Source organism: Sorex fumeus, unplaced genomic scaffold, assembly GCF_029834395.1.
Source record: "Sorex fumeus unplaced genomic scaffold, SorFum_2.1 ptg000036l, whole genome shotgun sequence".
In the NCBI taxonomy this organism is placed as follows: domain Eukaryota; kingdom Metazoa; phylum Chordata; class Mammalia; order Eulipotyphla; family Soricidae; genus Sorex; species Sorex fumeus.
This window is the reverse complement of record NW_026606093.1, coordinates 15,462,357-15,534,010: the sequence shown is the minus strand read 5'-3', so window position 1 is coordinate 15,534,010 and position 71,654 is coordinate 15,462,357. Positions and strand designations below refer to the sequence as shown.

At 40.6% G+C, this 71,654-nt stretch overlaps 3 protein-coding genes and 1 pseudogene across 6 annotated transcripts; 3 read left to right on the top strand and 1 right to left on the bottom strand.

Moving 5' to 3' along the window:
- Positions 1–29,765: 29,765 nt before the first annotated feature.
- On the top strand, positions 29,766–40,123 carry TMEM220 (transmembrane protein 220). Of its 2 annotated transcripts, XM_056117886.1 has the most exons (6): positions 29,766–29,876; positions 30,707–30,736; positions 33,759–33,819; positions 36,553–36,676; positions 37,357–37,416; positions 39,909–40,123. In XM_056117886.1, the coding sequence occupies exons 1-6, from the start codon at positions 29,784–29,786 to the stop codon at positions 40,042–40,044; spliced, it is 504 nt and encodes a 167-aa protein (XP_055973861.1). In that variant the 5' UTR covers positions 29,766–29,783; the 3' UTR covers positions 40,045–40,123. The 2 variants fall into 2 exon arrangements, with proteins under 2 accessions (XP_055973861.1, XP_055973862.1); XM_056117887.1 differs by lacking the exon at positions 37,357–37,416.
- A 4,314-nt stretch (positions 40,124–44,437) lies between these two features.
- On the bottom strand, positions 44,438–52,252 carry ADPRM (ADP-ribose/CDP-alcohol diphosphatase, manganese dependent). Of its 3 annotated transcripts, none has more exons than XM_056117881.1 (4): positions 52,244–52,252; positions 47,085–47,694; positions 46,182–46,298; positions 44,438–45,042 (listed from the first exon to the last, which is right to left on the bottom strand). In XM_056117881.1, the coding sequence occupies exons 2-4, from the start codon at positions 47,683–47,685 to the stop codon at positions 44,723–44,725; spliced, it is 1,038 nt and encodes a 345-aa protein (XP_055973856.1). In that variant the 5' UTR covers positions 47,686–47,694; positions 52,244–52,252; the 3' UTR covers positions 44,438–44,722. The 3 variants fall into 3 exon arrangements, with proteins under 3 accessions (XP_055973856.1, XP_055973859.1, XP_055973858.1); XM_056117884.1 differs by lacking the exon at positions 52,244–52,252 and adding an exon at positions 52,156–52,217; XM_056117883.1 differs by lacking the exon at positions 52,244–52,252 and adding an exon at positions 52,029–52,101 and having other exon boundaries at positions 47,085–47,696.
- A 178-nt stretch (positions 52,253–52,430) lies between these two features.
- Positions 52,431–70,999, top strand: LOC130027215 (protein SCO1 homolog, mitochondrial). Its single transcript, XM_056117885.1, has 6 exons — positions 52,431–52,625; positions 53,924–54,014; positions 56,712–56,909; positions 58,853–58,945; positions 62,611–62,726; positions 70,145–70,999. Exons 1-6 carry the CDS (start codon positions 52,434–52,436, stop codon positions 70,277–70,279), a joined length of 825 nt encoding a protein of 274 aa, XP_055973860.1. The 5' UTR covers positions 52,431–52,433; the 3' UTR covers positions 70,280–70,999.
- Positions 65,531–67,946, top strand: LOC130027090 (UAP56-interacting factor-like; annotated as a pseudogene).
- Positions 71,000–71,654: the final 655 nt, after the last annotated feature.

The window sequence follows — 71,654 nt, the reverse complement described above, 5'->3', positions numbered from 1 at the left end:
GGGGAAGGGAGAAGAGAGCAGGAAGTAATGGGTAGACAGGCATCAGGGCTTCAGTTATACTGTTGGTATGGGGGAGTGATAAAGGCATATATCCAAACCACTGACTAACAACGCTGAAAAAAGAGATCTAAGCTGAAACCAGTGGAACTTTGTAATGTACACGTCATGGTGACTGGCAGAGGATGGGGTGGGGATTGGAGATAGGGAGGAAATGTGAAAACAGTCGGGGAGGGGACTTACTGGTAGTGGGATTGGTGTTGAAATATTTTATGCCTAAAATTCAGCTATCAATATCTTTGTAATTCACAGTTTTTTAATTAAATAAAATATTTATTAAAAATATGTTTGATAATTGTATAACTGAAACCCAAGCACAAAAATTTGTAAGTCTACAACTGTACCTCATGGTGTTTCACTAATAAAAATTTTTTAAAAAATAAACATTTTATTTAAAAAAATCCCAAATATGAGATAAAGGGAACATCAAATGATCTTCCATCAGAACTGAAGAGTTTGTCTATGGAATTGCGCTTACATGGGTGACTGGGTGGGAGGGGCCCTGGGGACATTGATGGAGGGAAGCAGAATCTCTGGTGGTGAGTGTGGTGTAGGAACACCTTGTTCATGTAGAGTCACAATCATGACCATTCTGTTATTCGTCGATTGCCTCGAGCAGGCCACAGTAATGTCACCTTCGTCCTAGCCCTGAGATTTTTTAAAAAGTGCCATTTTCAAGGCTCTTTCAGAGTTAGGAAAATGAGACCCATCATTATTACTAGTGTTTGGCATATTGGGTATGCCAAGGGGAGTTTGCCAGACTCTGCCACTGGGTAGGATACATTCGGTAGCCTGCCTGTTTGACCAAAATAGGAATGAGATAATAAGATGTAGGGAGCTTCCAGGAGCTGGGTTTTATAGTCTCTGAGTCTTGGCCGTTGATGGGATTACACGGCGCCAGGGGGCCAGTTCATGGGTATGACCCCTGCCTACTGGAATTTGGAGGATCTGGGTGGAGGATGCTCAGCCCTGATCCAAGTAGGTTTGGAGATCTCAGTCCCGGGACCCGTATGCCTTTGTTCCTCTGCCGATACCTTCATGTGTGCAGAGAGTGGTCTCAGCATGGTGGTGGCTGGTTCTGGAGGTCTTCGGCTGCCGGAGCCCTGGTCGGGGCAGGGAGGGAAACTCAACCCGCTCCCCTCCAAGGGGCCCCAGCGAGGACAACCAGGCGCAAGGGAAGGAGACTCTACTCTCCATGTAGACTATGAATACTAATATTGTAGATCCTATACCTCAATAAAAGTGGGTAAATATATTATTTTTAAATGGGACTCTCCAAAAAATCAAACACAGTTGTTTATTATTATTATTATTATTATTGTTATTGGGTCTATTTCTGACAGTGCTCACAATTTATAATCATATTTATTGGAGTACTTATGGAAGTATCAGCCTCCCCGATTAGTTTTAGACTTCCTATAAGTACCATCCTACTCCATCAGGCTCCCTAGTGAGTAATTTTGTTTGATGGTTTGTTTGTTAATGTATTATACAGATCCATACTACAGAAAAGCTAAAGTGAGGGAACTGCTTTAATGGGGCACATCTCCCAGTCATAGCAATCTGCTGCCATTTCAGTCAGCTCTAGCAGTGGTCCCTGGAGAATCTCTGCGTCCCTCTTCCCACACTGCATAGCATGCATGACTTGAAAATCACCTGTGTGTGTGTAAGAGGAAATTAAAGAGTACTGACAATGCAATTCTAGGGGGAACTCTGTTGCCTACTTATCCTGCGATCGAGCAGACTGTATCACCTCTCAGACTTCAGGGCCACCACCCAAGTGTCTGCACTCTCAGGATGCCTTGGGATGCTTCCTGATAGTTGGGTTAGGCTGATGCCAATGGCTCCATGGTAAATAATATTATGCCCAGATAAGTTAGAAGCTAATAAAATAATTTATTTTTTATGTTAATAAAAAAGTAAGCTTTTCTCTCAGATAACCATCAGACACAAGAAAGACACAGTCATACATTTGAATTTTTGGAATTGCTATTTTTTCTAGAATATGAAAATGCTCAACCTCTACGTGTGAGTATGTGTGTATGCTTTTTAATCTCCTGTTCGCTGCTTTCTGGGAAGTATTTGGACTAAACTAAAACTAGTTATTATATTAATAGCCAAGTTCGCACAAATATTTATTGTATGATTATGGAATTTATAACTCATTTTTGATAATTGAGTTCTGCCTCTGACTATAGATTATGATGTATTAAAAAAACACAATGTAATTCATATTTCAAGAATTATAAAGCAGGTTTCCCTATGGAGATCAAAGGTACTATTTCCTGAGCTGGTTACAAAGGGCGTCTCTATTTATCTGCAGAGATAAGAAGGGCCAATATCCAAACTAAACTAATTTCAGAACATACTTAGCAGACTTCTGATAAATTTCTTTGTCTTTAGGTTACACCCAGCTGTGCTTAGGTCTTATTTCTGGTTCTATGCTTAGGGCTCACTCATGATGGGCTCAGGGTCCAGATCCGGTACTAGTGCTCAAACTCTGAACAGCCACATGGAAGGAAAGCACCTTATCCACTATATTATTTCCCTTAATACATTTCTTTTTTACCAGATCTGTTCGGTTTAATCACACTTTCCTGTAGCTTCTGAAAAGCTCTATGCTTTGTCTTTGTGTATAATTATTGGATGGTGGTATGTTAAAGACATTTCAAAGAAATGTCTATGTGTAGAAACAAGGAATTAAAAGCTAAATGAAAAAAAGGTTTGGGCAGAAGTAAATAACTATTAATGAGGAAATGGCATCAGTAAATTATGGATCATATTATACTCGAATTTAAAAACATAGCAAATAAATCTTTGATTCACTCCTATGTTGAAACTGCTTAAGGAATTGTCTAACAAATTGAATATTTGTGTCCCATTTGGGATCAGAATTAGATCCCTCCTACCCCAATTCTGTCCCTTTCCTTTATAAATAGTCTTTTTAATGATGGGGATCATTTTTTGAATGCCTTATATGCCTGTGCTATTTGTTAACTTAGTTCATTCTACAAAAAGCTGTGTGCCAGGCATTGTTTTGGATGTTGAGATATTATGATGACTAAAATATGGAAAAACCATTATTCTTCCATTCAAGTAGGAAGAGATAGGTAATTTTTAAATGAGCAAATAAATATGCATTTCCAAGCTTCTGAATGGTTGATCCAAAGCAAACTAGAGCAAAGTGATAAAAGTAAATGAGGAGTGCAACTTCAGACATAGTAGTACAGACTTTAAAATAATGTAAAAATGGAGACAAATCTAAAGGAAGTGGGACATTAAACCAGAAAGATACAGAATAAGAGTTTAAGCAATATAAGTAGTATCAAGGGGACAGAGAGATAAGTGAACAGCTGAGTACATACAAAGCAGAAGACCAGAGATTAATTCCCCAACACTAGTGGTCTCCCATGCAAGGCCAGGAGGAGCTTCTGAGCACAGAACTAGAGAAGCCCCCAAGAACTACTTGGTGTAGTTCCCCATTCCCACCAAAAGAAATCAGATCCATAATACTATGAAGGAGAAAGAGACAGTATAGAATTAGAGACAGGATCTGAGATCAGGAGGTGAGGGTTTTGTAGGAAGAATATAGACATTGGACTTTATTCTGGTCTAAATGAAAAGTTTTGAGATTGAAGGGAGTCTTTATTTTTATTAAGTAAAAGAAAAAAGAACATGGGGAAAAATGAGGATAGCAAGAGGATATGGGTAGAAGTCAAAAAAGAGAGCCGAATCAGCTCAAAGTCTGGAAATTTTGAGTTGACTTTGGAATTAAGACATGAATGAAAGTGAATGTTGAAACAACAGGAATTAATTTCCTACTATTCCAGTGATGGCAAGTCCAATGCCAGAAGGTTTGGTTTTGGGAAAGAGTTTTCTTGTTGGTTGTAGATGGCCCAGCTTTGGCAGTATCCTAAAATGTCCTTTCTATCATGTGTGTAAGGAAGAGACCTCTCTGGTATCTCTTCCCACCTTTAAACACAGCAGTCCTATTATGGTACCTCCTTTATTGCTGTGTTTACTCTATCTTCTTAAAGGTTTCATCTCCAAATAGACTTCTACTGGGGATGGGGAGAAAATATGGATTTATTAAGGGGAAGAATTCATTCCACAACAGGATGAATGCAGGGAAACCAATTAGGAAATTAGGGGAATTAAGAGGTTTGGAAATAAGTGCTAACAGCTTGAACCACGGAAAACGGAGGGACACTAAGCCCTAGAAACAGTGGTGGATTTCTTGAGAATGGAAGAAAAAGATTTGTAAAAAAAACTACTCCTACTTATGACCCCGAGAGAGAGCTTGATGGGTGGAGAATATGCCTGGCATGATCCAAGCTCTGCGTGATCTCCCATGCACCTGTAGGTATGGCAGTGGTAACACCCAAACCATCAGGTGGACCTCTGGTGATTCATAGCAGTGCCAATGTCCTGGATCTGATTACTGAACCATCTGGCCTACATAGCTGGGTAGATTTTCACTGGGTCTGGGCCCCTGAAGCATTGCTTGTATACCCCAACCATCCAAAACAGAACAACTTGATTTATACAGTGTCAGTGGGCTCAATGGTGACCCCTGAAATGATACAGCCACATCAATTCAGGGGCCACCACCAGGGGATCCCAGTTCTTGGAGCCTGTGTATGAATATCACCTTATTTGAAAAAGGATATTTGCACATACTAAATTGAGTTTTTCTTGATGAAATCATTCTGGATTTTTGCAGATGGCTTTAATCAAAATCTTTCTATGAAAGAAAGAAAAGACACAGAAACAAAATCTATGTGAAGAGACATCCAGAGGTTGCAGCTATGTAACCACGAAAGTATCCAAAAGCCACAGGAGTTTCAAAAAACTCCCTTCAGTAGGGAGGTTGCCTGTTAACTCCTTGGTGTTGGATTTACGACCTCCAAATCTGTGACAGAATACATTTCTTTTGTTTTCAGATCACCAATTTTGTGTTACTTTGCTAAAACAGACCTCAGTAACTAGTATGAAGAGTAACTGAGTAGGTGGCAGTGTTAAATAATAGACAGAGACACTGACAGCAGGGTGAAGGGTGGGGGGTGTTGTGTGATGGACACCAGAGAGCAAGCTGAGATTCCTAAGTGTGGAATTTGCAGTAACTTTAAGATGTCAGAAGATGAAAAAAGCAACAACTAATAGAAGAATGTCAGTAATTGGTAGATACAATAATTGTTATTTACTTTTGGAATATTCCAATATTAAAATTGATATTCCTCTTAAATATATCTGATTTTTCTGGGATGGCAAACATTCAAAATCTACTAACACCACAACTAACTGTGCAAAGCTTAGCTCTTTACTTATTAAACATAAACTTTTCTGATACAAAGTCTTGTTTATATATTTCTTCACTTCAGACTGTTATCAAGTTATCACAGCTATAAAATCTACATCAAAACCATCAAGAAAATCTACATCCAAAACATCAAAACCAACTCTGCCTCCATGCCCAAATTCTCTTCAGAGAAACTGATTAGCCCAGACTCCTTTGGTAACAGAAACCTGCCATCTTGTGGACAAATTAGAAAGTCAGAATCAGAAAATAACTTTTAAGTCATTTATCTTCTTGGTTTTGAATACAGTTCTATCTAACTAGATTCTGAAAATTAAGGGATTGCATGAAAATGTTTCTGGTTTTTTAAAAAGATGGGAGGCCAGAGAGATGGTACAAAAATAAAGCTTGCTTGCACATGAGCCCAACACAGGTACAATCCTCTGCAGCACGTATGATTTTCCAAGGCCCACCAGGAGTGATCGCTGAGCACAGAGCCAGGAGTAAGCCCTGAACACCATTGGTGTGGCACAAACACAGACACACCCAGAATCACATCCACAGACACACACATAGATACATACATTCTTTCCCGTTAATGGGAGGCAGCTACTTTTAGTAAAATGCTTAAGTATGATGAGAGCAATAACTTTCATAAATCCATAAGAGGCCTCTCACTATTCAGGAATATATTTCAGTAGAATACATTTGCATTATGTGTTGGTATCCCTGGGTTCAACCCCCAGCACTAAAAGAGAGGCTGCCTCTGGGCACAGCAGAGCATGGAATTCTGCTCAGCTCAGTGCCAGCCCACCAACCTCATGCTTTCATACTCCTCCTGGAAAACCATGCAGACTGACTGTAAACTGTTCACACTGATGCATCCGCTTTTAAATCTTGGGATCCAACTTTGTGCCTCTGAGTTCTACTCCCTTCAACACAGACCCCTCTTCCTGCAGTTGTGCACTTGGATGTGAGCATTGACTGCTGGAACCCACATATTTGTCTGAAGATCCATAGTAATCACCCATCAAATACCAAAAAATAAAAATTATCAGAAAATTAGCTTCTCAGACACAATGGGGCAGAAATCCAGGGATGTCCTCAGGTCCATACTAAACCTTGACACCAATTCAAGGGGAACCTCAGAGCAAGTCTTCACAATGGTATAGAAAATAAAGTACATCCTGGAAAAGAAATTTAATCAATCAGAGAATAACTGATCCAAAATATCAAAGAATGCACTAAAATGAAATTAAAAGAAATAAAGAATACAGTAGAGTGTCACATCAACGGAATTCAGAATGCCAAAGACACACCAGTGATCCTGAAAACAAAGGACAAATTAACACACAGAAAAATGAAAAGGCAATAGAAAAGCAACTTAAAAATGAAATAATATATAAAATATTTGATAGTTAACAGGAAGATAAAGAATCTCTGAATTGTGGAAATACCTGAAGGAGAGGAAATGAGAAAGATGAAGAAAATCTACTTAGAAGAGATAATAGGTGAAAACCTCCCCAATTGTTGAAGGCAGACCTGTGCAGAAATTCAAGAGGTCCAAAGGGTACCAAAGAACATCCAAATAGAACAATACCACAAGAAATTGTAATCAAAATAACAAGAAAAAAACGAAAGAGGCAGATTACTTATAACAGCAAAAGACAAGCAAATTCATAAATACAAGGGAAAGAAAATAATACTAACTTATTTCTCATAAAACTATACAAACATAAAAATGGAATGACATATTCAAAACACTGCAGGAGAAAAAAATTCAATGTCAGGTCCTCTACCTTACAATGCTGTCATTCTGATTTGAGAAAGGTCATTCATAGTTGAGGGAGGGATTAAAACATTCTTAGACAAAAAAAAAAAAGAACTTGGTTTTTCTACATCAATACACCAGTGCAATAAATATTGTAAGATCTCCCACACACAGGAAAAAGTTAAGAGAAAAATTACCAAATTTTCCATAGAAGAATTATAGAAATTACATCAGCAATTTCCTTAAATGTCATTGAACTAAACTCTTCCATCAAGAGACATAGCAGAAAACAAACTTCATCTATTTCCTTTTGTTACAGGAAGCACCAAGTTTATGGGATAACTACAGACACAGAATGCAGCAGCACGGTAGCATGATCGTCCTGTTGTTCATTGATTTGTTAAAGCGGGTCCAGTAACGTCTCCATTGTGAGACTTGTTGTGACTGTGTTTGGCATATTGAATACATCACGGGTAGCTTGCCAAGCTTTGCCATGAGGGCAAGATACACTCTGTAGCTTGCCGGGCTCACCTAGAGGGGCTGAGGAATCGAACTCAGGTCGCTGTTTGGCCGTGTGCAAGGCAAACACCTTACCTGCTGTGCTATTGCTACAGAATGAAAGAATGAAAATCTGCCATGCAAGTCAGTGGCAGACAAAAAATAAGGCTATATCAGATAGAAAAGGGAACACCAAGTAAAAAGTGTTTGGAGGACCTGCTCAAGTTGGGAGATGCATGCTGAATATAGACTAAAGATTGAACACAATGGCCACTCAATGCCTCTATAGCAAACCACAAGACTCAAAAAGAGAGAGAGAACAAAAGGGAATGCTCTGCCACAGAGGCTGGGTGGGGTGGTGGGATGGTGGGACCATTGGTGGTGGAAAATGGACAATGGTGGAGGGATGGGTACTCGATCATTATATGATCAAAACACAATCATGAAAGTTTCTAAGTCTGTTACTGTAGATCACCATGATTCACTAATAAAAAAAATTTAAATAATAAAAAATAAAAAACACACCCCCAAAATAAGGTTAGAATAACCATACTTATATAAAAAGAAGTAGCACTTAATCCAAAAATAATTAGAGATAGGAATGGACTCTACTTTTTGATTAGGGAACAATAGATCAAGAACTAACTCTTACCAACTTCAAATATGCAGACCGTGCTACCATGCTGCTATATTCTGTGTCTGTATTTATGCTGTGAACTTGGTGTTTCCTGTAAAAAAAGAAATAGATGAATTTTGTTTTCTGCTATGTCTCTTGATGGAAGAGTTTAGTTCAATGACATTTTTTAAAATGCTACAAATTTAGGGGTAGCAAAGCTTATAAAGTTTCTGCTCAGACCTAAAGAAACATTGATGAAAACACAATCGTAGTGGGATACTACAAACTCCACTCTTCACAATAGATAGATCAACCAGATAAAATACCAATAAAGAGTTCAAAATAAATACTTAGACGAACTCTGCTTAATTGACATATAAAGGGCCTATACATATACTTGATCACTTGATCACTTGACTTCCCATTAATCGTCGATTTGCTCAAGCGGGTGCCAGTAACATCTCCATTTGTCCCTGTCGCGTGCTAGTGTAGCCCAATGGCATCTGTTCATTCTAGGAACATGAAGAGCTTCAAACAGATCGTTCATGATCTTGATGAAGAAGTCTGACCACCTGGTAGGTGGGCGACCACGCGGTCTTTTGATGTCCCATGGAATCCAGTCCGTAACAACTCTAGTCCAGCGGTCATCTCTAAATCTCATTACGTGACCAGACCATCTGATTTTTGACGCCTTGGCAAAGGAGACAGCATCCCTGATTCTTAATCATTGACGGATGTCAGAATTCCGGATTCTTTCACTCATTTGAGTGAAACGTGATACTTCAAGCATAGCTCTTTCAATTCCTTTTTGGGAGACCTGAATAGCATTCTCATCCTGTTTGCGTAGGGCCCAGGTCTCTGAGGCATCCTCTTAGCTATTTCTTCTTCGATGCTCTTGAAGGCGTTCCAAGCCTCTCTCTTCCTCCTGCACAGCTCAGGTGCCAGGTCATTTGTCATGTTGACGTCTCGACTTAGGTAGACATACTGTTGCATTCGAAGATGGTCATTTCATTGAGAGTGAATGGAGTGTCAGGAACAAGGCTGTTTCTCATAAACATTGTCTTCATAAGATTTAGCTGTAGTCCGACCTTTCCACACTCACGGTCAAGTCGGCCAGCATTTGTGCTGCTTGGCTAATGTTTGGTGTTATTAAAACAATGTCATCAGCAAAGCGGAGGTGGTGTAGTTGCCGATCATCTATCTTCACTCCCATTCCTTCCCATTCCAGTCATCACATGATGTTCTCGAGGGTGGCACTGAAGAGTTTTGGTGAAATGGTATCACCCTGCCGAACCCCTCTCTTGACATCAATGATTACTTCTTTGTAGAATGGTGAGATCGTGGTAGTGAATCCGTAATATGGCTCATGGAGGATCCTGATGTATTGAGTTTGAATGCCCTGATTGGTTAGGGCTTCAATGACCGCTTCCATCTCAACAGAATCAAAGGCCTTCTTTAAATCAATGAACGTTAGACAGAGAGGAATCTTGAACTCCCGAGAAACCTCAATGAGCTTGGTTATTGTTTGGGTATGGTCGATGGTGCTGAATCCTTTGCGGAACCTGGCTTGCTTGCATGGTTGTCCTTCATCTAGTGTTCTTTCAATCCTATTCAGGATGACTTGAGTGAACAACTTGTAGATGACAGACAATAGGCAGATCGGGCGATAGTTGCCAATGTGGTGGATGTCTCCCTTCTTGTACAGTAGTACAGTCCTGCTGGTTTTCCACTGGGACGGAACCTTGCATTCAGACAGATAGCGTGTGAAGAGCCAAGCCAGCGTATTGATGAGTGCTGACGGCAGGTTCTTCAGGTGTTCAGGTCTGACCTTGTCTAGGCCAGGTGCTATTCGTTTCTTTACCGACGAAATGGCGTGTCAGATTTCAGAAGGGAGAAATATGTTCTCCCTATACATATACATCCTCAAAAAATAAAAAGGAAAACTGAATGCACATTGTTCTCTAGTACACATTCTCCAGGATAGATCACATGTGAGAAATCTCACCATAAATGGAGTGTATCCAGAAAAACTCCAATATTAGCAAAAAGAGCAAAATGCTGCTAAATAACAACTGGATCATAGAGGAAATAAAAAATAAAATAAATTATTTCTTGAAACTAGAGAGAACTAGGAAACAAATGGTAAGAATCTGTAAAACACCACAAAAACTTTATTATGAGAGAAATATTCATAGGAATGTATTATTCCTACATTAGGAAAGAATAAAAACTCAAATCAACAACCTTAGCCAACTCATGACCTGTGCCATGTTTGTAGGCTAACACCACAGTCCTTCACTTCTTCTTGCTGTTCAACCATTCCAGATGAGGTTAATCTCTGGCTGACATCACTGAGTTTAACTGTGGAATAGGAGGCAGAGTCTTTCCCTTGCAACATACAACAAATCTGCTTAGAAAATCACACACTACTGATAATTAAACTTATTGTCACTCAGTTAAGACCGACAGAGAAGGAAAAGAGCAACTCCCAGCCCAATCTCTCAGCATCTTCCAGGGGGCCAAGGTGTAAAGACTCATCCCTAGCACAGCAAGAACACTATAAAAGCAATGGAGGAAAACAGAGAAGCTCATTCTGTTCAATGAGCAAAAACAATGTCATGAAAGGCACAAACAACACAAATCAGCTCAGTAAATCCTCAGGCAATTACTTTAGTTACAACATGATGAGAATGTTTAATGAGATCAAAGAAACAATGGCACAGGTAGTCAGAAAAGCACAAGAAAAAGTGTGAGAGGTAAACTGAGAAAAATATAAGCAGAAAAGAAGAGTAAAGTAAGTGATTAAAAAAAACACAATAGATGCACTTAAGAGCAGAATCACAGAAGCTGAGAAAAGTATCAAGAAGCTCCAATATAGGGAGGAAACTGCTAGAAAACAACAGAAGGTGGAAAACAATCTGAATAGAAATGAACAGCATACCAGAGAACTATGAGCTGAGCTCAAGAGGAACAATATTAGAATCATTGGAGTCCAAGAAGAACAGGAAGGCAAATTTGATAAAGTAATTATAGTTAAATAAATCATCAATTTCCCAGCGTTGAGAAATAGACTCAATTAGGAAAACTCCATGACGAATTGTACTCAAACTGACAAAACACAATGATAGACAGAATATTTAAAGCAGCAAGAATAGGAAAAAGGAAATTACACACAAAGGAAAGTCCACGAGATTTTCAGACCTATCAAATAAAATTCTATGATCCAGAAGAAAATGAAATCAATATGTAACTTTATCACAATGATAAAATTGCTATTCGGATTAGGAGGAATGATACAGAGCTTCATGGACAGGCAACAGTTTAGGAAATTTAAAGCCTTGAAACCAGTTTTGCAAGCTTTGGACACTTCTTTAAAGGACAGGACAAACTTCTGAACATGAGGCACTGAGAGTATGGCACTCACTAATAGTGCACTAATGGTCCTCTACTAGATTAAGAATGGTTTGTTAACTCTTAGCTTGCTAAGGGATTTTATACATTTTCAATAATAAATTAACATCTCATTTATATTGATTGTTCTATGTCTCGCCAGTAGTTTTTACACCCTGAGATTTTTATTACAGTCTTTTACATATCAGTGCAAACACATTAAGCAGCATCTAAATATAATATTTTCTGATAAAAAAACAATATTCCCTTTTATAGGATAAAACACTGTGTACTTTTATAGGCCTATTCCTATTTCCCATTTAAATGTTAATTGTTTTCACTCTTATTGAATTTTGGATTTGTAGACCTTACCTATTTCAAGTAAACTCTAAAATACATCAGCATGGAATATTTTTTAAGTTTTATTAATAACAAGGAAGATATGACAATTAACCACAATAAGATGCAAGTACAAAATAAAATTTAATGCGACATATTTTAGGTGCTAGAGTTTCAAACTTATTTATGTAAGAGAAATAGGCAGTATATGATATTAAATGATTTGGTTTCCTACATATCCCCCAGTTCCTGCTCCCCAAGACTGGGTTTCGGTGCATAAAAGTTCTCGAGACTATGAATTTGGAGAGATGGATAATCCATCGTGAGAACTGTAGGGTTCATGACACATTCTATTGATACTGCACACCCACTGGCCCTCTCTGCACTGGGACCTTCTCTTTCTACATTAAAAATATTCTAGTTAGGATATTTTAGACTACTCCCAGGAGAGACACCAAGCTAATGAAAGTCGCAGGTAATTGGTCATCACACTGAAAACTATGGGGTCTCGTTGGGAGGGGCATGAGCTAAGTACATTCTCTGACAAAACACCAGCAGCTGTCCCCAGTCTCCAATGTCTACCATATAAATAGCCCAGTTTCACAGCTAATCTCAGAAGATATCCAAGCTGACAAAATTCCCAGGTACACCAATCTTTAGTCTGAAAACCAGGGTCCTCTTCTAAGGGGGCAGGGTGAGAATCAACTCAGTTCTACAGCTCCTGGAGCTCCTGGAGTGTGAGGCCACATTTGCAACCATATGATGCCTCCAAATTCCAGAATACTACTGGCCCAGTAGGAGCACTGAAAATTACATGTGAAAACAACATAGATACCCACATTTCAGTAAGTGAAAACAATAACATAAAAGACTCAACTGTAACTAACGGTTCTGCAAATCCTCAGACAATGACTTTAATAACACCATGGTGAACAGAGAGAGCTCACTGAGTGGGAGAAATTATTTACCCAATACCCATCAGATAGGGGTTAATATCCAGGTGCTGAAGCAATAGGACAGAGGATAGGGCGTTTGTCTTGCTTGTGGCTGACCCAGGTTTGATTCTCAGCATCCCACATGGTCCCACGAGCACCTCCAGAAGACTTTCTGAGTGAGAGGCTGTGGGAAGCTGGCCCTTTCACTGACCAAGGGCCTACATGCCTGTGCTAGGTATGGCTATCTTGAACTACGTGACCCTCGGCAGGTAAAGCCTGTGCTTTGTATGGTTATCCTGAGAAAACATCTGTCATGGCTGTAACTGAAAATGATTAACTTGGTATAAACTTTGTAATGCATGGTATGTCAAACTTATAGACTCTGTAACTTTCCTAACCACATATAGGCACAACCATTTTTGTGTAACTGCATTGTGCTTTTCCTGTACTGATAGGTATTTAAGCCCCTGCTGCCCTGAATAAAGTTCTGTTCTATTCTGTCCTATCCTACCCTGTCTGCTGTCCTGTCTGCTCTGTTTTCTCTGCATTATGTCTCTTGTGTCTTGTGTTCATTCGGTCAGTCCTTCCCTGCACCTACGGATCCTAGGGCCATCTCCATGGGCCGGAGAGTGGTCTGGCGGGGCCCCTCACAAGAGGCAGGAGTAACCCCTGTGCATTGCTGGGTGTGACTCAAAAAGCAAAAAAAAAGGGCGAGGGGAGAGTAACATCCAGGCTATACAAGACATTAGTAGAATTGTACAAGAAAAAAACTCCAACCCCATCAAAAAATGAGGAGAAGAAATGAATAGAAACTTCCTCAAAAAGAAATACAAATGGTGTGGAGTATAAAACAAAATAACATGAAGCTGACACCTAATGATAGTTAGATACACCAGACAGATAGATTGCTCCATAGCTGGAAGCCTACCTCATGAGCAAAGGGGAGAAGGAAGCTGGAATAGAGAAGGGATCACTAAGAAAAAGATGGTTGGAGGAATTGGTCGGGATGGGAGATGTGTGTAGAAAGATGATAAAGGACCAAACATGATAACCTTTCAGTGTCTGTATTGTGAACCATAATACCCAAAAGTAGAGAGAGAATATGGGGAATCATGTCTGCCATGGAGGCAGGGGGATGATGGGAAAGGGGATGTTTACTGGGAATATTGGTGGTGGGGAATGTGCGCTGGTGGAGGAATGGGTGTTTGATCATTGTGTGATCGTAACCCAAACATGAAAGCTTGTAACTATCTCATGGTTATTCAATAAAATTAAAAAATAAAAAAATTTAAAAAATTTTTAAAAATACAAATGGTCAAATAAGCACATGAAAAAAGGCTCTACATCTCTAATCATCAAGGAGATGCAAATCAAAATAACAATAAGATATCATCTTACACCATAGAGACTGGCACACATCAAAAAGAACAAGAACAAACAGTGTTGGCATGGATATGGGAAGAAAGGAAGTCTCCTTCATTGTTGGTGGGAATGCCAACTGTTCTAGCCTTTCTGGAAAACAATATGGGCAGTCCTCAAAAAACTATAAATCAAGCTTCCATATGACCCAGTAATACCACTTCTGGGAATATATCCCAGAGGTGCAAAAAAGCACAGTAGAAATGACATTTGCACCTGTATGTTCATTGCAGCACTGCTCACAATAGTCAGAACCTAGAAACAACCCAAGTGCCTGAGAACAGACGACTGGTTAAAGAAACTTTGGTATACCTATACAATGGAATAGCTTCTTTAAAGGACAGGACAAACTTCTGAAAAACAGCTGTTAGGAAAGATGAAGTCATGAAATTTTCTTCTAAGTGGATGAATATGGAGAGTATCGTGCTAAGTGAAAGCTCACATTTCAGTGAGTCAGAAATGAGTCAGAAAGAGAGGGACACACATAGAATGACTGAACTTATTTGTGCAATATAAAATAAGACAAATACCAAAGGACAGTAGAGTCAACGGCCAGGAATATTCCTCCATAGTTGGAAACATGCCTCATGGACTGAGAGAGAAGGCAGCTGGGATAGAGAAGGGATCACTAAGTCAATGATGGTTGGAGGGATTTCTCAGGATAGGAAATGTGTGCTGAAAGTAGATAAAGGATCAAACATGATGGCCTTCCAGTATCTTTATTTCCCAAAAGTAGAGAGAGAGTAAGAAGGAAATTGTCTTCCATAGAGACAGGGGGGTGGATGGGGTAGGAGTGGTGTGAGGGACACTGGGGACATTGGTGGTGGAAAATGTACACTGGTGGAAGGATGGGTATTTGATCATTGTATGACTGAAATACCAACATGACGGCTTTGTAACTATTTCCCACAGTGATTCAATAATAAAAATAAATATAGATAAAAATAACACCATTATGAGACATAACAATTTTCACAAATTTTCTTTTATTGAACTAGTTTTTAATAATTCCATTTACTATTTCATTGTAACAAGCAACAAAAAATAAATTATTTTATGTCTGTTAAGGACAGGCTTGCAGGGAAGTGTGGGAACCTCGGACAATGGTGGAGAGAATGTCATACTGAAGGTGAAATTGGTGCTGGAACATTGAATGCCCACAAACAGCTGTATTATGAACAACTTTGTAAACCATGATGCTTAAATTAAGTTATAAAAACAGGTTTATTGAAACCAGGAGCTAGTTCTTTAAAAGAATAAATACAATAGACAAACCCTTGGGAAAACTCATGAGGAGAATAAATAGACAATAGACACAATAGCAAAACCCTTGGGGAGATCCATGAGGAAAATTGGATCAGAGTTGCAGACCCCTTAGAAAGTCAAGATATATGAGCAGTTACTATGAATAACTTTCCACTGTTACGGTGGAAAAGTTAGAGGAAATGGACAGATTCTTAGCAATTATGTATCTTCAAAACTAAATGAAGAGTAATTAGAAATCTGAGTAGGCAATCAGATGAAATTAAAACATCAACTAAGGATCTCTTCCCAAGACAAATGCCTTGGTCCAGATAGGTTCATCAGTGAGTTTTATCAAACCTTCAAAGAAGACATACTACCTTTACTCCTTGATCTCTACCAAAATGTTGAAGAAACAGGAATCTATCATAACAGATTCTATAAAACCAACATTATAATAATTCCCAAAGAAGATAGGAATATTACGAGAAAAGAAAATTCCAGGTCAATTTCTCTGCTGAATATTGATGCAAAAATTCACAACATCTCCTGGAATGCACAGGACCTCTCATACTCTAGCCTTCTGATGTACCAAGACTAGCACACATTTTGGGGGGTTTAATATACATGTTTGCAATCTTTTATACTGATTGTCAGAAAAATGCAAATCAATATAACAACAAGCTATCACCTCACACCACAGAAGCTAGCACTCATCAAAAAGAACAGAGCGAAAGGGATCCTCATTAACCTTTGGTGGGAATGTCAACTGGTTCAGCCTTTTTAGGAAACAATACGAACATTTCAGACACACACACACACACACACACACACACACACACAAATAGGAATTGAACTTCCATATAATGCCGCAATTCCACTTCTTGAAGTGCACTATAATTGCCAAAAAATATAATACAGAAAAGACATTTGCACTCCTATGTTCATTGATGCACTAGTCACAATAGCCAAAATCTGGAAACAACCTAAATGCTTAAGGAAAGACTAGTGGATAAAGAAGCTATGGTACATATATACAATGGAATATTATGCAGCTTTTAGAAAAGATGAAGTCATAAAATATTCTGGTCATGGATGAATCTGGAAAGTATCATGTTGAATAAAGTGAGTCAGGGGGGAGAAGGACAGACAGAATGGTCACACTCAGTTGTGGTATATAAAAAACATAGTAATATAATAATGGCCAAATACAATAGTAACAAAGACCATAACCGGCCTTTAGTAGGAAGCTTGCCACAGTGGGAATGAAGGCTTAGGACAAGGGAAGGGAACACTATAATGATAACTGGGTGCTGAAACGGGCAGGTATGACCTCATTTCAATAACAGCATTAGGAACCACCATGCATAAAAGGAAAAAACAGAAAAGGAAAAAAGTGTCTGTCAGAGAAGCAGAATGAGGGGCTGGAGAGAAACCTAGGACATTGGTGAAAGAATTAGTGCTGGAACATTGTACCTGGGAAACTCAATCATTAATAACTTTGTAACTTTGTATTTGCCTGATTCAAAAAAAGGGAAATAAGAAAGAAGGGGAAGAAGAAAGATGAAAGGTAGATGGCCCATAGGCACATGAAAATTTGTTCATCATTTATTATCAGAAAATCAAAATTAAGATGACACTGAGATATCATCTTATACCAGTGATAACAGCACTTACAAAAAACTCAAAATAGGACCTGATAAGAGGAAACTTTCCCAGTGTTAGTGCCCCACAAAAAGCATTCCTGCATGAATGTCCCCTGGGAAAGAACTTTATCCTTTAAGCAAGTAATCAAGCCTGTGGGACTCGAACTATACACTCTATGACCATCCCTGAACTCTGTTAATGTATGACTCCTACAGGTCAGACCATCAGTGAGCATGGTTTTCTAAAACCTAGTGACCTCTGATACAATTATCAGTTATTTCTCCCTCCATATCCCATGAAGTCCACATCTAGGCCTCTTAAACTGAACTTTCACCGAACTTTCACCAGGGTTGCCTGGCTACTCCAACAACATTAAGCCAATTGTCTATTTGGGTGACTCCAATCAACAGTCCCCCCAAACCCACAAAAATAGCCATGAGCACAAGAAACAATAGAACCCTGATCAATGAACAGCAGTAAGTTCAGACCAAAGAATGCATTCTCTGAATCAGCACAAGAGGCTCCACATAACTACCCAGAAACATCAAATTGGACAGGAATATCTTTAACGGGGAAAGAAGAGTCCACCACCCGTCCAGTTCCCCCAGAGTCGTCTCTGTAAGTGGAAGAGGATGGGGAAAATGCTGAAAGTGTATTGGAAAGAAACACCCACAGACTACCACAGGCACCATGGGGAGACTGTACAGAACTCACCACAGGAAGAGCATTCTAAAGATAGGATTCCTGAAGTCCCAAAAAGGAATATTCACCTCCATAATCTCTCTCATAAGAATTTCAGAGAAATGGTGGGGTTGTTCAGCTCAAGAAAAAGCAGAATAGGCTCCAACAAAACACAGGAGGATATGGAGCAGAAATAAGAAAACTGCAAGCAGAAGTACTTGATCATTGTATAACTGAAACCCAAGCACAAAAATTTGTAAGTCTATAACTGTGCCTTGTGGTGTTTCACTAATAAAATAAATAAATAAATAAATAAATAAAAATCAGTAGGTGAAATGAAGAACTTAGTGGAAGTGCTCAAGAATAGAGTAACAGCAACTGAAGACAGAATCAGTGAGCTCAAAGATGAGCTGCAGAAAACCTCCAGGCAACAGCAGAAAATGGGGGAAAAAGACCTCAAAATAAATCAAGGACACAAAGAGAACTTTGGGATGAATACAAGAGGAATAACAAAAGAATAACTGAAGTCAGAAAGGGACAGGAAGACAAACCTAATGAGGAAGTAAGAGTCAAATGCATCATTGCTGGAAAGTATGCAGAGCTGGAGAATGCAGGAATCCAAATCCAGTATGCTAAAGGATACCAGCTAAAAGAGACTCACCCTCAAAAGAAACAAAGAAGCAAAAAAGACTCCAAGGTGATCCTAATTAGAATGATGCCTGTACATAGAAATGAAATACTGAAAGCAGTAAGATCAAAGAAGGAAATTACATGTAAAGGAGCATTCTAAAGATTAACAGCAGGCGAGTCAATGGTGAAATATACTAAAAAAAAAAAAAAAAAAAAAAAAAAAAAAAAAACCTCACCAAGATTACTTTACCCAGCCAAACTCTCATTCATATTTGGAATGATACACAATTTCATGGATAAACAACAGTTCAGGAACTTCATAGACTCAAAACCAATTTTGGAAGAACTGAAGGGGTACTTTAAAGCAAGACAACTCCCACCCCAAACACAGCAAATTTCTATAGAGCTATGACAAAAATAATCCATGACAATAATCTCTCTCAATGTCAATGCTCTAAGCATACCAATTAAGAGACACAGAATGCACAATGGAATAATAAGTTGAATTCAACATTCTGCTTCCTATAAGAAATATGTTTGAATAACCAGGACAAATACAGACTCAAATCAAAGGCTGGAAAACAATTCTTCAAACAAAGAACTCCCTCAATAAAGGTTGAGGTGGCCATACTAGTACTCTATGACAGATTTCGGGCTGGAAAAGATTTTAGGAGACACAAAGGTTATTCTTCATAATCAAAAGATATGCAGAACAGGAAGAATTCATACTCCTAAACATAAATACATCCAATGAGGGTCCAGCAAAATATTTAAGACAAGTACTAACAGATTTCAAGAAAGATATTGATAGCAACACAAAAGTAGCTGGAGACTTAAACAACACTCTGTCACCTCTTGATAAATAATAAGACTAAAACTCAGCAAGTAAATATTGGTTTTGAAGGAAGAAACAGAACAGAGGGGGCTAGGAGATATATACAGGCATTTAATCACCAAAAAGTCAAACTCACATTCTTCTCAATGCACATGGGACATGTTCCAAGATAAACCACATGGTGGACCACAAAACATACCTCCATAAAATTAAGAGGATAGAAATTGTTTCAACTATCTTCTCAGACCACAATGTACTGAGAATATAATTTAATCAAACACAGAACTGAAGAATCAAATCAAACACCTGGAAATTAAACAGCACACTATTAAAGAACCAGTAGGAAGAGAAGTAAACAAAAGTTTACCGGAAAAAAAATGAGAATGAGGAGATGAGAACTTGTGGGACATAGAAAAAGCAGTGATGATGAATCATGAGCATTCATCAGAAAGGAAGAAAAGGCTCACAAAATAACTTGCTTTCACTGCTTAAAGTCTTGGAAAATGACCAACAAAGAAGACCAAACTAAGCAGAGCAAAGGAAAAAGTAAAACTTAGAACAAAAATTAATGAGCTGGAATTAAAAAATAACAAACCCAAAGAGCAAGGAAACAAAGAGCTGGTTTTTTAGAAAAAAAATGAACAATATCTATAAATCACTATAAATCTATAAATCACTATAATTCACAAAGGAAAAGAGAGGAAGAACCCTAATAAACCGAATCAGTGATGAGAGGAGAGACATCACAACAGAGACCACAAAAGTTCAGAGCATCTAGAGATATTACTTTGAGAATCTTTATGTAATACTGAATCAGAGGTGACAGGGGAGATGTCACAACAGAGATGACAGAAATTTAGAGCATCATTACTTTGAGAATCTTTATGTAATGAAACATGAGAACCTAAAAAAAATCGGATGAATTCCTGGATTCCTATAACCTCCCAAAGCTGAACCAAGAAGATCTGGAATACCTAAACAGATGTATCACTGTGAAGGAAATTAAAATGGTATTCAAGGGCTTCCCTGAAACAAAAACTCAGGCCCAGATGGATTCACTAGTGAATTGTTTCAAACCTTTAAAGAGAACCTACTGCTAATCCTTTTCAAGCTTTTCCAGAAAATTGAAACACTTGTAGTTTCTATGAAGCAAATATAAGCCTGATATCAAACTCAGACAGAGACTCCATAAAAAAGAGAGAGGACAGATGCAAAGATCCTCAACAAAATACTAGCAAAAAGAATCCAACAACTCATCAAAGAGATCATGTACCATGACCAAGTAGAATTCATCCCGGGGACCCAAGAATGGTTTAACATTCGCAAGTCAATCAACACAACAATCAATAAAAGAAAAAATAAAGAACATATGATCATATTCACTTGAACACTTGATATCCCGTTACTCATCAATTTGCTCGAGCGGGCGCCAGTAACGTCTCCATGTGTCCCTGTCACGTGCTAATGTAGCCCAATGGCGTCTGCTCATTCTAGGAATACGAAGAGCCTCAAACCGATCATTCAGGGTCTTGATGAAGAAGTCTGACCATCTCATAGGTGGGTGGCCATACGATCTTTTGACGTCCCATGGAATCCAGTTGGTAATGACTCTAGTCCAGCAGTCATCTCCAAATCTCATTACGTGTTCAGTCCATCTGATTTTCAATGCCTTGGCAAATGAGACAGCGTCCCTGGTTCCTGACCATCAATGGAGGTTGCAAATGAGACAGCGTCCCCCATTGATGGAGGTCAGAACTCCGGATATTTTCTCTTACTTGAGTGAGGCATGATACTTTAAGCATAGCTCTTTCGATTCCTCTTTGGGAGACCTGAATAGTGTTCTCATCCTGTTTTCGTAGGGCCCAGGTCTCTGAGACATAGGTATGTTAATGCAGGAAGAAGAGTGGAGTTGAAGAGATGTGCCCGGAGCTGGAGGTTCTTCATCCTCTTAGCTACTTCTTAGACGTTCTTGAAGACGTTCCAAGCCTCTCTTCCTCCTGTGCAACTCAGGTGCCAGGTCATTCATCATGTTAACTTCTTGACCTAGGTACACTGTTGCATTTGGAGATGTTCATTCTGTTGAGAATGAATGGAACATTAGGAAAGAGACCTTTTCTCATAAACATTGTCTTTGTGAGATTCAGCTGTAGTCCAACCTTTCCACACTCACGGTCGAAGTCGGCCAGCATTTGTGCAACTTGGCTGATGTTTGGTGTTATAAGAACAATGTCATCAGCGAAGAGGAGGTGGTGTAGTTGCTGACCATCTATCTTCACTCCCATTCCTTCCCATTCTAGTCGTTGCATGATGTTCTCGAAGGTGGCACTGAATAGTTTCGGTGAAATGGTATCACCCTGCCAAACTCCTCTCTTGACGTCAATGATCACCTCTAGAATGGTGAGATCCTGGTAGTGAATCCGCAATACAGCTCACAGAGGATCCTGATGTATTAACATTGAACGCCCTGATTGGCTAGGGTCTCAATGACTGCTTCAGTCTCAACAGAATCAAAAGCCTTTTTTAAATCAATGAACGTTAGAAAGAGCAGCATCTTGAACTCCCAAGAAACTTCAATGAGCTTGGTTATTGTGTGGATATGGTCGATTGTGCTAAATCCTTTGTGGAAACTGGCTTGCTCACATGGTTGTCCTTCATTTGGTGATCATATTAATAAATACAAACAAAGCATTTGACAAGATTCAGCACCCATTTATGATAAAAACTCTCAACAAATTGGGGGTCAAAGGAACTTTCCTCAATATAGTTGGAGCAATTTTCCACAAGTCCACAAAAAAACCTTACTCTTAAAGGGGAAAAACTGAAATCCTCCCATCTAAAATCGGGCAGAAGACAGACTGCCCACGCTTGCCACCTTTATCAATATTGTACTGAAAGTACTTGCAAAACAGACCAAAAAAAATAAAATAAAATCATGGGCATGCAGATAGGAAAGGAAGAATTCAAGCTCTATTTGCAGATAACATAATACTATATTTAGACAATTCTAGAGAGTCTACAAAAATCTCCTAGAAACAATAGATTTGTATAGTAAAGTGGCAGGTTACAAAATAAATATATAAAAGTACATGGTTTTCCTATATGAAAATAATAAAAGAGAAGAAAGTTATATGTTTTTTGAAAATCCCTTTCACAATTATGTCTTGGAATCAGCTTAACTAAAGAGGTAAAGTATCTATAAAAGACAACTACAAAACACTACTTCAAGAAATGAAAAGGACATGAGGAAATGGAAACACATTCTATGCTAAAGGATTGGGAGGATTACATCACTAAAATGGCAATATTCCCCAAAGCTTTTACAGATTCAATGAAGTCCCCAGTAGGATACCCATGACATTTTAAAAATAAATAGATAAAACACTCTTTAAATTCATATGTAACAATAAACACCCATGAATGACTAAAGCAATCGTCGAGAAAAATAAGATGGACATTGTCACCTTCCCCAACTTCAAGCGTACACAAAGCTATATAATTAAAACAGCATGGTATTGGAATAGAGACAGCCCCTCAGAACAATGAAATAGAGTGAAATATCCTCACACAGATCCTCAAATATATGATCATTAAATCTTTAATAAAGAGCAAGAAATATGAAGTGGAACAAGGAAAACCTCTTCAATAAGTGGTGCTGGAAAAATTCAGCAGCTACATGCAAATAAATGAACTCAGAGCTCTTTATAATACCATGCACAAAAGACAAATCATAATAGATTAAAAATATTACTAACAGATCTGAATTCGTATGGTACATAGAGGAAAACATAGGCAGAACTCTCCATGACATTTAAGCTAAAGGCATCTTCAAGGATGAAACACCACCGACTAAGTGGGAGCAAAGATAAACAAATAGAACTGAAACATAAACTAACAAACTTCTGAACCTCAAAGGAAACAATGACTAGGATAAATTGACAGCCCAAGAACAGGGAAAAGTCAACGCCCTTCTGATAATGGGTAAAGCTCAAAGATATATAAGGTACTGGCAGAACTTTACAAGAAAAAAAAAATCTAAACCCAAACCCATCAAAAAATGGGCAGAAGAAATGAACAGGAACTTCCTCAAGGAAGAAATACAAATGACCAAAAAAAAAATGCTCTTCATCACAAATCAATCATCAGAGAGAGGCAAATCAAAACAACAGTGAGATATTAGCTCACCACAGATTCCGGCACACATCAAAAAGAACAACCAGTGCTGGTTCAGACAAACGGAGAAAGGCACTCTCATTCATTGCTGGTGGGAATTCTAACTGGTCCATCCTTTTTGCAAAACAACATGGGAATTCCTCTAAAAAGTAGAATTGATCTTCCAGCAATTCCGGTCCTGGAAATATATCCTAGGAGTTCAAAAACACAATGTAGGGGGGTATGGTGCCGCCAGGAGGTCAATCTGTACCTGTTAGGTGAGTGCATCAGCAGCTTGATGGCAACGTCAGACTTTCAGATACCCCAAAATTGCTGCTGTGCCTTTGGCCAGACCCAAAAATCTTGGGGGAAAGTTTACCAAGAAAATAAACAGCCAAAATTTAGATATGTGGGAGACACACCCACAAACCACCTCCAGCTCAGCTATAGAATTGGAGGCATGGCCTCTCTGGTTCCTGATCGAACTGCTTAATGGCCATGATCCCAGAGTCTCAGAAATGAATCTCGGAACCCAAAGGCTTTTGGCAGAAATGCGTCCTGTTCCTTCAGTAGGTTACTGGTGCTGGGCCACTCCAGGTGGGAATAGGTTTCGTGTCTTGGCCTGTTCCCCTGGCAGCCCAGTGACCACCATCCTCCAGAGGCCACTGGACAGTCAGGTTTGGACCTGCGGTGACGAGACACATGGGGCCTCACCAAATGTGGTGGAGCCGACTCTTTCTCCCCATCCCAACGAGACCTCGAGTCCCCTCCTACAAATGACCTCTCTGGCTCCTGATCAAGATGATTAATAGTCATGTTACCGGACACTCAGAAACAAACCTTGAAACCCAGTGGCTTTTGGCAGAAATGCATCTGGACTGCATAGAAGGTGGCCACCACCTCAGAGCTTATTGGAAAGCCAGGTATGAGCCAGCAGTGACGGGACAACTGCAGTCTCATGGAAAGGGGGGTGGTACTGGCTCGTCCTTCACGCCCTACCGAGGTCACGAGTTGCCCCCCACAAGCGGCTCTCTGGCACAGCCATGGCTCCAGAGGCAAAAGGACTTAGTCCAGAGCCCAGCAGCTTGCAGCAGAAAAGTGAATGGACCATGTGGTAAACTATGGCGCCATGCCTCTCCAGGAGGGAAAGGGTGTTGCTCCCTTCCGCCTTTTTCCCCCCTGGCAGCAGGGTGGCCACCACCTCAGAGCTTATTGGAAAGCCAGGTATGAGCCAGCAGTGACGGGACAACTGCAGTCTCATGGAAAGGGGGGCAGTACTGGCTCGTCCTTCACGCCCTACCGAGGTCACGAGTTGCCCCCCACAAGCGGCTCTCTGGCACAGCCATGGCTCCAGAGGCAAAAGGACTTAATCCAGAGCCTGGAAACTTGCAGCAGAAAAGTGAATGGACCATGTGTTAAACTATGGCGCCATGCCTCCCCAGGATGGAAAGTGTGTTGCTCCCTTTCGCCTCCTTCCCTCCCCTCCCCCCCCCACCGGCAGCAAGGTGGCCACCACCTCAGAGCTTATTGGAAAGCCAGGTATGAGCCGGTGGTGACAGGGCAACTGCAGTCTCATGGGAAGAAGGGCTGTACCAGCTCGTCCTTCACGCCCTACCGAGGTAACAAGCTGGCCCCCCACAAGCGGCTCTCTGGCATGGCCATGGCTCCAGAGGCAAAAGGACTTAGTCCAGAGCCCAGCAGCTTGCAGCAGAAAAGTAAATGGACCATGTGGTAAACTATGGCGCCATGCCTCCCCAGGAGGGAAAGGGTGTTGCTCCCTTCCGCCTTTTTCCCCCCTGGCAGCAGGGTGGCCGCCACCTCAGAGCTTATAGGAAAGCCAGGTATGAGCCAGAGGTGACGGGGCAACTGCAGTCTCATGGGAAGGGGGGCAGTACCGGCACATCCTTCACGCCCTACCGAGGTCACAAGTTATCCCCCACGAGTGGCTCTCTGGCATGGCCATAACACCAGACACACAGAAACTAATCTCTTAATTATCTGGCTCTTTGCAGAAATCCAAAATCGTGGCCACGTTACATTATATGATTCTCATAACCAGCTATAGAAAACAAAATATTTCACAATGCCTTTTCAGCAATTCTGATTGTTTGGGGGGAACTTCTAAACAGTAATGGTGCATCTTTTGTCGAAATAATGAATGTAATCAATGTAGAGAAGAGTTAAGTAGAAATCATCTGCCTCTCAGGCATTTGGAGGGGTGGGAGGGAGGGTATACTGGGGTTCTTGGTGGTGAAAAATGAGTACTGGTGAAGGGAAAGGTGTTTGATCATTGTATGACCGAGACTTAAACCTGAAAGTTTAGTAACTTTTCCCACAGTGATTCAATGAATAAATACAAAATAAATAAAATAAATAAATAAAACTTAAAAAAAAACAAAAAAAAACCCAAAAAACACAATGCATAAAATCCATTTGCACTTCTATGTTCATTGCATCAGTGTTCACAATAGCCAGAATCTGGAAACAACCTGAGTGCCCAAGAACAGATGACTGGTGGAGGCAGGGCGTGGGAAGGGGTGGGAGTGACAGGAAGAATATTGGGAATGTTGATGGTGGAGAATGGGCACTGGTGGAGGGATGGGTACTCAATCATTGTATAAGTGAACTGTAATCACGAAAGTTTGTAATTCTGTAACTGTATCTCACAGTGATTCATTAAAAAATAAAAAAAGAACAGATGACTGGATAAAGAAGCTATGGTACATCTACACAATGGCACACTACATGGCCCTAGGTCAAATGAGGTCATGAAATTTGCTTATACATGGATGAACATGGGGAGTATGCTGAGCAAAATGAGTCAAAGGGAAACAGAGAGACGTATTACACTCATTTGTGGGATACACACACACACAAACACACATACACACATATATATATAAAACTTAATATGAGATTAATACAGTAGGAAAGAGGTCCTGTTCAATGTTTGGAAACTTGAGACAAGTGGTGGGGTCATTGCCTTTAGGACAGAGAAGAGACCACTATGACAACAATGATAGTTGCAAATGATCACTCTGGTCAAGAACTGAGTACTGAAAGGAGGTAAAGTGGTATGTGTGATAACTTTTCAGTATACATATTGCAAAACCACAATATAAAAATAAAATATGAGAGAAAGAGAGAGAGAGAGAGAGAGAGAGAGAGAGAGAAAGTGTCTGCCATAGAATAGAGTTAGGCTGGGGTGGGTGACAGGAGGGAAACTGGAGACATTGGTGGTTGGGGAAAAAATGTACTTTGGTGAAGGAATGAGTGTTGGAACACTGCATGACTGAAACCTAATCAGAAACAACTTGTAACTGTGAGGAAAAAAGTAAAAACAGCCCCCAAAATTTGTGTGGCTGGAATGGATTGTTTTTGTTCCCTATATGCCCAGTTCTCTCAGCTTTACCTTCTCAGTGTTGTTCTTTGGTGCATCTTTCCTCCCGGTCACTAACACATTCTATCTATCTGCATCATGTCTTTCTTGTGTTTCAGGCCAACTCCTGCTTTCCTGGGCTTTCCCCATTGCAGCCCAGAAACACCTTGCAGGGTGCATCTATTCCATCTTTCTAGCAGAAAGGAATAGTATTTATTTTTTCTAACAGTACAAACCCAAGTCCTTCAGAGACCATATGGATTTTATAGAAGCAAATGAATACTTGTCTTCAGTGGGGCACATATCTGACTCAGAGACTTTATGGGGAGGCTATGGTCCTCAGCAGAATGCCAATGCTGTTGTATTTCTTCCTCACTACTGAAGCATGCCCCTGACAAGATTCAGAATAGATGGAGATAACAGGAAGCCTTTGTTGACCCAGTGTGGTGATAGAACAATTTCTGACATAGCATCTTGTCCTCAATCTTCTCCAAACATGTCATCCGGTAGCATGACTAAAATTCACACTAGATACACTGGGAAGATTCACACATTGGAGATAATCCTTTCAGAGGCAGGCTTTGGCCACCTTCTCCTCACTTATACCTGTCAGGGTAGATAATACAGATGGTCCTAATACCATCTGATTGCTTTCATTAGCACTGTAGACCTGTCCTCCAATTTGCTTGAGTGGGCCCAGTAACGTCTCCGCTGTGAGACTTCTTGTTACTGTGTTTGGCATATCCAATACGTCATGGGGAGCTTTCCAAGCTTTGCCATGCGGGCGAGATACTCTAGGTAGTTTGCCAGGCTCTCCAAGAGGGGGCTTTCTTTATAGGGAGAGAAAATTTGGACATAAGTTTGGACTGAAAACAAAACAACCACGTGAAGACACAGCGAGAAGACAGCTTTCTGCAAGCCAACGAGGGCCCTCAGAAGAAGGAACTGCTGGTGCTACCTTTATCTTCAACATCGCTGGAATCGTAGTTAGAACACAGAGAGCTCCTATTTAGGTCTGGGTTCTTTAGTCTTTTTACCATGGAGACTGGCCCCTGTGCTGCACACTATTCCATTGATGAGCAGTTATGACCAAGGAAGTACACCACTGGTTTTCAACCTTTCTACACCTGTGGGTCAACTGCCACCACTCTGACCCATGGTTGAAGATCTCTAATGTCACTAGTTTAGACCACTAACTAATGGTTCGTTGTTAAGGCAGCCTGAGAAAAGTAATATAGGGATTGATTATTAACCAGAGCTGTGGGTGACAAGGAAAGAAAGGTTTGAAGATGTTTTTTAAATTAGTGTGCACTATGTAACTACCAGGGGTTTTGTAATTTGCACTGCTGATTAAATTTGAAAGGTCACTGTAGCAAATACCTGGGTTTTTTGCCTGCCAGGATTCCATTACTTTCCTGGAAACTATAATTATTTCAGGGGAACCCCATTTCTCACTCTTGAAGCATGTATAACTACTAGGGGAAGGAGTATGTTCCCTTTACCCCACCCCAGAGATAGGCAATACCCACAGTTTATCAGATTAGATTTCATATGTTTGTGATCAAAGATTTCCCAAATTTGAACTTTTCAAATACCCTGTCACCAAATACCATCTAAGGTACTATTAAAGCCTCAACACTGAAAATTTGGGGGATTCTAACTCTGTGTGTATGTGGGGGGGGGGGGTGTATGTGTGTCTGTCTGTCTCCCTCCCTCCATCCCTCTCTTTTTCTGTGTATCTCTGTCTCTGTCTCTATCTCTATGTCTCTCTCTCTCTCTCTCTCTCTCTCTCTCTCTCTCTCTCTCTCTCTCTCTCTTTCTCTCTCTCTCTCTCTCTCATATGAAAGAAAAGCCAGGGTGAGCACCACTTGTTCCCACTCCCAGAGCTGACTTACGGGAGCACTCAGTAAGAAGCCTTGCTGAATTGTAGGCCTCTGCCCAGCTTGTGTGACCACTGTTTTCATGTGTGTCCACCCACTCTCAGCCTAAAAACTGCAGTCCTAGAAAGCACCCAACAAACAGTAGATCTACCCTGGTGGTCCCTGCACCTAGATGAAAGGATGTTCTTCAAACAAGCAATTCTTGAAAGGCATGAAACTGAGTGGAGAAAAAAAAATCCATAAAGAGTTTTAGAAGATTTAGCTAAAAAGGAAGGAGGACAGGTGCATATGGTCGTGATCTGAAGAGATTGAGACTCTGGAACAGTAAAGATGATGAAGTCTTTGGATATGGAAATGAGTCTGGGAAGAACTAATCAGAAGGGTAAATTAAAAAACAGAAAAAGACTGTGATACAAGCCAGGGGAAAACTGCATTTGTCAGTGTCTTTAGTTCATAATAAATTCATGAGCTACACATGTGGAAATTTTGTTGGCTTTGGTTGTGGGAGAGAATTGCAAATACGTATAATATGTAAATACCTTTTATAATAAAGCCCAAGGAGGTAAATGAGCCTGTAGAAAAACTGAGCTGTGTAAGATGCTAATATAACTGTATTCACTCTATGAAATTAGCATAATGCTTAAAGGGCTTTGAAGGTTCCTGAGTTTTGCCGGCGAGTGGGCACAAAACTAGAACACACGCACACGCACACGCACACGCACACAGGCACACACACAGACACACACCTTTCTTTCTTCTATTAAAATTTTATTTATTGGTGGCGGGTAGAGGCACTCCGTGCGTGACGAGGATCAGACCAGATACCGTCACCTGCATGCACAACACGACCCCACCGGGTTGAGCAATCGACCCTGTGGGTTCAGGCTGCAAGGCAGGCTGCAGGGGCTGGTCTGAAGAGCGGGCGGGACGGGGCGGGCCGGAAGCGCGGGCGGGGACAGGGCGGGCAGGAAGCGCCGGCTGGTCAGTGCAGGCCGGGGTGGGCTGTAAGCGTGTTCCCGATGGTGCCCGCCGCTGGCCCCCGGGACTCCGCGCTGTGGCGGGCCTGCAACTGGTTGATGGGCGCCTTCTTCGCGCTGGCCGCCTTCGTGCAGGTCTGAGCGGGCTGTGCAGGGCGCAGCGCCCCGAGCTCGGCCCCGCGCCAAACTGATCCTAGGGCAGACCCTCCGGGTGGGCGTCCTCTGGGTCTCCGAACAGAGCCGGGTTTGGGGACCACCCCGAGTGTGGAGATGTGGACAGGCGCCTGCGGCCCTTCCCGCCCCAGGTTGCTGGGCTCCCCCGAACCGCGTCCTAATCTAGGCTGCCCAGGCTGCTGGGCTCCCCCGAACCGCGTCCTAATCTAGGCTGCCCAGGCTGCTGGGCACCCCCGAACCGCGTCCTAATCTAGGCTGCCCAGGCTGCAGGGCACCCCCGAACCGCGTCCTAATCTAGGCTGCCCAGGCTGCTGGGCACCCCCGAACCGCATCTAGTCTAGACTGTCCCAGGTGAGGTGGGCTCATGCCCCAGAAACGCATCCTAATCAAGGCTGCCCCAGGCGACCTACCTTGGAGCCCTTCTCACCTAGTGTCCAGTTGGTGGCTGGAAGGGACACCCTCCCGGGGCTAGAGGAGAGGAGAACCAAGAGGAAGGAACTCCCCTTTCCCAGTCCCTGAAATGGGAGGGCTTCTGGAAAACCCCTTCAGAGTCTAGCCCCTGTACAGTTCCTGACAATTCTTTACAAAGATGTGTGAGCGTGTGACTGGTGTATTGGAGTCATCTTTTGTGTTTAGCATGAAGCCCACCTCCAGCCACCCTAATCTGCTGTCTTAACTTTCAGTTTGTATCTTTTTCAAAGTTTAGCACGTGGTGAAATAAAAGAGCATGCCAGATTGACGAAGGGAATATGATCGTACATCTGCTAATGTCTTGATGGTTTGCATTCCAGATAAATGATCCTGATGCAGAACTGTGGATAGTGAGTATCAGCTTTTTTCTTGTTTGAAAGAAGAGTGGAATTGCACAAAACAGTTTTATCCTGTTGTCTTCTCTCTGCTTAATTAGAAACCAAGTCCGCTTTAAATTTCTTTTCCTAAAATATTAGGAGTAAAAGATTAATGTAATAATGTAATGTATATATTTGTTTTCCAGAGATATAGGGGTCTCTTAGCAGCATTCTTCTGAAATAAAATTGACAAAGTGAGAATGCTTTCTACATGTTTTTTTTTTTTCAGATGACCTCTCAGGGCCATGTGGACCAGTCCTTATTAGTTTTTGCCCAGAAACTTCTACAAACATTTCACCAGAAAAAAAATGACACGCTTATGGCTTGTGGTACTGTTAATGAAATACATTTGTAGAAATTAATAATTAAAGTTAAAAAAACCTCGAAGGGTTCAATGTATATGAATATACATAAGTATACAAAAATGAATATACATTGAATGAGTATTCTGCTTAAATCATTCGTAAGTGAAATCATTGGGTACATTTCCTCATATATTTCACTTTTCTCAGTAGAAATACATAAGACTGTACAATATTCCCAGATTGTATTAGATTTTAACAAGCTTTGGAATAATGCTGACCATTAACAACTAGTAAAAACATCTGGAATTAGAATGATAAATTCTAGTCAGTTTTTGTTTGTCTGGTATAACTGCATTCTAATACTGCTTATTGTTTAGATTTTCATATCCCCCTGAATCAAATCTAATAAATGGTCTCTTCCTAGCATTCTGGTCCCAATCCTGAGTTTGAGTATTATTTCTCTGCAGACATGTCTCAAATGTTCAGCTTAATTTTAAATTTACAAAAGATGGCTAGATCTGTGCTCTTCTATAATCGCTCCTCAGATATGCCCAATGTCCCACCTACCACATCTCTCTACAATCTGTTCTCTCTCTTGACTCACCCATGTTTATAATCACAAACTCATTCTTTGCATTGCATAATCTTTCCTCAAAATCTCAGGATCTCTAAAATCTCTTTGTTTTTTTCTCACCGGAGATCCCCTCAAAAAAAAAAAAAGAATATAAAAACCAAAGAAATCTAAAAATAATAATCTAGGACTTACTTCCAATCTGTATGACATATGCACAGTTTACATTTCACCTCATTACTTGTCTTTTCCTAAGATCTCCAAGTTAATGCTATACAACTTTGAATTCAAATCTACCACAATATGATTACCAGTCTGTTTTGGAACCTTTCCTCAGTTTTGTTTTTTGTTTTTTTTTTGTTTTTTTTTTTGTTTTTTTTGCTTTTTTGGGTCACACCCAGCAATGCTCAATGCTCAGGGGTTATTCCTGGCTTTCCACTCAATAATTACTCTGCCCAGGTCACTGCATGCAAGACCAATGCCCTACTCGCTGTACCCAACCTCTGTTCGTTGTTTTTGTTTGCTTGTTTGTTTGATTTTTCTTTTGAGGGTCACACCCAGTGATGCTTTGGGGTTACTCCTGGTTCTGCATTCAGAAATTACTCCTGGTAGTGCTTGGGGAACCATATGGGATGTGGGGATTGAACTCGGGTCGGCAGCGTGCAAGGCAAATGCCTACTCAACTGTACTATCACTCCGGACCCCTCTGTTTGGTTTTAAAAGTTAATTACACCTAAAATTTTTCTTTTTTCTTAAAAAAAAAAACTCTATCTCTTTCCCATTTTCCAACTACCCTTCCTTTTTGCCCACAAAATTGTGTCGGTATCTGTCAGCTCCCATGGGTACTGATGGTAATTCCTCCTCCTTCTTAGGTCCTCAAGTAAACTAAGATAGAGCTGTGCTATTTCAGTTATTTTCATGTTGACTCTTAAATAAGCAAAAAAATAAATAAATAAAAATAGAATGAGGGCCTAGATGAGTAAATACTAGGTACTTGAATTTTTATATTATTTTACTTGACTCATTTATTGTTTCCAACTTTACCTTGCTTGTGGATACTTTCTCAGAATGCAGTCAGGAGTAAATATTTTAAATGTGATAAGCATTAGCTTGTAAAAATAACAGGTATCTTACTGAACAAGAAGTTCAGAGGCAGCTGCTAAATAGTCCACAATCTTGTCAGGGACCTGAATTTTCTCTCTCTCTTCTCTGACATCCTCAGTGTGTGGGTGATATATATTCTCATGCTTATAGAATGGCTATGGCAGCTCCAAACATCATCCATAAAAGAAGACTATTCCATATTGGAAGAAACAAGGCAGAAGCAACACAGATTTTTATTTTTTTCTTCAGTATTTTCTTCCATGTTATCAGAAAGGAAATATTTCCCAAGAAACTTTTGAGGCAGGTTGCTATTCAGTTTTTCCCATTGCCAATATTGATTATGGTTTGGGATCCATTATGCTTGGTTAACTCCCATGTATATTAATCATTAAGTGCCTTGAACATCAGCCTTGTCCCTGCAAGGTTTCTTTTTACATTTTAATGCTGGAACGCGTTTGGAAAACAAGTGGACTTTTGCAGATTTTTCAATGACAAGTCAACCAGAAAAGAAATACTAGGAGTAAGACTTTTCTAAAGTCTTAATCAATTCACCAATAGTTTCCAAAATAAATACCCTAAATTTATTTGACACAACTAATCCATACATTGTTATTAAACTTTCTTTAGTATCACTTGTGGCATGGAATATTGGACTGGATGATCCGTGGAGCTGACTAGTAGCAACATTGTTCTGCCTTTCAAAGAGCCTTTAAAAAAAAGGCCACTAGACATGAATGTTAGAAGAGAAAGAGTGGGAGGTCAGTATATTGTGAGACCCAAAATGCACAAGGGTAGAGCTTAAAGCTGAATGAAGATGCCCTGAAATAGCCTCCAGGAGGAAGATAGATAAAAAAAAAACAACCTGGCATGGTAAATGCCTTAGAGGATTTCTTCCATTGTGACTGAAACCTAGAGGTAAGATTGGACATGGCAGCCACTAATATCATGGCTGTACCTCTTTACATGTCTGTTATGGGCATAGTTCTAATCCAAATTATTTCTTTTTTTGCTAAAGGTAATTTATACCATACCTTCAGTGCTGGCCCTGCTTGTTGGACTGAACCCTCTTGTCACAGGTATAAATCTTGAATTCTGAATAGATATATGATGTTATTACAGTCTATCTGTACAACTTCCAGGGAAAATGGAACTCTACAGGGTCACTAATTATAATTTAGGTAATCTTCACCCATCTTTAGTTTGAAAACCTTACAAGGATTTGCCATACTAAGGCATGGAGATAGGATGCTAATTAATGAATAGATGTTATATCTTTCTTTCTTTCTCCCTTTTGTTTTGTTTGTAGGCCATAGCTATGCTCAAGGTTTACTACTGGCTCTGGCTTTATGCTCAGGGATCACTTGTGACAAAATTCAGGGTACCAACTCCGGGTCAGCTGCATACAAGGCAAACATTTAACCAACTGTACACTCTGCATCGATTTCTTAAGTCATCAGGCTATAATCAGAACTAGCAAAGTGATGACCTATGTCCCAGTACTCAGTGACAAGCAAATCAGTGTCTATTACGTAGAGGTAACGCCCTTACAAATTCTTCTTAGACTTGTACAACTCCTATTAATAATTTTCTTAACTTTTTCTTTTTGGTGACAGGGACAGAAGCTAGGTCCTCATATAGTTAAAGCTGTCTCTACTACTTAAATGCACTACTAAAATACATCCATTTTTTAAATTTTTAATTCATTCAACATTTTTATGAATTGCTACTTGTATATAGAATTTCTTATGATGTCCATAATAAATATCTAGATTTTTCAGTAATATGTTTATTCCTAATCTATGTATTATTATAGTAACTATAGCAATTTATTGCATACTTTAATATATGTATTCCCCTTTTAAAAAGGGTAATGTTGGGGTGACAGTACAGTGGGTAAGGCATTTGCCTTGCACGTGGCCAACCCGGGTTCTATTCCCAGCATCTCATATTGTCCCCTGAGCACCGCTAGAAGTAATTCCTGAGTGCAAAGCTAAGAGTAACTCCTGTGCATCGCCGGGTGTGACCCCCTCCCCACCAAAAAAATGAAGGGTAATGTTTAAGCTTTAGCTTAAATAAGGCTAGACATATGGTATGCAACTAATACTTGTTGAATGAATAAATGACTGTAAAGCAGAGGAATTATATATTTACTTTATGGACCATTGCTTGAACTCCTTACATCTATATCCCAGGTAGCTATACCTGTATAAAACCAAATCACTTACAAACTATAACTCAAATTTTTGCATTACCCACTGGCTGCTAACTTCAATGCTATGTTTAAAAAGCAAATGCTTTGACATCTGTGACATCTAAAACCTCTCAATACACCTCTAGTGAACAGTTCTATATACAAAACTGTCCTTGAACAGAAAATGTAGATTTACATTATTTACTTACATTTTCTTATTTGCTCGAGCGGGCCCAGTAACGTCTCCATTGGAGACTTTGTTGTTACTGTGTCTGGCATATCGAATACTCTCAGTAGCTTGCCAGGCTCTCCAAGAGGGGCGGAGGAATCGAACTCGGGTCGACCATGTTGGCCGCTTGTAAGGCGAACGCCCTGCCTGCTGTGCTATCGCTCCAGCCCTAAAGTAAAGGCCCTCCCGTTGATCGTCGATTTGCTCGAGCGGGCCCAGTAACGTCTCCATTGGAGACTTTGTTGTTACTGTGTCTGGCATATCGAATACTCTCGGTAGCTTGCCGGGCTCTCCGAGAGGGGCGGAGGAATCGAACTCGGGTCGGCCATGTTGGCCGCTTGTAAGGCGAACGCCCTACCCGCTGTGCTATCCCTCTCGGAGAGCCCGGCAAGCTACCGAGAGTATTCGATATGCCAGACACAGTAACAACATTTTCTTATTAATGGAAATAATTCTGACATACTGTTCTTCACTTTATATAAAATAGCTTCCATCAGTGGAAAATGATATTAAAGAATTTGCAGAACTAATCTTCTGACCAGGACAGGGGAATCTTTAAGGTGTATCAGTTAGGGTTTCATTTATTACAGCAAGGAAGAGATCAAACCAAATGGACTATAAACAGATGGCTAATATGTAAACTTCTCTGATTCATTTACCATCTACTGCAGTGACTTTGTCCTGGGTTCTACATGCTTGCTTCATAGTTTAAAGTTCACATTTTCAAGATGCTAAGTCTAATAAAGACTATAAAATCTGGGGCTGAATGATAGTACAGTGGATAAGGCAAGTGGCTAATCAAAGTTTGATCTGAGTACCACATATATTGACCCCCAAGTACTGCCAAGATTGATTCCTGAGCACTTTGGTATGGCCCCCAAACCAATTAATTTAAAAAAAAAAGAAAGAAAAAGAAAAACATCCTTGGTTACTTTTCAAAAGTGTCAGACTTGATTTGTTGGTTCAGATTTGTCACTGGTCCATTCTAAGCCCTATCGCTGTAGCTAAGTGAATGTGATGTATTGCTTGACCTTATTAAGGTTCAATTGTCTCAGATCATGGATGGGGATGTACAAAAGTCAGTTCTCTAAGAAATAATGATAGCATAGCAAGGGATGATACTGGAAAACAAGAAACAAAAAATGTCTACGTACGTATATAATGAATATTATTTCTCTGAATGATGCTCCACAAAGCAGCTACCTCCAAACCCAAACCAAACAAACTATTTATTATTGCTTTACTTGACAGTACAATTAGAGATATTGGAGGTAGAGGAGGGTAGGAAATACCCAGGTTTTCTTGGGGTTTACTTTCAGGAATGCTCAGGGTACTGCCTAGATCTTAACATCATGCAACAATTATTTTCATCAGGAAATTTATTTTCAGGTCATTTTGTTTGGAAGACTGTGTCTGCAGTACACATACTCTTTTGTATCACATGGTCTGTTGGCTTGCTATACTACCTCTTGCTTCACAAGCCAAAGAACATCTTACATGAGGAAGAAGTCAGGTGAGCAGTGAATAACTTTTGTTCCTGGAAGGGGTGGATAAGAATTGAGAGATCTATTACTTTATAACATAATTGTATCAGTGTACAGTCATAATTTAACCCCTCTGATTATACCATGAGGAGCAATGAAGGTTTTATCTTCTTTATAAAATGAAGAAACTAAAGATGTTATGGTATTAGGATTTAAATATAGTAGCATCTACTATAATCCATAATTACAGACAGTAGTTACATATACAGTATGTTACCCCCTTTCATGATATATGTAAAATCCACAGTCTACAAGTTGGCAGCATTCTGTTAGCATTCTGATTTAGTTCTGGATCAAGACAAAATATTGTCTCCAAGGTCTGTAAGCATACTAGCTACCTTCCAGGGCATTATTTTAACTCAATCGTAGTCATTCTTGCTCTTGTATATTTTGCCATTTCCTCCCTCTTGTAAGTTGAGGAAATAGTCATAGAGTCTAACCTTTATCACAAGATGAAATTTGTTTTCATCTGATGTTTTAAACTGTCTGAAAAAGTAGGTGAAATTCAGCCAAACTTGGAAATATTTTGTAGATGCTATATGTGTATCTTGGAGGGGAAATCATCTAAGTCAGTCAGAAAATAAGTGTCATAGCCAAAATAAGATGTATCTTGTAGTCACTTCAAAATATGAAATTCATGATATTCTAGGGAGCTGTTTGGCCTGCTGATTATCATATCCTGGATGAGCCTATGTCACAGTTTCCCAAAGTAAGTTTTTAAACTTATTAAAGTTAGAGGTTTTCAAGGTGGTCAGATTATGTCGGTAAGAAAATACTGACACACACAGATGAAAAGAGGAATCTTTTAAAGAGCGTTTTTTCTTTTCCCAAGGAAAACTAATTTATACTTACTCAGAGTTTCCTGATCAGTCCTGTAGACTCATAGGGGTCATTCTTTAGGAGAACACAAATGATCTCAGAAGGAAACTTGGCAGTTTTTATTTATTTGTATTTAGTTGGTGTGAGAGCCACACTCGGCAGTGCTCAAGGGGCTACTCCTGACTCTATGCTTGAAGGGCACTTCTGGTGGTCCTTGGGGCACCGAGCAATGCCAAGAATGCGTGTGGACCCTTGAGCTCTCTTCTCTGCCCCAGAGTGGCTATTTTTAAATAATATCAACTAAAATCTTTACAGAGAAGAGAATATGACACCTGGGATTTATTTAAAAATGAGAAGAAAGGACAGAGATACAGAGGAAACAATATTGGACGTATTTACGCTGGGTCAGGGGTACATATGATTCAGTACGGTAGTATTTGTTTTAGTGTATATATGAATGCAGAATCTCTGTCCCTCTTGGAGAGCCCCGCAAGCTACCAGGAGTGTCCTGCCCGTATGGCAGAGCCTGGCAAGCTACCCGTGACGTACTTGATATGTCAAAAACAGTAACATTAATGAGCCTCATTCCCCTGACCCTGAAAGAACCCCCAATACGCCACTGGGCTACTGACAGGGATGAATGGAGACGTTACTGGAACCCGCTCTAGCAAATCGATGAACAACGGGATGACAGTGATACAGTGAGAAGTAATCACCGAAGGGGTCCTATTTTACTCTAATCTGGCCTTAAGGCCTGTAATTAAAATTGCTATGGGTCAGGAGAGCTAACAGAGAGGTTAAGGTGCATAGCTTGCATGCTCCCAACTCCAGTTTGAGACCCCCAAATGATAGTCTTCCAAGCCAAGTACAACTCTGGAGGCCCCAAAGCACTAGGGGGCCCAGGTAATCCTTGCAGCACTGACACCTTCAGGTCCTTCTAGGAAATGCCAACCTGGTTGTCAGGAAGTTGCAGAAGGGACACCCCTGAGCACTGCTTGAGAAACAAACAAACAAAAAATACCAATTTAAAATGCAAAAATAGAACAAAATTGCTATATTTACTTTTGTTTCCATCTTTTGGCTCTCAAACTTTCTGGACTTATAAATTGAGGGGTTGTCTTTTGCAAGCAGTGTTTAGTTGAGTTTTTTAACTTTTTTCCATTGAAAACCTTTGATGTATGGAATAGTTGATACATTCATATTTAATGCAATTTCACATATATTTTGGAGTTTAAGTTTTAATATCTGCCTCCTATTTTCCCATGTCTTTAGTTCTTTTTTCCTTCTCTCTTTCTGTTTCTATACTCATTTTCCAGCCTTTTAGCATATCACCCTGTCTTAAAGATTCAGATCTTAACATCTGGTAGCTTCTGAGCAGCACCACATATGTCCCCCAAACAAAATAAAAATAAACACTCTACCATCATCTGTAGCACTGTAGCACTGTCCTCCCATTGTTCATCGATGTGTTCAAGCAGGCATCTCCATTGTGAGACTTGTTACTGTTTTTGGCATATCGAATACTCCACAGGGAGCTTCCCAGGCTCTGCCGGGTGGGCGGGATACTCTCAGTAGCTTCCTGGGCTCTCCAAGAGGAACGGAGGAATCAAACTGGATCGGCTGCGTGCAAGGCAAATGCCCTACCTTGAGCCCCTACCATCATCATACACACAAAATAAATAGAAAACAATTCTAACTTATTGTGAATTTTCCAGTTAGAGTTTGTATGGTTGGTGATAGATTTGGGTACCCTGACTGGCAGAGAGGAGATGAATAAAGTGAAGGAAATGGGAGAAGTTTATTGGGGTCACTCCTGAATGGAACTCTACGAACCTCTCATGGACTTAGAGCTGTCTCTTGGAGACGGCTAAGGGGGCTTTTAAGTTGTCTTGGGTGGGAAAAGGAGAGAAGGGAACAAAGACCAATGGAGTCGGTGAGCTTGGTCTGACTCCCATTTTCTGTTAGGGGATGGATGTGAGGAAGCATCCAGGTGGGCCATGAAGCCTGTCTTCCGCTTGGGTGATCTCTAATTCTGGGAATCGCTGTTTCATCCGCTGGCTGCCATTCGGTCCCAAGCAAACCTTACAGTGGGGGGACCATACAGGGTGCCAAAAATCAAGCCTGGGTTGTCTGTGTGAGGCAAGCAAACACCTTACCTACTGAACTATTTGTCTGAACCGTTTTTTTCTAGTTTTAATTTTCTTAAGAAATTTTTCCTCATTATATTTTAAGTATAGTTAAAATATACTTAGTATAATTTAATTTTAGTTAAAATATACTAAGTATATTTTTATATAGTTTTTAATCCTTCACAAATATATTTTAACCAAATTTAACATGTTGTTTCCAAAGCAATTTAAAAATTTTTTTGTGTCTTTATAGGAATTCAGTTGGTGGAAGATTTCATTTGGTTATTGCTGTTGTAATAACTCTTTTCCCATTTTTCTCATGGGCCTACATATATATAAATAAGGAGATGCAGTCCTCGTGGCCAACTCACTGCAAAACGGCAATTTAAATGAAACCAAGAAGCCTGCTTATAAGATATTTTAAATTTTTATAATCATTATTTTTAAATAAATATGATTGGACCAAGCCAGTTTTCTAGGTTATTTCAGGTAATCTGAGTTGATAATTAAGATTATATTTTTAGGGGCTGGAGAGACAGATAGCGCAGTGGGTAGGGTGCTTGCCTTGCATGCAGCCGACCCGGGTTTGATTCCCAGCATCCCATATGGTCCCCTGAGCACCGCCAGGAGTGATTCCTGAGTGCAAAGCCAGGAGCAGTAACTCCTGAGCATCACCAAGTGTGACCCAAAAAGAAAAAAAAGATTATATTTTTAAAACAAACAATTTTAAGGCTCTTTATAAACAATTTAATATTGGTTGGATTAGTAATATATACTGTTTAGTCATGGAACAGTTGAAAGATGGCAGATCAAAAATTAAGAGATATAGTTCTGACTCAATTTCATTTGAGACTTGACAAATACATAAATCTCCTGATTTATATTTAATCTATAAAAAAGTATCCTTTACTTAAACAGCTAGAATAATTAAATTAGATATTATGAGAAAATTCTAAGAATAAAATTCTTGCAAAGAGCTTCACATTCTAAAAAGAAGTCAAATATAGTAGAAAAACTACAATAGCTAAACTTAAAAGTGTGCCTGGGAAGGTAACTATGGTTGGTGAGATTTGTTAGAACACTGTACATCTTAAACTCTAACGTAGTTACTTTATGGTGCTTAAATTTAAAAAAAAAACATTAATTTTTAAAAATGTTATTCCATTTGAACTCAGTGGCTTTTGGCAGAAATGTGACTGGACTATGCATTAAGCTACAGCGCTGTGCCTCACTAGGTGGCAGAGGCTATTTGTCCCTTTGGCTTTCCCCCCCTGCCCCCCCCAAACACACGGTGGCCGCCGCCTTAGAGCCTATTGGACAGTCAGGTATGAGCCAGTAGTGATGGGGCAACTGAGGCCTCATGGGATGGGGGTTGGAACCTGCCGTTTTTCAAGCCCCACCGAGACCATGAATTTCCCCCCACGAGCGGCTCTCCAGCACGGTCATGGCCCCAGAGCACACGGACCAAATTCAGAATCCACCAGCTTTTGGCAGAAATCCCACAAGATTTAATTAGTAAAATATCAGAAATGCAAAATTGTGTGGCTGCTATCACGGCTGTGCAACATCATATGCTCTTCATAAACCAGCAATAGAAAACAAATTATTTAATGATGCCTTTTCAGCAGGTCTGATTGTTGGGGAAAATTCCAAATAATAATGGTGCATCTTTGTCAAAATAATGAATGTAATCAAAGTAGAGAGAGTTAAGTGGAAATCATCTGCCTTACAGGCAGGGGGAGGGGTGGGATGGGGGGTATATTGGGGTTCTTGGTGGTGGAAAATGTGCACTGGTGGAGGGATGGGTATTTGATCAATGAAACTTAAACCTGAAAGCTTTGTAACTGCTCTCACGATGATTCAATAAATAAATAATAATTTAAAAAATAACTGAAAAAATGTTATCCCAAGTACTCTTATTTTTGTTTTCCTTGCCAATGGAGTGGAATTATTAAAGATACCTCTCGGGGTCATATCCTGGAGTGTTATGACTATGTTTTCCTCAATGTATTTTATAAATTCTGGTCTAATTGTGGGATTTTTAATCCATTTTGACTTAGCTTTTGTAAATGATTGGAGTTACAAATTCAGCTTTATTTTTTTTGCATGTAGTCATCTCATTTTCTCAGTCCCATTGATTTTTTTGTTTGTTTGTTTGTTTTATGGGTTTTCTTTGGTGGATGTGGCGGTATTGGGGCTATATGTGGTGATACTCAGGAATATCCCCTGGGATTGCTCATGGTGCCAAGTTCAAGCTAGAATTGGCCAGAAGTGGCTGCTTGCAAGGCAGATGCCTTACATCCTGTACTGTTTCCCTAGCCCCCAATATTCTTTAATGAAGAGGCTTTTCTCGCTCTTTTGTGGTAGATAGACATCCATAAACCTTAGTGTTATCTCTGGGTTCAAATACAGTATCTCAAAACAACTGGAAATGTTGTTATGATTGTTGTCCCAAAGGCTATGTTCATCACCTAACATAATCTGCCTCACAGGCAGATAGCACAAGCTTAGTACCTAATAGCCGAGATGTGGAAACAACCCAAATGCCCAAGTACAGACAAATGGATCAAGAAGTTGTGGTCTACATAGACAAAGGAAGACACACATAGATACAGAATGATGTCTCATATGTGGGTCTTAATGATACATAGCAAGGTAGCAAGAATCCAAAGGCAACGTGATGGGAGCTGATCCACACAAGAGAGTTGGGGAAATGGTTGGAAGGACAGGGTGTCTGGATCCTTGATTGAGAGAGGGAAAGGGTAGTGTTGATGGGCGTGGTGTTAGCATTACGTGCATGAGAAACCATTACTGATAGAATCATAGACTAGTCTCAATTGAAAAAAAATTAAAAACCACCAGTGTTGTCATGGATGAAAGAGGAACTCTTACTCACTCTTGGTGGGAATGTCCTATGATTTAGCATCTACGCAAAACAGTGCGGAGATTCTTCAAAAAAGTATGATTAAAGGTCCCATAGGACCCAGAAATTCCATTCTTGATATCTTCCCCAAAATACAAAAACATTAATTAGAAAGATATATGCACACCTATATTCGTTACAGTGCTTAGTATAGTATCTAGGATCTGGAAACAACCCAGATATCTAACAACATGAATTACTCAAGAAGTTGTGGCATATATACACAAAATGTAAAGCTACACAGCTATTTAAAATATAAAATCTATCCTGGCACAGACTCTCAAACACATGATCCAACCTAGGTTCAATCCTTAACATCTGATATAGTCCCCCAAGTATGCCAAGAGTAATTCCTGAATGCAGGGCCAAGAGTAACCCCTGAGTATCTCAAGAGTGTAATCCAAAAACACCAAAGAGATAAATAAAATTTTAAAAAATCAAGGAATGAATGCAGCTTTAAAACTTGGAAAAGACAAGAGTCACCCTTTTGGTGCTGAGGATTGCCCTGACATCACCCTGACATCAGCCCAGTGGAAATGACTTCAGACATCTCAGATGTCTGAAAGAGGTTGAAGGGATACTACAGCAAGGAGGATGTTTGCCTTGCACATGGCCAACTCGAGTTCGATCCCCAGCATCCCCCTCCCAGATGGTCCCCAGAGCACCACCATGAGTAATCCCTGAGTGCAGAGCCAGAGGAAACCGCTGAGCATCACCACTTGTGGCCTCAAAAGACAGACAGAACTGTAGAAGACCAAATTACATTGTTTTAAGCCAAATTAATTCATTACAAGCTACCACAGTAATCTAATCTACCTCTATACCTCTGTAGTATGTGGGTCTCAGCATACAAATTTTATTGATTGATATCAGCTTCACAGTAACTGATGGGATCTGAATCAAATGGTCTTTATACTTAGTCTGTTTTCATCAGTAAATGTTGCTAGATGACTTACTTTTAGCCTGTATTACAACTGATAATACTTCAGCATGTATTATAGCTAACGACTAACTGGCAATGCTGAGGCATTACTCCCATGACCTGCCAGCCAGTATCTGGGAAATCAAAGCCTTCGGGTTCCAGGTGGAGTATGGTTGGAAAACTGACACTTAAAGGAACTGACAGAAGGGCATTGACTTGGTAGGGAAACCTCACCCAGCCCGGACACAGACAGGATTGACAGATTTATAGCTCTCTCTCGATTCTGTGGGTGGTGGTATGTGGCCGTACTTAGCTGGTGGAGGGAACTACTGTAGCATGTACTCAACAGAATTCAGCAGGTCCTATATAATAATAAAAGGAGTCAAGGGTAGATGCATCAATCTACTAGCTAGCAGCCCACAAAGACCACATGAGCAGAGAGCAGCTGCATTGCACTTGGGCCTGTTTGGTCAGACTCATGATCACACTTTAGCCTGACTCTCCAGTGCCTCTTAGTACCCTGGCACGGGCAGCCACACATTCACCTTGGAGATGCTCTCCCATTGATCTAGGCTGTTACTTTCTGTTTACAAAGTAGGAATACAAGCTAAAAAATATATGGTAGCAATACTCAGCAAAGGGCTGGAGAGATAGCACAGCGGTAGGGCATTGGGCTTAGAAGTGGTCAACATGACCGACCCGAGTTTGATTCTTCTGCCCCTCTCGGAGAGCCTGGCAAGTTACCGAAAGGATCTCGCCCGCACAACAGAGCCTGGCAAGCTACCCGTGACGTATTCGATATGCCAAACAGTGACAACAAATCTCAGGATGGAGACGTTACTGGGCCCACTCGAGCAAATCGAACAACAGGAGACCCGTGACCGTGGACCGTGACTCAGCAAAAAAAATGCCCACAAAACTCATTTACACAGTTTTCTAATTTTATTTCATTTTATTAAGAATATTAAATTACATAGTTAATACATAAATACATTCTCCTTGTAAAAAGTTAAAATCTTTCAAGTAAGGAAAATTTTTAATTTTGAAGACTCTGGTCTCTGTCCCATCTCACAGTCCCCTTTCCTTGCTGATTTATTCATGCCACTTTCAGTCATTTTGCTTCTAATATTCTGCACTGGATATGTTATCAAAAATGTCATTTCAGATTATTTTACGAGCTAATTCACAGTGACCAAAAATACATTTTGCTATACAAAAAAGATTAGTTAACAATGAAATTGGAACCATTTTCCGTCTTATAATTCATAATTCTGTCCGGAACCCTGCCTTTCCCTTTTAATATCATTTTGTCAGGATAAACATAAACTGTACCAAAAGCCTGGCTGTCTGGAGCTGTTTCAATAACCCCTTCTAGGTCGACATGGTGCACACCAAAACGATCCACAGAGTAGCCACCATCATGAGTATGGCCCGCAAAAACACACACCACAGATGTGTGAGACCAGATCACTGCTAGGGCGTCTCTGTAATTCCAGGCCAGGCACACAGTATCAGAGGCCTCTGGGTAAATGGGAATGTGGCCTAGTAAAGAAAAAAATAAGTGTTAGAAGCCAAGTAAGAAAATGATCTCTCACCAAAATAAATGGCTATAAACTAGTATTTGGGGTGGGTGGGGTGGGTGGGGTGGGTGGGGTGGGGAGTGTATATTGCAACTTTATTATCTAAATGGACCAGAAAGAATCATCCACAAATACGACCAAGGTAATCTACAACCAAGTCAATTGTTAAAAACTGTAATATTCCATTCAACTTTTTTTCTGGCCACATAGCTAAATGCAAAAATAAGCTATCCCAAAATGGCATCCCCTCTTGTATAATCCCAAGTCTAGTCTTCTTTTATATTATGCTGTATCAATCTGATCCCTAGGACACCAGCCACATCGCAAATCCAAATTCAGTTCTTGCTATATGTGTGCATATGTACATATCCACATCTAAGTTTATTTTAAGCACCTGCAGATTTCTACAATCTATGATGGTAATACATATCTCAAAAATGACACAATAAAAACCTTATTTCAATGAACTTACAAAGCAGGCACAGTTACAGTACTGAAGTGCTTACTGCCAGCTGAATCTCTAGCCTTGTCTCTGTTACACCAGCTTTGCATTCTCATCTATGCTGTTTGGTGGCCATGACTGACAGATAGGTCTCCTAATCTTAAGGTTTGGTACAGGGCCTGAAATGAGTTTCTAAACTAATTATTATTATATAAATTGAATTCATTTGAGTAGAATTTCTACAGACTCTAATATTTGGCAAAAAGTTTATTTTACAGTTCTTTCCCTACAAAACCTTACATATTAACCTTAAGTGTATACAGGTAGCTTTTCAATATAAATTTTCAAGTAAAGTATTTTATAGAAAGAGTATATCATAGTACATTGTTAGAATGCTTTAAACTATAACTTTATCCATTTTTTTAAAAAGTCAGTATATGGATCAGAGAGATAATTCAGTGGTAAGGTCCTTGCCTTGCCCATGGTCAACTTGGGTTCTGTCTCTAGCACCACATAGCGACATACAGTTTCCTGGACCCTGTCAAGAGTGATCACTGAGCACAGAAACAGAAATAAGTGCTGAGCACAGGTGGGTGTGGGCTAAAAACAAATCACAAGAGCTAGTGGCCAGTGTGTAGTCAAATCACTCCAATACTTACTGACAATGACTACCTTTTCTTGATTTGTGTCAGAGAACGTAAGAACTTCATTCAACCACGTAAGCTGCTCTTGGCTGAATCCACCATTGAACTGGACAAACTGGGGCTCAGTAAGTCCTAAAATGAATTGACAAGTTAGAACCGTTAAATGTCATATTTTCCTTCACTAAGGCATTCAAATTTAGCCAACATGGGAACACTGTAGGAAGACTTAAGCAAGTTAAAATTAATTTTTTTTTAAATTTACTCTAAAAATTAGAAGCAATATGCAACTCTCACCTTATCACTCAATTTGACATTGCTCTGCTTATTTCATTAGCTTCCGACTACACTGAAAAATACATAGTAGACTCATTTCTACTCTACTTGTCCTTTTCTGCATTCTTTAGTAATGTCTTAAGTTTTATTTCATTAGGCATTTTGCATTTGCTTTTTCCTCTATTTTTCAAATACTCCACCCTCTGCTCCTTCCCAAGGATGACTCTGGTCACACAGCTTACAAGTTTTCTTCTGTGGAGAAATCTCTGGTTATCTCTGACCATCTAAATCATCATTATTACTATGAAAATAATTGTTTCTATTTCACTTATTATCTGTTCTGAGTACATACCTCTTTTGGTCCCTCCACTCCACCAATAAAAAATGTGATAATGCCAGTACTGCTTACACCTTCTGAGTTGCTAACTAGAAAAAGTCCATGGGCCAGAACAGATATTCTGCTGTTAAATAACTCTCGAACCAACAGTAGTCAATCCACTTGCCACGAGGCTTATAAAAAATCCTGACCCTGAATAACAGCAACGATATCATTTTTAACTTATAGTTCCTCTTCCTGCTGAATAAAAAGTAGCTGGAGAATTTAAAGATAATATACTAGATTCTCAGCTCAAAGAAATAATTCACCTTGAGGACTATTCAATTCTGTATTTGGATTGTGCTCCTTCAATATCTTCAGACATTGCTGATACCTTGGAGAAGACGGCTCCACACCCAGAACACTCAAGTCATAACCATCAAGTAAAATGAACCGGAATTTTGGGAACGGTACAAAATGATAAGCATAATAATTTTCTGAGGGCACAGTCTCAGGATGATGTGCAATGTGGTCTTCCAGGAACTTCGTGTTAAGTTTAGAGTTTGTTAAATAGTCTCTGCTAAAGTTGTAGAATTCATGATTTCCCCATGTGTGGTGGACAGGGACTTTCAGCATTTGGAACGTGTTCAGAACGAGTTCTAATGAGCTTTCTGATGCATTAAACTGTGCATTATATCCATCAATGATGTCGCCAAGCTGAAGTACACAACATGGTGCGCTGCTTTCTTTATTCCAGTCGTCAATAGCATTCTGTAAGTGAAGAAGACTCTGTCTGTAGTATCTCCGTCTGTTTCTGTAGAAATTATAGCCATCTTCTAAATCAGCATATTGAATATCTGCTATGACTCCAAAGGAGAAGAGAAGTTCTGAACTCTCATTTTGGGTTCCAGGATTGAGCTTATCATCCATAATTTTCAACTCTAGTGAAAAAAGAGAAACAAGTTGTAAATTTCTTAATTTTCTAAATGGACTGAAGAAAACAGTAAAGTTAATATTAGAACAATTCAAAAGGTAGCATGATATAAAAAAGAGTACAAGGGCTTTTGGGTATGTGGATTTTACCAAATCTTCAGTATTTTTCAGATTCTCATCTGTAAAATAAGTAATTCCTACCAATTTTCAAATTACTCTCTATTAGTAGTCAGAATCTAGTAACATCAAATTCCGATAGTTTTTAATTTTAAAGAAACATTCATTAGCTTAAATATACACTTATACATTTGCACCTTCTTTATAATATGAAAACAATTCTATGAAACTTTTGATACTAATGTTGGAGGAACTGGACACTGGTTGAGGGTGTAATATTAGAATACTGATCGTATACATGAAACTCTATCATTAACTGTATTGTAAATCATGGTACTTTGTGTGTATGTATATCCCATGTCGCAAAGCATCCTATATGGTCCCCTGAGCACCACCAGGAGTAATTCCTGAGTGCAGAGCCAGGAGTAACCCCTAAGCATCGCAAGGTGTGACCAAAAAAAGCAAAATTAAAATAAAATAAATTTTCTACATAACGTCACATACAAAAAAGCAGACAGCCAGCATTTTATGAAAACCATCTTAGGCATTAGTGAGTTTTTTGTTTTGTTTTAGGGCCATACCCAGCTGTGAAACTGAACCCTACCCACTGTACTATCTCTCTGGCCCCGTATCAGTGATTTATTTTGTTTAGGGGCTGTATCAATGGTGCTCATGGGCTACTCCCAGCTCGGTGCTTGGGAGCTGCTCCTACCAGTGCTTGCAGGGACCAGGTGTTAAAAGGGATCGAACCCATGCCTCCTGAGAGAATGCAATGCTGCTTGAGCCCTGCTGTGGTGGGGCTGGAAGGTGGGGTCTTGGGTGTGGTGCTTAGGGATCTCCAGGGCTGTATGTTGTGTTGCTTGGGGGACTATGTAGTACTAAGACTCAACCTGAGTCAGGTGCTTACGAGCCATAAGCCCTAACCACTGTACTATTCCCCAGTCCCTGTGTTAGTGTATTTGACAAAAGAAAGAAGGGATGCATAACTTCTGAAAACTGGCAACAACATGGTACTGAAAACACTGTGGAAATTAAGATTGGAAGCCCTCCAGTATCTATGATGAAGGGAGACTGGAAAGAATTGAAAGAATAATTCTTTCACACTCTTGTCAAAGGGAGAAAAAGTGAGAAGCAAAACATGTGGTCATTACTTAGGAGCTCAGTTAAGGGAAACTACTGAAATAGACAAATGCGCAAAGCCTCCTCAGAAATGTTTTAAGAAAGGGATGGGTGAACAAAATCTGGCTGCTACTCTAGCCTTACACTCCTGATAAAAATACCGAATGCCCTGAACAAACATCATGACCGCTTAGCACCTATATTGCAAACCATAATGCACAAAAGGGAAAGGAGAGAGAGCAAGAAAGAAAGAGCCTCCCATAGAAGGCAGCTGGGGGTGGGGGATGGGGTGTTGGGAGGGGAAATGGGACATTGGTGGTAGGAAATGTCCACTGGTGGAGAGATGGGTATTAGATCATTGTGTGCCTGAAACCCAATCATGAACAGCTTGAACCCAATCATGAACAGCTTTGTAATGGTCTATCTCATGGATATTCAATATAAAATTTTTTTAAACTATTATTTCTTCAGAGGAGGGAGTTGGGGAGGCATCTGTTGCGGTGTTTCCTAGAACTCCCAAATGCTCTTCCCCTGGTTTCCCGGGCTCACTGGAGCCGTCTTCCGTCTGGAGACTGACGCCTGCCACAATCACAACCACCACTGGTAAATTTGGGGAGCTAAGAGTGGTTTCATACAGGGGCCGAAGCGATAGTACAGTGGGTAGGGCTCTTGCTCACATGCAGCCGGCCTAGGTTCAATCCTCTGCATCCCATATAGTCCCCTGAGCATCTCCAATGAGTGATTCCTGAGAGCAGAGCCAAGAGTAAGCCTTGAGTACCCCCGAGTATGGCCCCAAAACAAAACAAAAAAGTGGTGGCATACATGTCTGAGGGTTGCCTGTGTCTAATCTGTAAACCTGGATTACGAATCGGAACTCCCCGATTGCACCTCGGAAACCCAGCTCAGAACTCCTGGATTACCTTTAATAACCCCGGCTCAGAACCGGTCTTTTGGGTATTCACAAGTCTATAGGGTATTCGCACCCTGCTGCTCTTTTTAGGAAATGTAGTCTGGGTATTCTCAAGCTCCGAGTCGCTGACTGGGGGACGCTTAAGAGTACAACTCTCAAGAATCACCGGAACTGGTCCAGTGCTGCAGAGGTCCCGCCTCGCATCCCATTGGGCAGGTCACTCCCCCGGGTCTTGGGGTCGCCTTGGGTGAGGGAGTATAACACCAAACATCAGCCAAGGGGCACAAATAAATGCTAACCGACTTCGACCATGAGTGTGGAAAGGTCGGATTACAACTGAATCTCACAAAGACAATGTCATGAGAAACAGTCTTGATTCTCAACGGAACCACCATCTCCAAATGCAACAGTTATATATACCTAGGTCGAGAAATCAACATGATGAATGACCTGGCACCTGAGTTGCGCAGGAGGAAGAGAGCGGCTTGGAATGCCTTCGAGAGCATTGAAAAAATAACTAAAAGGACAAAGAACCTTCAGCTATGAGCACATCTCTTTGATTCCACTATTCTTCCTGCATTAACATATGCCTCAGAGACCTGGACCCTACGAAAACAGGATGAGAATGCTATTCGGGTCTCTCAAAGAGGAATCGAAAGAACTATGCTTGGAATATCACGATTCACTCAAATGAGAGATAGAATCCGGAGTTCTGATCTTCGTCAACGCTCAAGAATCAGGGACGCTGTCTCATTTGCCAAGACATCAAAAATCAGATGGGCTGGACACGTAATGAGGTTTACAGACAACTGCTGGACTAGAGCCATTACTGATTGGATTCCACGGGACATCAAAAGATCACGTGGACGCCCACCTATAAGATGGTCAGACTTCTTCCTCAAGACCCTAAATGATCAGTTTGAGGCTCTGCATGTTCCTAGAACGAACAGATACCATTGGGCTACGCTAGCACGCAACCGGGATGAATGGAGACGTTACTGGCACCCACTCAAGTAAATCGATGAGTAACAGGGTATCAAGTGATCAAGTGATTATTTCTTCAGACAATATTTTATTTCTTCCTGAAACTGTGTATCCTGTATTGCAATTCTTTAGTTCCAAACAACACATTGCTTCTTATTTCAGCCTTTTTTAAAAAGAACTTTGATAGTACAAAGGTTAAGGCCCTTGCCTTCACACACACCAGTTCCAGCTAGAGCCAGGTGTGAACCCTGAGCAGAGCTGAGACAAAGCCCTGAGCACTCTTGGTTGTTTCCCAAAGAGCCAAGCTGGAGGGGAGGGAGGACTGGCGACTGCAATCTGGGACACAAGGTCACTTGGAACTGTTCTTCAAAATGAGTGGCAAGAAAGGTTTCTTTTAAAGAAAACAAAAATGATGCCTGTTGTTTGGAATCATTATGATCGGTGCTATCAATAGCGGTAAAAAACGCAAGTTGGGTAGGAAAAGTCCCCAAAAGTCCAGTGAGTAACTTGCAGGAAATGTCATGTTCCAGGACGACTGGCTTTGTGGGTGGTTTTATGTGACTCCACACACAACCAACAACAACATCAACAACAACAGCAACAAAACGCTCATTTCTTAATGATGTTAACTCCCATTAAGACAGGAGGGGAAAAATTCCATTTCAGATTTTTTTCCTTGAAAGATTTCATCATACTACTAATTGGCTATGAGAAGCAGTCGTGGCTGGTCCTCTGAGCGCGGGAGAAAACGTCCAGAACCCTGTTCAGGTCCAGCAGGAGAGAAACGACACAGACTCTCGGCAGGGAGCTTCTGAGCTAGAGCTCAGAGAGGAAGGATCGGAGGAGGAAACGCTTCTCTGTCCTGGGAACCTGCTGGGGAGAGGGGAAGCGCGGGGGGCCAGACGGGCCGGGGACAGTCTCGGGAGCCCGTGGCCAGCGCCCTGGCCGCTCGGGGGAGGCCGGCGGGGACAGTCCGGGAGGCCCGGGCGCCTCACGGGTCGGCGCTGGCCCTCCCGACCCGTGACCGGGTCGCGGCTCCCCGAGGCCGAGAGTCACCCCAGGGCCTGCAGGGCCGGCTCGGAAGTGGCGGGGCCAAGGCTGTTGCGGCCAGTCCCGGGCCAGTCGCACACGGAGGCCCGCCCGCTCCCCGCCGCCCGTGAGCGCCGCGCTCCGGTCCGGCGCGTCCGTGTTCCACCCAACGGGTACCTACCGCGCCCGCTCCGGACACGGCGCAGCCAGCGAGCCGAGCGGCTAGAGAAGCCCTCTACCCCGCCAGCTTCCCAGCCAAGGACGCCCCACCAGCGAGCCGAGCGGCTAGAGAGGACGGCCGAGCTTACCGGCGAGCCAAAGAGATAGAGATTCCCTCTACCGCGCCGGCTCCGGAGCCGCAGTGGCGCCACCGGCGTGCCGAGCGGATAGAGCTGCCGCGCCAGCTCCGGAGCTACGACGGAGTCACCAACAAGCCTAGTGGCTAGAGAGTCCCCCGGATTAAGGCTGCGGCGTCACCAGCGAGCCGAGTGGCTAGAGAGTCCCCCGGATTTCCGGAAAGCGCGGAAGCGGCGCCGGAAGTCGCGGGCTGGCCCTGGTGGACCGGCTTCCGCTGTCCTATGGTGCCATGCCGTCTCCGTGCATCGCGCGGCTCTGTCTCCTGTCCTGCCATCTCGGGCGGTGGGGCCCCAGGCAGGCCTCCGCCAGGGCCTGGCTCGCGGGGCGAGAAAGGGCGGCGTGGGCGCCCCGGCCCTGCAGCCGCTCGCTAGCCACAGACTCGCCGCCGCCGGGGCGGCCCAGGGGACCCTCCAAGCCCGGGGTGAGTCACCCGCGTTTGGGTTCCCGGCCGCCCCCGTGAGAGTGTCGCACTCCCTCAGGGCCGCCCCATGGTGGGGCCCCGCTCGCTCAGGGCGCGGCTGGAGGGTGGGCGCGGTGAGAGGGTCCCGCTCCCTAAAGGCAGCCCAATGAAAGGGTCCTGCTCCCACAGGGCGCGGCTGGCGAGTGTACCCGGTGCAAAGGTCCCGCTCCCTCGGGGTGCCGTGTGGTGGCCGGAGTCGCGTGGCACTCGCTGGACCCACCTCTTGGCTTCCCCGTTCGGGTCTGCTTTTCCCTTTGGTTTCTGTGCGACTGTTTCCAAGCCGAGGTAGGAGGAGCCGGAGTGCCGAGTGGGCGATGCCTCCCGTTACCCTGGTGACGGAGAGGAGCAGCACCTCGGGGGTGCTAGTGAGGCGATGCAGAGTGTGATAGATGCCGTGACTCGGAACTTGGAGAATTCAACGACCACGAAATGCCACGAAGTGCAGGGACTTTGCATTTAGACGTCTCTTTCATTTTGATTTTCTTCTTGGAAGATTTAGGTTAATCACCATGCAGCAGTAGGGCGTTTGCCTTGCCACCGCCCGGCCAACATAAGGTCACCAAGTCCGGTTCAATTCCTCCGGCCCAGCCCCTCTCGGAGACCCCCGCAAGCTACTGAGAGTATCTCGCCAACAGGGCAAAGCCCCGTTAAGCTCCCCGTGGGGTATTCGATGTGCCAAATACAGTAACAGCGAGTCTCACCATGGAGCTGTCACTGGGCCCGCTGGAGCAAATCGATGAACAAGGGGAGGACAGATCAGGATTAATATCAGCATAGGGTTTAAATCGGCATTTGGGGTTAGAGGTGCCTGTTAGTAGCTTGCTGCTTGAGCTTTGAGTCCCCTTATTGCATGAAAAAGAAATGGGAACTTTCTCCTGGAAATAAGTGCCTTTGTTAGTCGGTTCGTGCCAGGAGCTACAGATGCCACAGCATCCACAGAAACGGGGTCAGCGGCTCAGTACAACGGCCGGAGAACTCAGGACTTGGTGCTCATGAGGGCCGTCCTGTGCTGGGCATATTCAGGCCACCCAGGGACAGTGCTAGAAGACAGTAAAGAGCAGCCCAGGAGAAGGTCTGGGGACTTGGGGCAGGAGCCACAGCCCAGAATTTTCACCTCTTAAAAGATGATAATGCTTCACAGCATTTTATACATGTAATAAGATCAAGGCTTGTCTTTATGTTCAAAAGTACTGTAATAAAATAAACGTGGTTAAATGTTTTCTTTTTTTTTTTTTATTTTCACTTTTCTGCACCAGTAGCCAGTTTCTTGGAAATCTTTAGCGATTACATTTGCTGTTGGAGGAGCCGTATTGGCTGGAATGAAGTACCTCAAGAAAGAAAAAACCGAGAGTAAGTAGATACACTTCACCTCTTGAGTAACATCCTTCCTGGCTATGTACTAGCTTTTTTTTTTTTAACTTTATATCTTGAAATAAATATGTATTTAATAGAGTTGTAGAGATGGCATAGTTTATTTATACCTTTCTCTTAGGTTCTTCTAATTGTAACCACTTGTATGACCCATGGTTCATTTTTCAGCATGGTTAAAATTGGTACAGTGCCACTAACTATAAGCTTTATTTGGGTTTCATTTACTTTTCCATTAATGACGTCTCTAGTTCAGAATTCAATCTAGGTATCACTGTTCAACAATACTAAAAGACATCACAGACAGATTTGTATGAGGGCATTACAAAGTTTGAGGGTACAAACATGGCTAAGATGGGTTCAGTCACTGCAGGAAATTATACAGAGAAATGTATAATTTCTGTATTACGTCAGGTTCTGCTAAGCTGGAGGGAAGTTCAGGGTATTTTAACATCCAAAGACCTTTGGAATTTGGGGGAATTTCTAGTGCTTAATACTGAGTCAGTAGAGGGAAAGGCCACTGACCGTTCAGAAGCGGTGAGAGCCTGGCAGGATCTGGAACAACTAGATTAGCACTTCTTAAAGTGCTAATTCCTTATTCATAAAAAATACGTTAGCGAGTATTTCAGGACTGCAGGATTTGATTTAAAAGTTCTCAACAGAGTTTTGCAAAAATATGTTTCAAACTTTTATCTCTTGATGTCATTTGTAATGGGTGTTTAACTCTAAGAATGAGAATTCATGGCCTATAGAACTGATTCAGTATAATCTATTGGTATGTACATAATTTGTGTTCAATGGCCTGGAGTGTCTATCGATAAAATTTTCATATTCCACTAAGCAATTTAGATCTTTTAGCTTCACGAAGAAAACCAAAACTGGGAAAGCAGTGGCAAAGACAGTTATAGAATATGCAACGTTCTCTTGACATTAATTTGGCATTAATTTGGAAATTTACCTTCCATGTCTCCCAATACTTTATTTTCTATAAACAAGAACATTCTCCAACATAATTAAAATAGTTAAAATGAGAAAATTGATACTTATATATTGCTACCTTTAGACTACATTGACTTTTTTCATTTTGTTTTCATTTATAGCAAAGAGATGGAGTTCAGAACCCTTTTTAGCATATTCTTTAGTTTTCTTCAACCTATAACTTTATCAGCCTTTGGGTAACATTTTTGAACATTATAAGGAATATTTTGTAAAGTACCTATCAAGTTTGCATTTGTCTGATGTTTTCTTACAATTCAGGTTATTTTATTTTCAGCTGGAATGTCACAAAAATGATGCCATGTTCTCATTGGATAGAGACAGATGTGACATGATTCCAGTTTCTCTTGTGCCATTCATTTTAGTTTTTGATTAAGGTGTTGTGGATCAGACTTCCCCACCAAAACATAATGTGTATTTTGCGATGCATCTTTACGTAGTATAACTATTACTTATTACTGTTATGTAGATATTTTTCATCAAACTATGCCAGAATGAATTCATGACTTCCTTTATTTTCAGTGAATTTGGATGCTCACATTGCCCCAGATTGATCAGTAGAAACCTTTTAATGGTACTTGTTTACTTTTGATGTATTCTTTTGAGGTTTTTTTTTTTCTTTATGGGGTCACATCTGGTGATGCTCAGGGGTTACTCTTGGCTTTGCACTCAGAAATTATTCCTGGCATTGCTCAGGGAACCGTATGGGATGCTTGGAATTCAACCCAGGTTGGCCGCAGGCAAAAACCTTACCCGCTGTACTAGCATTCTGACCTCTTGAGTTATTTCTTATTTCTGGGAAGTGTTTTGAGGTCATTTCTACCCAAGCCCTAATATTACCATTTATCCCTTCTTTTGGGGCAGGCAGGGGACATTTGGGGGTCACATACAGTGGTGCTCAGAGGCTGTTCCCAGTTTTGTACTCAGGTATGGGGTGAAAGCAGGCATCTAAACTGGGTTACCACATGCAAGTCAAGTACCCTAACCCCTTTATTACTCCTCCAGACAGGTCCCCAAGCCCTAATTTGTTTTACTTGGAAGATGTTATTTAAAAGTCAATCTATAAATAGACTCATTGCTATTGGGGTTTGTTTGTTCATAGATACAGATAATCGAAATGGAAGTAGATGTGTGTAATATGTTTCTGGATATACATTAAAGCCATGCATTTATACTGTTACTTAAATTTTCTTTCCAGTACTACAGGGTTTATTTTTCATGCTATCATTTTTATTTTCATTTGTAAGCTCTTTACTTTGAATGTACTTACCTGATTTTCTGCTGTTTGTAACTAAGACTTTCGTCTCCCAGTGGAATTTTTTTAGCATATGGTGGCTTAGCTTCTCAAAACAGGTCACCCAGCTAAGCTCAGACGCTACTCTGTTTTGTCCTCAGTCTCTCCATAATCACAGCTATTGTTTGGACAGAAACGATCCTAAATAAAACAACTATTTTTACTACTATTTTTGTGAAGTTCTTTCTTCATACCACATCATTTAGTTTTATTTTATTGCTCTATGCTTTTCTTCAAAGTTTTGTGAGCATCTTAAAAACTGGTGATTTCTTCTATACTTTGTGCCTTCAAAATACATTATTGACCTTATATCATGCAGATCGCAGATATGTCTGGTTAGATTGACTTACCTTGCGTGTGTGTATGTGTGTCTGTTTTGTCTTTTTAAGGGTTGGAAAAGCAGAGGCAGAGAAGCATTGGAAAACCTTTACTTGGCGGCCCATTTTCCCTCACAACTCATCTTGGAGAACCTAAAACTGATAAAGATTACCTGGGACAATGGGTATTGATATATTTTGGTTTCACTCATTGCCCTGATGTTTGCCCAGAAGAACTAGAAAAAATGATTCAAGTTGTGGATGAAATAGGTATGAAAACCATGAAAGTGTATGTTTAACATTCTTAATGTTGCTGTATTTTATTTTTATATTCTTGTATTGTTGTTAAATGAAGTATTATAATTATTTGACTTCAGAATTATTTTGAAAATAATTTGAATATCAGATTATTTCAAAATTTGATTTGTGATAACATTAAGTCTCAACCTTAGATAAGAAAAGGTGAAATCTTGCTATCTGCTACAACTTGGATGGAACTAGAGGTTGTCATATGAAGTGAATTGTGTCAGAGAGAAAGAATACTGGCTAATATCACTATATAGAGAAAGAGAATAAGGCAACAGATAATTAACTAATGAGAACAATTCTCTGACCTTCGATTGCAAAACACAACTAAGTAGTGTGGAGAGGGGAAGAAAAGGAAAAAGGACTAGAGGTCACAAAAATGAGAGTGGAGGGTTTGGGGGCATTGAATTATTTTTCAGATCAGCTATAGATTGGTTTATTGCTTTGATTCTTACTGTTTTCCCACCAAAGCTCTTCATGATCCATGTTAGAGTGCTAAAAGGGTAATTGTATTCTGGGTTTCCATTAACTGATCATTGGTCCCTTTATTGTAACCTTACATTATGACATTGCCCTTCCCCATTCTCTGGTGACTGTGATGGTTAGACTGGAAGGTCTATGGTGTGATATGGAACACAGTCGTCAGTATTTATTGGTGCAGTGAGAAGGAATACTTTGCCCTTCTCCGAGGTGTGGCAGGGTGAGGACTGTAAACATGAGTTGATTAAGAGGTAATATGACGTGGGCCAGGTGACAATGTATGCCTTGTATGGTATAGACACTTGTTAGGCTAGAGACCAAGAAATCTACTCTTTCTGGAGGCTGTGCTACCCCTTCCCCATCACCTGACATCAGTGTCAGATGTCACTTTGTTTCCTTGACAATTTAGCATAAACATCTATATTCATAATTGCTGGTTTTCTTTGCCTTTCTCTTTTTTTTTTTGTAAATTTATTGAATTAGCGTGAGAACAGTTACAAAGCTTTCAAGTTAAAGTCTCAGGCATAAAGTCTCAACCTTTTATACGAAAAGATGAAATCTTGCTATGTGCTACAACTTGGATGGAACTAGAGGTTGTCATATGAAGTGAATTGTGTCAATGATCAAACACCCATCCATTCACCAGTGCATGTTTTCCACCACCAAGAATCCCAGTATACCCTCCATCCCACCCTTCCCCCTGCCTGTGAGGCAGATGATTTCCACTTAACACTCTCTCTCTACTTTGATTACATTCATTATTTCGACAAAAGATGCAGCACTGTTATTTGGAATTTTCCCCAACGATCAGACCTGCTGAAAAGGCATCATGAAATAATTTGTTTTCTGTTGCTGGTTATAAAGAGTTTATGATGTTGTGTGGCCGCAGTAGTGGCTGCACGATTTTGGATTTCTGATATTTTACTAATTAAGTCTGGAGGGATTTCTGCCAAAAGCCACATAGTTGTCTCTGGGTCCATGGCCATGCTGGAGAGCTGCTTGTGTGTGTGTGTGTGAGTTGTGGGGGGGGGGGGGGGGCTCGTGATCTCGGCAGGGTGGGAAAGATGTGCTGGTTCCATCCCCATCTCATGAAGCTGCAGTTGCCCATCACTACCTGCTCGTACCTGGCTGTACAGTAGGCTCTGAGGCTGTGGCCACTGTGCTGCGCGGGGGGGGGGGGAGGCAGAAGAGACACACACCCTTTGCCTGGGGGGGGGGGTGCATGTGGGGGGCAGTGTGGCACTGTAGCTTAATGCATAGTCCATTCACATAGCTGCCAAAAGCTGCGGGGTTCCATATTAGGTCCATGTGCCTCTGGTCCATGGCCGTGCCAGAGAGCCGCTCATGGGGGTCAACTCGTGGTCTTAGAGGGACGGGAAGCTCTCTTTCTCTTTAGATGTGATTACTAACTGAGAACTTCCTTTCAGATAGTATTCCTACTCTGCCAAATTTAACTCCACTTTTCATCACTATTGATCCAGAGAGGGATACAAAAGAAGCCATTGCAAATTATGTGAAAGGTATGTTTTACTAATCATAGCTTATGTTTATTTTTATATGTATGTTTTAATAATTTTTGTGAGGGATCCAATTATAGTTGAACCTTATAGTGCCTTGTGAACTAGGGAGGACAAAAGGTATTTTGTACAGAGAATTGAAAAAATGTTTCTGGACCAGTAATGTAGCTCAACAGTAGGTTAAAAACAACGATTTTTCAGTTCCAGGTGCAGTGCTCTTTTGTTATATTTTTTTTGGGGGGTCACACCTGGCGATGCACAGGGGTTACTCCTGGCTCTGCACTCAGGAATTACCCCTGACAGTGCTCAGGGGATCATATGGGATGCTGGGAATCGAACCCGTGTTGGCCGCGTGCAAGGCAAGTGCCCTACCCGCTGTGCTATTGCTCCAGCCCTGCAGTGCTCTTTTAAATGTGTAACAGGAATTACTGAACTTGACATCAGTTTAATGCAACTATGGAACTCTTTGCTTCTTCCAGGTCTATACCAGCCCTTTGACAAACACATTTTGGGAGTATTACGTTGTAGAACAACTCATGGCATGTATTTCAAAATCCAAAACATTAATGATAGAAACATTTTTATAACTATCAGCATACGAATTTCTATTCAAACTGGACTGGAGAAATAGCACAGTGGGTAGTGCGTTTGCCTTGTACACGGCCAACCCAGGTTCAATTCCCAGCATCCCATAGTGTCCCACGAGCACCGCCAGAAGTAATTCCTGAGTGCAGAGCCAGGAGTAAACTCTGTGCAATGCTGATGTGATCCAATAAGTTAAAAAAAAAAAATTTCAATTCAAACATCTTAACAAGTTAAAAGTCATTACAAGGTTTTTAAAATACTAAATTATGGTAGGTTAGGGTAAATGCTAAATTGAGTGAGAGTTAAGTTCTTAAGAGTTTGGACCAGTTGCTTAGTTTCTTTGGATTCAGGTTTTTCCTCCTGAAAGATGTGATGAAAGTAAAAATCTGATCATACAGGTTTTGTGTTATATTTGTGTCTTAGAAATCTGAAACCCAACCTCAAAAATTTGTAAGTCTACAACTGTGCCTCATGGTGTTTCACTAATAAAAAAAATAAATAAATAAATAAACAAACAAACAGTAAAAATGCCACAAAAAAAAAAGGTTTGAGGGGCTGGAGAGATAGTATAGCAGGTAAGTCACTTGCCTTATAAGCAACTGACCCAGGTTCAAGCCACATACCCCGTATAACAAAAGGAACACTGTGTCCTCCATCATTTTCATTTATAATAAGCAAAAAAAGAAATCAATGATTGAATTAAGTATTACTGAAATACTGAGCCTGCCAGGATTGAGGCACAGCCAGGTGTGGCCCCAAAATAGAAAACAATGATTTGAGAACCAAACAGATAACTCAGAGGGCTGAGCAGTCTTATTTGCAGAGGCCTGGATTCTGTCCTTGACACCTGGTTCCCTGAGCACAGACTTGGCAGTAAGTCCAAAGTGTCACCAGGTGTGGCCAGAAACAAAAACATAAAATTCAATGACTAAGACATTGATCGGAAAAAAGCAATGAATAGATTATTTTTGCAAATTTTAATTCATATCTTGCAATACTTGGAGGGTTTGTCTTCCCTTCCTTGGTTTTGGACCACAGTTAGTGGTGCTCAGGGTTTATTTCCAGCTCTGCGCTCAGGTATCCCTCCTGGCGGAGCTATGTGATTCATATAGGGGTGCTAGGGATTGAACCCAGCTCAGACACATGCAAGACCAGTGCTCAGTCAGGTGTACTGACTCTCTGGCCCCCTTTGAAATGATTTTTAAAATGTATTTATGTGGGACATTTTCGTATTTACAAATGTATTATATATTAGATATACAGTAAAATGTAAAATTTACAGTTTGCAATTTGTTACTTCTTGACATTTTGCACCTGCGAAACCACTACCACAATATAAAAGTAATGCAACTATCACTTTTGTACCCTCCTGCCTCACTTTAGTGGTCTCTTATTCCCAGACAGTCACTGATTTCTGACTGTGCAGTCATTTGCATTTTCTAGATGCTTGTGTTTGAAAGATTATATGGTGTGTATTCTTTATTAATTTTTTGGTATTTGAACGACAGTCATTGCTGCTCAGGGCCTGTAACTTTGACTGTGTTCAGCCAGGTTAGCTGCAGAGTGAGAGATGTAGTGGTTTGTCCAAGTAGCTAGCTTTGACAGCCCAGAACAAAAGGCTGTCTCGCCTTTTTTATTAGTGTCTAGAGCCCCCTCATCCCTGTCAAACACACAAGTTCGGTATGAGTTAGTACATAGAACAAGGGTAAAATGTCAACATAGCTCTGGGAATGGGGGATGTATGATCAACACTATTACGTGTAGTCGTGATCTGACCATAGTAATTAATGTATACGCAAAACAGTAATTTTGAGATTAGGGGAATGTTCTACTCTTCTTGGTAGGATTATCCCTTCCAGGCTTTCTGTGTTGAGATGCCTGTAAATTTTTCTAAGCGTGGACTTTCCTTGTGGGATGTTTCTTGCTTCACCACACTTTTGAAGCTCTAGAGACCTTGGCTTAAGCTTGCTTTACTCAGTATACTGATCATATCCTAATGCCTGCATTTGTAGGCAATATCCCATAGACTTCTGGATCTGTGCTCAGGAATCACTCCTGGCAGTGATTGGTGTACCATATTTCTTTTTTTTTTTGGATCACACCTGACAATGTTCTGGGGTTACTCCTGGCTTTGCACTCAGGAATCACTCCTGGCACTGTTCGGGAGACCATATGGGATGCCGGGGATCAAACCCAGGTTGGCTGTGTGCAAGGCTGTACTATCACTCCTGCCCCATGTCCATCCATTTATAAGTGGATTTCATAACTTCATCTTTCCTAACAGCTGTGTAGTATTCCATTGCGTAGGTGTACCATAGTTTCTTTAACCGGTTGTCTGTTCTTGGTCACATGAGTTGTTTCCAAATTCTGGTTATTGTAAATTGTGCTGCATCAGACATGGAAGTGCAGATGGCATTTCTGTTGTGTGTTTTTGGGCCTCTGGGCACTTGTAAATCATCAACAATTTATCGAAAACTTAGAGATGAAATGAAGAGACACAATAAATGATATGGAAAAAATGCTTCCATCACTTACCATCAGGGAAATGCAAATCCAAACAAGATGCTACCTCACATGGACTGTCATGCAGAACAAAGAACAGACACAACCAGTGTCTTTAGAAATATGGGGAGAAAGGAACCTTTATTCACTGCTGGTGGGAATGTCAGCTGGTTTAACCTCTGAAAATCAATATGACAGTCAAAAAACTAAGAATTAAGTTTCCATACGACCCCGAGATTCCACTTCTTGGCATCTGCCTGAGGGTTCAAAAACTATTCCTAAAAGACATTTGCATTCCTATGTTCATTTCAGCACTATTCACAATAGCTAGACGGTACAGTTTTTAAGAACAGGTGACTGGGTAAACTGGAATTTTTTTTTTTACAGATTAATTTGTTTTTAATAAAGGAGAATTTTATTAGTTCTGTAGGAATTTCATTCCCTTCAAATCACAAGAAAGTCCAAAAACATTAAATAGAGCTGCTTGATGATGATGCTTTTAAAGGTAAGAATGGGTTTGTGGTGTATTTGATTTGCTCCCCCTTTTTTCATTTTCAAATTTTTTATTTTTTTTATTTCAGAGTTTTCTCCCAAACTGGTTGGCCTGACTGGGACCAAAGGAGAGATAGATCAGGTCGCCAGAGCATATAGAGTTTATTATAGCCCTGGGCCCAAGGATGAAGATGAGGACTACATAGTAAGTAAATGCTCTCAGATTTTTATTTCTTATCTCTTACACTTAGCCGACCACAATTCAATCCCTGGTACACATGTGGTCCCGCAAGCAATACCAGGAGTGATCTGAGGTCAGAACCAGGAATAAGCGTTGTGCACTGCCAGGTGTGGGCCCAACACCTTCCCTCAAAAATAAGGCAATTAGGATATTTGAAATGGTAGTGGAAATAAAAATTTTAAGGATACTTGTTTAATTTGTATTTGATGTTCTTAAAATTGAGTTTCTTATTTGATTTTTTCATAGTAGCACTGTCCTCCCGTTCATTGATTTGCTCACGCAGGCACCAGTAACGTCTCCATTGTGAGACTTGTTACTGTTTTTTGGCATATTGAATATGCCACAGGGAGCTGCTTTGCACGACGGAGGCCTGGGTTTGATCCCCAGCACTATGTTGTCCCCTGTGCAGTGCTAGAGGGAACACTCAAGGGCAGATCTGGGAGTAACCCCTGAGCACAGCCAGGTAAGGTCCCAAGCCAAACAGAAACAACAGAATTACAGGGCAGTATCAAGTAATTAATTCAGTAGACTGAATTTTTATACTCTAGGTTAAAGGCGGAGTAATGTATATAATAAATGTTTTTTAATTAATATAAGCTTTACCTGTCATTTACAGGTAAAGCTTATATTAATTAAAAAACATTTATTATATCTCCAGTGAAGAAGTACAAGAAATAGCTCCTTTTGAGAAGCAGTATTAGGCCATGGGAAAATACATTTTGGAGTTGAGTAAGAGTTCTAAGCAAGAAAAATGAAGAAAGCTATAAGAAGGTAGTTTTTCCTATAAGGTTTAAAGGTAAAGGTAAAAAGGCCCTCCCGTTGATCGAGCGGGCCCAGTAACGTCTCCATTGGAGACTTTGTTGTTACTGTGTTTGTCGTATCGAATACGTCACGGGGAGCTTGCCAGGCTCTGCCGTGTGGGCAAGATACTCTCGGTAGCTTGCCGGGCTCTCTGAGAGGGGTGGAGGAATCGAACTCAGGTCGGCCATGTTGGCCGCTTGTAAGGCAAACGCCCTACCGCTGTGCTATCGCTCCAGCCCAGGTTTACTTTTTTTTTTTCAGCCACACCCGGTGGTGGTCAGGATTTACTCCTGGTTGTGCACTCAGGATCACTCCTGGCAGGCAGGGGGGGGGGGGGTGGGGGGGGTTCATATGTGGTACCAGTTCATCATGTGAAAAGCAAGTGCCCAGTTGTACTATTGCTTCAGCCCAAGACTTACTTCTTTATCACCTGTATGTTTTGCACCATGTATGTGTTCTTCTAGTACACATCCTAGACATCTTTATGAGAAATACTTATCTGTTGGGCTGGAGTGATAGCACAGTGGTAGGGTGTTTGCCTTGCGCACGGCCGGCACGGCCAACCCGATTTCAATTCCTCCGCCCCTCTCAGAGAGCTCAGCAAGCTACCGAGAGTATTTCGCCCGCACAGCAAAGCCTGGCAAGCTACCCGTGATGTATTCTATATGCCAAACACAGTAACAGCAAGTCTCACAATGGAGACGTTACTGGGCCTGCTCGAGCAAATCGATGAACAATGGGAGGACAGTGCTACTGATCTCCTGTCTTAGGAATATTTTTGACGGACCAGGAGATAGAATAGCCCTTAGGGTCCATGCCTGGGACATTCTTTTGTTTTATTTTTTTTTTTAAAACATTCAACTTTTATTGAATCCCTGTGAGATAAACCAAAGCTGCTCATGATTGGATTTCAGTCATACAGTATTCAAACACCATTGTACATTTGCCTGGGACATTATTATTATTATTATTATTATTATTATTATTATTATTATTATTATTATTGGGGCTGGAGTGATAGCACAGTGGTAGGGCGTTTGCCTTTCACGCAGCCAATATGACCGACCCGAGTTTGATTCCTCCTCCCCTCTCGGAGAGCCCAGCAAGCTACCGAGAGTATCTTGCCTGCACGGCAGAGCCTGGCAAGCTACCCGTGACGTATTGGATATGTCAAACACAGTAACAACAAGTCTCACGATGGAGACGTTACTGGGCCCGCTCAAGCAAATCGATGAACAATGGGACAACGGGAGGACCGTGACCGTGATTATTATTATTATTTTTCTTTTTGGGTCACACCTGGCAATGCACACAGGTTTTTCCTGGATCATGCACTCAGGAGTCTCTCCTGGCGTTGCTTGGGGGACCACATGGGATGCTGGGAATCGAGCCTGGGTCGGCTGCGTGCAAGGCAAACGCCCTACCCACTATGCTATCACTCCAGCCCCAAGCCTGGGACATTCTTGATCTGAGTCCAGAATCCAACACCACATTGTCTTAGCTTTGCTGTGTGCAGCCCTCACAGCCCCAGAGGCCTCTAACAGTGCCCTAGGTGATCCCTGATATTACGGGGATTCAAGCAGCAATGCATCTATAGGCCCCTGTGTGGAATCATACACCAGATTGACCAAGAATTTTTGAACCCTGGACCTCTTTGACACCTCTTATGTGACAAAAATAGATAAATGAAAAGTTGATCCTTTGATAAGCAGCTGCATTTATTGCTATACCTCTGGGTTTATTGCATTATCAACCAGTAGGGGGAGACATACTCCATCTTCCAAGGTGTTTGATTAGTATTCTTTCCCGTGAGGTCACAGATAAGTGAGAGACTTTTATTAAGATATCAGATCAGGATGGGAGATGTGTGCTGAAAGTAGATAAAGGACCAAACATGATAACCTCTCAGTATCTGCATTGCAAACCATAGTTCCCAAAAGTAGAGAGTATGGGGAATATTGTCTGCCATGGAGGCAGTGGGAGGGTGGGAACGGTGAGCCTGTACTGGGGATATTGGTGGTGGTGAATGTGCACTGATGGAGCAATCGGTGTTTGATCATTGTGTGATTGTAACTCAAACATGAAAGCTTATAACTGTATCTCACGGTAAATCAATAAAATTAAAAAAATAAAGATATAAGGGCCTGAAGGGAATGTTGAAGTGCATTAAAGGCTGAGATGTAGTGAATGAGGTTTTCTTAATCTGAAACAACAAAGATAAGCTTCACTTACAATGCTAATAGCCTTCAGATATATATGAGCCAGACATGTCAAATATTTGGAATTCCATTGAAAACTAAACGTGCAAGTTGTGACATTGTTTATGTACATATGACATTGCATATGTACTTTTACAATATATTTTTTAAAATACAAATTCAAACCTAAAGAAAAATGTGCTTGTTTTCCCTCATAATAAAAGAAATACATATTGTATACTTTGGTGCCATTTTTTATTTGTCCATGGTAAGTTTGAAATATACTGTAAAAATATTTGGAAAAGAGGAAATATACTTTTAGAACTACTACATTTTACAGATATTTTAAATTATTTGATAGAAAGTAAGCAATGTTATGAGCACTTTGATCCAGCACACTGAAATTCCATTATTATAAAGGGGGGGAGAGCGAGAGAGAGAGAGAGCAAGAGAGAGAGAGAGAGAGAGAGAGACAGAGAGAGAGAGAGAGAGAAGGAGTAGGAAGAAACTAGAGTAAAGCTTGAAGAGCAAACTTGAGACACAATTAGGACATATATATCAAATGTGTGGAGAAAAAGATCCCTGCACTAAAGTATTCCAAGACATAGGAAATTACCAGCTGTGTGATCTCTATACATTCATACATTCTTTTATCATGTGAATAGACAAATGACTCTTTCCATTTGCTTATTTTTTTAATGATAGTTTGTATATTTTAAAAAAAGAAAAACCAATAGAAATGTCACTAAAATAGTAGAGCACCTAATCTTCACGTGTGAAGTTCTAGATTCATTCTTTAACCACATTACCTGACTTCCAGCACTGGTGGGATTGTCCCCCACAACAGAAAGGTAGTAGCTATTCAGGTATATTTGTTGGCTGTTTCCATTTCAAAATATGTGTGCACATTCCTGTTTTTATTTTTAGCTTCTCAAACAGCAATCAAATAATGCAGTAAATTCCTAGGACTCAAGTGCCAAGTCTTTTGCACAGTTAAAATTGGATTTTACTGAAAGATGTAACCAAAAAAATCTTTAAATGTTGACTTATATACATTTAAATTAGAATTAAGGCATTTTAAGAACTTTGTCAGGAAAATGGATTTAAGATGACTTCCTAGCCTCAGATGAGTTGCTTCAGATGGGGTTGTTTTGAATAGTGTACAAAAATTTCCTAGAAGAGAGAAATATTTTGTTGGATATTTAGTTAGAATTAAATATTAAGCCATAATTTATACATTTTAAAACTTAGGAATTCTGGCTTTCCCTGGCAACTCTTAGCTGCAGTAAGTTCTCTACCCATAAACCAGTTTGGGTGCCCAGTTAATGGAGCACCTGGGACCCTGTTGTCTCTGCCTAAGTCCAGATAAATGAGAACTTTGATAAATTTGTTATGTCTCTGGATGACATTATCAAATTAAATCAAACGGAAGAAAGGAAACAACTTTTCAAGACTAAATAGGAGATTGCAGCAAAGTGGTTCCAGGCAATTCAGAATGGGAGTCCCCTGGAAAATCCAACAGAATGCTGGCTTTGGTAAGAATAGTATGAACCAAAAAAGAGTTATGTCTGGAAAAAGACCCCCTTACAGAGATATCATTGGCCTTGCAGCTAGGAAAGCAACTGGAATTTGGAAAGGAATTTGTCCTGTCAATTGACTACCTCTGAATGACAAGGATATAGAATATTTTCCAGTTTTAAAAAGGGAAGCAAGCCTTCTGGGACAAAGCGAAGTGCAAAAGAAACTAGTTGCAATTCTCAAAAGACTTAATCAGCTAAACAGGAAAAAAAATAAATTCCAGCCAATTTTATCGGGAGCGGAAATAAATTAAGTCATCAGAAAAACACCCATCAGCCAACTTTTCTTTTCAGATGAAGCCTGATCTGCCAAATGCTATAGTAGCAAAGAGAATTCATCAATGGCACTTGCACAGCTACCACAAACTGAGGAATAGATAAACCACAAGCTGAATCTGTTGGCAACACAAGAGCAGTGTGGTCCCTCCTACATCAGAAACCTCTACTAACTTGTACTGCAGTACCCTCACTCTTGATGAAACAGGAGAAATCTTATATAAAGAAAGTTCCTAGAGGTGATCCCTACAGTTTGGCAAATATTGTTGGAGAAAAGACAGGGGTGATTGACTGAATGATTTGGGATCCTAAAAGAACAGAGGGACTTTTGAGTAATGACTCAATTTTAAAAGTTAATTATTTGAAGAATTTATCACAAATTCAAGAAACTACTTGGAAAAAATGACAAACCTAAACAACTGTTATTCTTGTTACAGATTCCCTGGAAAAATAACAGGGAATTTGATACTTAGCTGTTCGTAAAGATTTCATGGTTGGTCCAGACAGAAATCTATGACTTCTTTGGATCCTCACGTAGCAGAGAGAAGACAGAGATAGAAAATTATTATTTTTATGACAGTGGTATTTAAAGTTTCATTGCCTTTGCCCATTTTTTATATTTTACCATGGTAAGTCTTAGTCTTCAGTATATGAGTAGGTCCCTTCGATGCTGTTACGGTGTTGATGTGTGGGTGAGCCTGGCAAGCTACCCATGATGTGTTCGATATGCCAAACACAGTAAGAACAAGTCTCACAATGGAGACGTTACTGGGCCCACTCCAGTAAATCGATGAACAACGGGAGGACAGTGCTACTACAGTGCTATGGTGTTGATGTAACAAGAGCTGTTGATTTTTCTTCATTGTAGAAAAAAATTATTTGCGTTACAGTCTGGGTGTTAAGACTTAATGTGAATATCTGGAACTTGGTTCTTTTTCAGATATGTTATTCCTCTAGAGTTGTAAATCTTTGTGCTGAAATTTTAACAAAAAATTTCACTCTGGGCATTAGACTTGTTCTAAAATGTTAGGATTGAGGACTGGAACTGCATTTTTATAAAGTTATTTGTGATCGGACTTTGGAGAGTGTTCTCCAGCATGTAAAAATATAATGGTGTATTTAATAAAAGAATGTATGAGAGAATGTAGCAGGTTGAAGATGGTGAAATGGAGGTGAAAATTTTAAAATACCTGGTCACAGGTATGCTGTTTGGATTTCTGAAGTGGTTAAATCTAATCCTTAATATCTGGTCTTTTGCCATTAAAACTGTTGATAAAGGATTACTGGAAGCCAGTCAACATAATTTGAAAATTCTAGTTTGACTCCATAAGCTAATACATTAGCAGATAGAAATGTTTACATTTGATCCATGAATAATAAATTTTGGACTAGTTTAAATTTACTGGTAGCCTATTTTATTTATTTTATTTTTTAATTAAAGAACTATGATTTACAAAGTTCAATGATAATTGAGTCTTAGGCTTATAGTACCTTAGCCCCAATCCATCCACCAGTGTCAACTTCCCTCTGACAGTCAGTCCGTCCACCAGTGTTAACTTCCCCTCTACCAGTGTTCCCATATTCCATCCCCACCCCAATTCCCACCCTCTCCCCGCCTCTTGCTTTGATAGGCACAGTACAGTGTTTTCAGTGGTTGTAGCTTAGATCTTACGTTTACAATTTTGTTACATGTTTTGGATATATGGCAATGCCACTCACCTGTGTCCAACTGGTAGCTATTTTGAAGCAAAGGAATAACAAGAGTTTGAGCTTACTGCATTGTGAAAATAAAATACTTAGATTTTTTTCACATTTTTGTTATGTTAAATATTATACAGAGTTGCTATTAAATGTCATTTTGTGGAAAATCTTAAAAGTTGCCCCAAATTTCAACAATATTAAGTGCATCAAACAATAAAGTATCTTTGGTTTATTAAACTTTCATTCCTAAAAAAAATTTTGGCAGTAGTTTTCAGGGGGGGTTTGCAAAACGTGTAACCAGGTAGATAAGTCAAAGGGCTAGAGCCATTCTTTGCATCTGGAGTCCCAGGTTTAGTTCTCAAGCATTTCAATTGTGGCCCAAAAAACAAAAACAAATTTAAAGAGTAATGGAAAACCTGAATACTGTTCCATTAGCCATACCTGTTACATTCAGCTTAGCAGCAACTACTTATTAAAAGTGGATAGTAGGGGGCACTGCTTGAGCCACACCTGGCCAGGCTCTGGGAACTGTCGTTTGGGATTGAGCAAGTGTCACATGTGCATTCCAAATGCCTCAACTGCTGTATTATCTCTTTAGTACGAAAGTAGATTCTTTCCTAACAGGTGTGTGAACTGGTATGCAAAGCATTAAACTAAGAATTTAAAGTTCTAACTAATGTTTCAAGCAACAGTTTAAATTTTAGGAGCATAGGAGGAGATTTTACATAATTTGTCCAGTGGATTTGTACTCACATGAATTTCTCTTAGTTGACTGTAGCATTTATTCAGAAAAATAAGTGACTAACTTTGGTAATCTTTTTGTCTGCAGGTGGATCATACAATAATAATGTACTTAATTGGACCAGACGGTGAATTTCTAGATTATTTTGGCCAGAACAAGAAGAATGCAGAAATAGCTGGCTCAATTGCTGCACACATGAGACAACATAGGAAAAAGAGCTAGCCGAAGTAGCATGGCTGGATACAGTTTTCTCTTGCAATAGAGGAAAGATGTTTTGTCTCCCATTGGAGTCAGCATAAATATATATTTATATATATATATGCATATACACACTATCTTCATACCATGAGAACGTCTATATATTTTGCATAGGACATGACCTTGAGGTAACCACAGTAGAGTCTTTGAACTGTAATGTTTGAAACTGAAAGTCTTCCTCCCAGACAGCTTACTTGAAAGGAGGGCCAAATTACTGTGAAACCTGAAGGAGTGAATCTTAGAGGAGATTCACTCATTTGGAGAGGCACGCCCTGTTGCATTTGAATTTTCCCAGTAAACAAGGTTCTCTGATCAGCATTGTTGTCTCTGGTGTCTTACCTTGCTCACACAAATTGTGGAACTGAAATTCTGGGAAGGGACAGTCATGGTGGGTAGTGGGTACTCCATTGGAGGTTGTAAGGAAGCTGTGCATGAAATTGTACCATTAATAGTATTGTCAACCACAGTGCCTAAAGTAAATTAATTTTTTTTAAAGTATAATTTCCACAATGCCCTCATTTTCCTTTTGGAGTTCTTGGTGGCTGATCAGTTAATTAAGACTTATCAGTTAGGGCTAAAAATTAGTCTGTATATTTGAAATCTTAAGTGTGGCCTACCTATGTGCTCTTTTGTCAATAAGTCTATTGAAAAAATAATAAAGAGGAAATCTATTGTTAAAAGCAACTACATCAATTTCTCTTGGAACATTTTGTATGATTTTTTTAATCAAATGATCTGCAAGGTTTTCAATATGATTCTGAATGGAAATATTGGAACGAATTGTGAGAGTGATAGAGTACTTTTGCCTGTGTGGGATTGTGCAGTTTGTGAAATAAAGGTGTATTCATCTTTACAGCTTGGTAAGTTTGACCTTTCACTTGGGTATCAAGCATATTGATAGTAGCTCACAGCTTAGGGACAGAGACTTGCAGACTCTAAGTCTAGACCCACTATTAAAATGCCATTTTAAAGTTGTACAGCTGAATTCTTTAGAATTGGGTTGAATGCAGAGTTGTGTTCATGTATTCCATGTATTCCAGTTGCCTCAGCAGACTCTGAGGGCCTTTAGATAAGAACTTTAAGAAACTTGTAGAGAAAAAAGCTTTTGATCTAGGTGAGGGAAATTTTGACCCAAGATCTTGGTGTGTCAGTTAAAAAGTGCCGCTGAAGAAACAGATGCTGGAGCAAGTAGTGTGCTTGCCTTCCAAGTGGCCATCTGGGTTTGATCCCCAATGCTCCATATGGTTTCAAGCCCAGGAACAAGCCAGGAGCATCACTGGGTGTGGCCCAAAAATGAAGAAAAAAGGAGGAACTAATTTATTCCCATCCATTCAGTGAT

Excerpts from the sequence above, each read along its gene's own strand:
- TMEM220 (XM_056117886.1), top strand. The coding sequence starts at position 29,784 with ATGGTGCCCGCCGCTGGCCCCCGGGACTCCGCGCTGTGGCGGGCCTGC. Across the intron at positions 30,737-33,758 it reads CTGATGCAGAACTGTGGATA|GTAATTTATACCATACCTTC; the intron begins GTGAGTATCAGC and ends TTTTTGCTAAAG. Across the intron at positions 36,677-37,356 it reads TTACATGAGGAAGAAGTCAG|GGAGCTGTTTGGCCTGCTGA; the intron begins GTGAGCAGTGAA and ends ATGATATTCTAG.
- ADPRM (XM_056117881.1), bottom strand. The coding sequence starts at position 47,685 with ATGGATGATAAGCTCAATCCTGGAACCCAAAATGAGAGTTCAGAACTT. Across the intron at positions 46,299-47,084 it reads AGAATTGAATAGTCCTCAAG|GACTTACTGAGCCCCAGTTT; the intron begins GTGAATTATTTC and ends AATTCATTTTAG. Across the intron at positions 45,043-46,181 it reads AGAAAAGGTAGTCATTGTCA|GCCACATTCCCATTTACCCA; the intron begins GTAAGTATTGGA and ends TTTCTTTACTAG.
- LOC130027215 (XM_056117885.1), top strand. The coding sequence starts at position 52,434 with ATGCCGTCTCCGTGCATCGCGCGGCTCTGTCTCCTGTCCTGCCATCTC. Across the intron at positions 52,626-53,923 it reads GGGGACCCTCCAAGCCCGGG|CCAGTTTCTTGGAAATCTTT; the intron begins GTGAGTCACCCG and ends CTGCACCAGTAG. Across the intron at positions 56,910-58,852 it reads TCAAGTTGTGGATGAAATAG|ATAGTATTCCTACTCTGCCA; the intron begins GTATGAAAACCA and ends ACTTCCTTTCAG.